Source organism: Vicia villosa, linkage group LG6, assembly GCF_029867415.1.
Source record: "Vicia villosa cultivar HV-30 ecotype Madison, WI linkage group LG6, Vvil1.0, whole genome shotgun sequence".
In the NCBI taxonomy this organism is placed as follows: Eukaryota; Viridiplantae; Streptophyta; class Magnoliopsida; order Fabales; family Fabaceae; genus Vicia; species Vicia villosa.
Window position 1 is genome coordinate 79,670,053 of NC_081185.1, and position 72,089 is coordinate 79,742,141.

Here is a 72,089-nt window from a genome sequence, read left to right on the forward strand (position 1 = left end):
CACCGATAATGGGTCGAATCTGAACAATAACATGATGAGGGAGCTGTGCGAGGAGTTCAAGATTGAACATCACAATTCTTCACCATACAGGCCTAAAATGAACGGCGCTGTCGAAGCTGCAAACAAAAATATCAAAAAGATAATACAAAAGATGGTGAAAACATACAAGGATTGGCACGAGATGCTTCCCTTCGCCCTACACGGTTACAGAACCTCGGTGCGTACGTCTACAGGGGCAACCCCCTTTTCCCTAGTCTACGGTATGGAAGCTGTCCTCCCAATCGAGGTGGAGATCCCGTCACTAAGAGTCATAGCTGACACAAAGTTAGAAGAGTCGGAATGGGTAAAAACTCGTTTTGATCAGCTTAATCTCATTGAAGAAAAGCGACTGACAGCTTTGTGTCATGGACAACTCTATCAGAAAAGGATGAAAAAAGCGTTCGATAAGAAGGTCCGACCTCGAACCTACAAAGAAGGTGACATTGTCCTTAAGAAGATACTGTTACCTCGACTCGACGCCCGTGGAAAATGGACACCTAACTACGAAGGTCCCTACATTGTAAAAACGGTGTTCTCAGGAGGGGCATTAGTCCTCACTACAATGGATGGGGATGAGCTACCGCACCCAATCAACTCAGACGCGGTCAAGAAGTACTATGCCTAGCAAAAGCAGGATTACCGGACATAAGCCGAAGGCAAACTACGAAGGATAAGGGGTCGTGCAATCATCTACTTCTGAAGTCGAAGGATTATTGGGGTCCTCGATAACAAAAAAGAGCAACGGCAGTATTAATATCATTTCTATTTGTCATTTTCTTTCTTCGCATTTCTGTACACTCGCCAATTCAAGGCAATATCAATAAAATTTCCTTTTTTTTTTTTTTTTTTTTTTTTTTTTTTTTTTTTTTTTTTTTTTTTTTTTTTGCATACTATGCTTCATTTCTAATTTCAGTACCATTCGCAAAGGGTAATTTTCTTTTATAAACTTTAACATGGATTTAACATGAGAAACTTGCAAACTTGCAACACAAAAGCAAAAAGACAAAATCTCCGGAAGGCTACACACACTTTGCACTGGTGTTACCCCAGGTTGATCCTTTCACAAAAAAAGGGGGGTCGGCAAGTCATCCGAATACGAACCGAGCCAGAGTTCACAAACAATTCAAAAGAGGTTAAACAAAGGCAATGGGTGATAAGGAGATGAGTGATAAGCAGATGCGGTGTCAGGGTTATCATACATACATCATTGCATACATTCGTCAGTATACATACAACATATACATGTGTAAGCATTCACACATACGCATTATACAATCGACAGGGGCATGTGCATAACACATAAGCATGATGCATGCGCATTTGCAAAACAAAATTCTATATAGGTAAATTTCGCGACAACACTCGTGAATAACCCTATTGGTGGTACAGGTAAATTCTGCGATAGCATTCGTAGATAACCCTGATAATATAGGTAAATTTCACGACGACACTCGTGAATAACCCTATTGGGAGTACAGGTAAATTCTGCGATAGCATTCGTAGATAACCCTGATAATATAGGTAAATTTCACGACGACACTCGTGAATAACCCTATTGGGAGTACAGGTAAATTCTGCGATAGCATTCGTAGATAACCCTGATAATATAGGTAAATTTCACGACGACACTCGTGAATAACCCTATTGGGAGTACAGGTAAATTCTGCGATAGCATTCGTAGATAACCCTGATAATATAGGTAAATTTCACGACGACACTCGTGAATAACCCTATTGGGAGTACAGGTAAATTCTGCGATAGCATTCGTAGATAACCCTGGTAATATAGGTAAATTTCACGACGACACTCGTGAATAACCCTATTGGGAGTACAGGTAAATTCTGCGATAGCATTCGCAGATAACCCTGATAATATAGGTAAATTTCACGACGACACTCGTGAATAACCCTATTGGTGGTACAGGTAAATTCTGCGATAACATTCGCAGATAACCCTGTCGGTGCAGGTGAACTTGCTAGAATTATAGCAAGCAATCCTATTGGGGTCCACAAGCTACGAAGACTTACTAGAACTATAGTAAGTGAGGGGTTCACAAACTGCGGAAACTTACTAGAACTATAGTAAGTTGGGGTTCACAAACTGCGGAGGCTTGCTGACCATAGCAAGCCAATTATACAACCAACAAAGGTCCTCGCTATGTAAGACTCAGGCTTTAGCAGGACATTTCTCTTCATCCATACTCAAATTCAAGGCAAATTTAGGGGTCTTCCAGTATTTAATAACTCTTCGATCGGAACGACGCGAGGTCTACACACCCTCTTGTCACCCAATCCAAGGTAATTAAATAGGGGCAGCTGTCATACCCCAAAATTTACCTTCCACACTTATCTCATAACAAAAGCAAGGTTCAAATCTCAAGGCATGGCTCATTCAAATAATCCAGATGATTCACAGTCAGCAAATTCAAACTGAAAGGTCAATCACAACCAAGGCATGATTCAAACCATAATCATTAGGCAAACATCAAGTATGGGGTGCATAACCATCATTTGATCAAGAATTGATCATGATTCCATTAATAGAAACTCAGAGATGAACAAACATGAAAAGGTTCAAATTAGGGTTTCTTAGGAGAAAGTCAACCCAACTTTGACTGGGCATAACTTTCACATGGAACATCAAAAATTCCCCACTCAAAGCCTATTTTGAAGGAAATTGGATTCTCTACAACTTTGTGTCTCACAAACCAGGGCTAGAAATGCTTCATTTAAGAGATACAAAGCAAAAGATTACAGGTCATTTTCAGGCATCCTTCAGAAACAGTTTTTTCCCAAAGAGAATATGGTCAAGATAAAAGCTTCAAATGAAAAATATATTCCAAAGTGGCTTGTAGAGGACCTCTTGAGGTTTCTAAAAAGTATTAGATCTCTCTCATAGCTTAAAAATTGAAGGAGATATGCTTGATCAAAGTCAGGTGATTTTGAGGGACCAAATGTGAAAAAAGGAGGGTTCAAAATTGAGATTCTTACAAATGGGCCTACATTCTATGACCCAAACTTGGTCCACAAGCTATCCAAAACATATGCCATAAATTATATCATTTTAATTGATTTTACATAATTTTATTTCATTTAAAATTAATTTTTAATGATTTAATTAAATGAAAAATCAAATATTTGATAGAAAGTATATTTTGGGTGATTCTCAATCAGAGTTTATGACCAAATATAATCATATTTTCGTGCATAAATTAAATGGAAAGAATTGATACAAAAGAAGCCAAGTTTAGTAACTTAAAAATCAAGAAATCAAATCAATTTTCTCAATATTGCAAGATTTGATTCAAGAATGATTTCTGAAGTTTTTGTTAACCTAAATCGTTGCCTATAAGTACCTAACATATACCAAGGGAATAAGGGTTGAGAAAAGGCGGATCAGAAAGCAAGGGATAAGAGCAAAAAAATCTCCAAGAAACTCAAAGTCGATTTTTGCAAATTAAGAGGAATCAAGGAGATTCAAAGGTCCTAAAAGCTTCCTTGGCTGATTCTAAACGTGTTTGGATAGGTGCACTACTTCAACACCCCCAGAAATACCTCGTATTTGCCCAGGTAAGTCGTTCTGAAAATCCTTTCGATTTGAACAATATATGCATCCTCACTGAAATCTATTTGCATATTCGTGTTTGTGTGAATGTACTGGTTGTTTCTGGATTGGTTTTATGAAATTTGAGCGTGTTAATCGCGTTCTGCCATTGATAGCCGAGTGAAGGTTTTAGGGTTAAATTGGGGTTTCTTTGTAGAGGCAAAATTAGGGTACGTTAATGGTGTGGTTAGATTCGTATGGTGAAAACAAGTAGATCTAGGGGGTCGCGCCTGATTTATTCAAGCACATGCTCTATTCGCTATTTTTGTGTTCTTGTATTTGCTACGGAAAATTCGTAGCTAAGTCGTAGCGAAATTTGCAGAGGTTTGTGAGTCCGGGGTGGAAGATGATAACGTGTCTTGGTCTGGTTGGTTATTTTAAATTCGCGCGCGCGTTTTGATCCACTGCAGTGTTATTCTATTTTGTCCATTGATCGCGTGTTACAAACGCGTTGTTAGCGTAGCGCAGTTGGTTAAAGGTGACGTTTGGGAGTGGAGGGTCACAGGTTCGAACCCTCCCTCCAACATATTATTTTTTCTGAGAATTACTTCTGGATCCTGTGCGCCTAAGGCCTAACTACCAGCATGCACCCTCAGATCCTCACCACTGGATCTCCATCAACTTCAGATCAAACGCCCCTGGTTGAGTCCCTATAACATGAGCCTCCTAAAGTACCACACTTAATCAAATCCTTAATAAAAACTTAATAAAATTCTAATTAATTTGTTTTCTTATAATTTTAAATATTAGTGAATAATTAATAATTATATTAAAATTATTTTATTTATAGAATAAAAATATGACATTTGTATTAAATATTTTTAATTTGTTATTTGCGCCGATTAAATCGATTAATCGCTGTGGTTAACGATAAAAATAATTAAAGTACTTTTTTTAATTAAATTAAAAAATCCAATTAAATTCGATTAAATGGCTGCAACTATCTTATTGGTTGTGGTGATTAATCTTGCCTCATTGTTCAATTTAATTTGTTATTATTTGTAGTCGTGTTAATCGATTATGAGAGGTAACAATATAAAACGCCGATTAATAAATAATGAAACACAATAAGTTGTTATTAGTGATAATCGAATTAATCGATTTGAATTGGTAACAATGCAAATCCTTAATCTTTTAACTATGGTGATCAAACCTATTGATCATTGCGGTTAATTGTGCCAAATCAGGGTTGTACGCCCAAACCCTAAAAAATCATTCTAAAATCCATTCAAATTACAAAGACCAAACAAACTGCAATAGGCTAACCAAAAGCCTCTAAAAAACATATCAAATCAAATTCAAACTCTAAATGGCGTACAACCCCTCCCGAACTACGTAGACTCTGATCCTCCCTAAGGAGGTACGTAGGCACTTGGCAACAAGGCGAGTCCCCCTCTTCAAATTCTTAATCAGGTCCTTATATTTCTGTTTGCCATATTTCTTTATAAACCCTGCCATGCAACCCCAATCTTTGAACATTAGCCTTTAGGAAAGGGCTGAGGGTGCCTAACACCTTCCCTCAGCCTGATTATAATAACTTACCCTCAATCTCTTATCTGCGTAGGGTTTCCTATTCGCCCTTCAGAATAGGTGGCGACTCGAAAGCTGAATTTTTTAGGCAGGTTGCTACACGAAGATCATACCGTTACTACTTTTTCATAGTAGGAAAGAAATGATTGGGGCGTAGGCCCCGATGTATGTTCTTTCCCACTTAGCGGAAGAGAAATGATTGAGGCGTAGGCCTCGGTGTATTTCTTAACCGCTATTTAGAGAAACGATTGTGGCGTAGGCCTCGATGTGCATTCTCTAAATATTCAAAAATGTGTTTCTTAACCAATATTTAGAGAAACGATTGTGGCGTAGGCCTCGATGTGCATTCTCTAAATATTCAAAAACTGTATTTCTTAACTAATATTTAGAGAAACGATTGTGGTGTGGACCTCGATGTGCATTCTCTAAATATTCAAAAGACTTTTTTTTCTTGGTATGATCTAAGTCACAAATAATTTCCCTTAAAAAACACCAACCAAAAATACTCAAAATGCTTAATAAAAGGCTCAGACTTAAAACAAAGTAAAGAAGCAATGCGAAGCCTTGTAGTGGGTTTTGTCATTGTGGAATTACAATAAAAGACACAAACCAAAGTTCATTTTCTTTTGCCTTGTTAGGCACCTAAGAACAAGTTAAGTCCTTTCCAAAAGTAGGCGTATAAGTCTCCAAAGGTCGAGCATCGTGGATTGTGACCTTAACCGCTGTTCAACTAAAAAACACAAAACAAATGGAAACTATGGAGCCGAACTACGGTCGTTCTGATTCCTGAAAAGGATACGTAGGCATTGGGTCGCGGGGCCTAAGCGAACACACTTGTAAATAATTCCTTCTTTTCCCCGTATTTCTTTTGCATGCATTCACATTTAGGTTTTGGACATTAGATACACCCTTTAGATAGAAACAAACATAGGTGGATACCATCGAGTACGATGGGCGTGAGGGGTGCTAACACCTTCCCCTTGCGTAACCGACTCCCGTGCCCTGTTCTCTGGTCGAAAGACCTTGTCCTTGTTTCGAGTTAGGTTTTCTGATATTCCTTTCCCGCGATGGGATAAATATATTGGTGGCGACTCTGATTCCATTTTTCGCGGTAGCGACAGCTGGCGACTCTGCTGGGGACGTTGCTAGACCTGTGCTGGTCCGTTCTTAGCGAGTCGATCCTAGCCTTTGTGTGTTTCTTTTATTGGGTGTTTTATTTATTTGTTTATATGTTTACATTTTGTATATATGTTTGCATATCATGTCTATTTCCTGCCTGCATATCACGTTTACTTTCCGCATGCATCTGGACTATATTATGGGTCCCCGTGGGGACCACATATTTTCTCTGTTTGCAGGTTGGGTGGGATGTTCTATGAGGTAAAAGGCCCAATACCCAGGCCGGAGTTGACACATAGGATACCTAGGATAGAGTGGATAGTCATGACGCCGATGAGATGTCAGGTCTTGTCTAGTGCGATCATGAGACCCACGCCCAGTCGAGGTCCAAATGGGGTATCATTGTTGGCATGTAGATGCAACAACATTGGTGCCTCAGGAGGACTGATAACGCTGGTTGCCATTTTGACCTACCCTGACCTAGATTACACCTGTGAGTGGGGAGGGTATACATGACAGGTACCGTTGGTGACTATTCTGTTATGATGGTGACTATTGTTCCTATGGTTCCATGATACAAGGCCGAACCTTTGATCTCATGACATCTGATCTACATCAGTTATTCAGAGAATTGTCCAGTGGTTAATAAGATTATATGGATCTTGATCCCATGCTTTTGCATTGCATAACATTATCACTCTATTCACTTCATTTGTGGGGGATTCTAAAGTCTATTTCCAAAAAAAAAAGAGGAAACGGAAAAGAGTAGAAAAACAAAAAAGATGGAAAAGAAAATGACAAAAGAAAAGATACTATATGAATGAAAAAAAGAGAATAAAAAAAAAGAAATAAAAGTGTGAAAAAGCTTTAGGATCCCTTAGAAATGAAACATACATTCATACTATCATGCATTTCATAGTTCTCTCAGCAGCTTATGGGGACCCTTTCTATTCAGATTTTGACTTCAACAACAAATTGACTTCTCACTGCTAAGTGCTCGAAGATTAATGATGGAACAACTCCGTGAGGACTTAACTCAGATGAGGACAGAAATGGGGATTAACCTGAATCAGTGTATGGAGGCCATTCAAGCCCTTGCTTTTAGACATGAAGAGTTGAGACAGGTTCTTCCGAGACCGAATGTAGATGTTAATTTCAATACAGAAGAAGGTCCTGTGAATCAGAATGTCAGAAATACTGTTGAGATTCCAATTCCTACTAAGGAGACTTCGCATCATGAGAATGATTCTGAAATGGAAGCCTTCAGGTTCCCGATTGACGAGTTTGACAAAAGGTTCCACCTCCTGGATGAAAGGTTGAAAGCCATGGAAGGTCGTGATTCTATTGATCTGAACGCTGTTGGTTTATGCCTAGTGCCTGGTATTAAGATTCCTGCTAAGTTCAAAGTCCCCAACTTCGAGAAGTACAAGGGTATCACGTGTCCGATAGCTCATGTCAAGGCATTTTGCAATAAAATGGCTCCTTATGCTGAGAATGACAAGTTATTAATGCATTTCTTTCAAGATAGCCTCAGTGGTACATCTCTTGAGTGGTACAATCAACTCGAAAGAACCGATGTCCGAACTTGGAAAGAACTAGCAGAAGCCTTTGTCAAGCGTTACAAGCACAATAGTAACATTGCTCCGACCAGAAGGCAACTCCAAGCTTTGACTCAGAAAACTGACGAGTCGTTCAGAGAATATGCCCGAAGATGGAGAGAATTAGCTGCTAGAGTTCAACCTCCACTCTTAGAGAAAGAGCTCATGGATATGTTCAAGGATGTGATGGAAAGTCCGTACTACCAATGTTTGGCTGCATGTAAAGCCTCTGATTTTGCAGAATTGGTACGTGTCGGAGAGCGAATGGAGCATGGTATTAAGAATGGTAATGTCCAAGTTTTTGGTACTCTTTCTGAATTCCCTAAGCAAGTGAATGAAGAGACCAATGCAGTTTCTGATTATGAAGAGGAATCTCCTGATTATTCTCCTGAAATGTTAGAAGTTACTCCTGTTCAGGATGACCCACAAGTTTGTGCTGCAACTCTCAGTCAACCTCCCGCTCGGTTTGTTCAACCAAAGCTTATCCCGAAGGATCAATCAGGTCAGTGTGTGCCCCAAGGGCGGAATTATCAACAGAATCGTCACCCACAAGGTAGACAGAGGCATAGAAAGCCAAAAAGAGTGTATGATCCCATTCCTATGACTCATGATAAGCTGCTTTCTCACTTGATCAATCTTTCCTTGGTAGAACCAAAGCAACCAAAGCAACCGAAGCCTGTTCGTTTCCCGTATCATGAGGGATCTGACCCTGATGTTAGTTGTGGCTACCATGCTGGGGCACCTGGCCATTCGATTGAAGATTGTCAACCATTCAAAGACAAGGTTCAAGACTTGATTGATTCCAAGGCTGTCACTTTCATACCCGAGGGCCAAGATTGAAGTTCTCCGTTGACTCAGTGGATCTTCTGAAGCAATAAGTCCATACGGAGTCGAGTCTCCTCAACTATGGCAATCATCATTTCATTTCCGTATTCTCATTTCAGTACTTCCTATTTGGTGAAAGGTTATTTCCTTGTTTGAACTGGTTGGTATGATAATAATAAAAGCCCCACAAATTCTCGAGCAACTTTGTCAGAATCTTTTCAAAAAAAGGGGAAATCAAGAATGTTTTGTAGAAGCATCTCTCATTCTCAAGGTTCTTATGCTCAGTTGTATCCATGGAGATTGGTGTTTCAGTTGGTGTGCAACAAGTAGTCTCTCTAAATTTGGTGACCACGCAAGGTTCCTCCATGTTTGATGGCAAATACTTCTTCAACGAATATGCTTGGGGCTTCCGCATGAGGGATAAGCAAGACGTACTCTTATCTTGAGCGTTGCCTCACTCGCATTGCTCAAATCCCTAAAGAAAAAAAAAAGGGTAAAAAGAAAATAATAATTACAACTCTTGGGTGACTTCGTTGAAGTTTCCTTTTGAAGTAATCTGAAGTGTTTGGAAGGAACTGCAGAAAGTATTCAAGATCGACAAGTCCATACGGAGTCAAGTCTCCTCAACAAGAGCATTCATTTAGCTCTACTGCATTTTCATGTGTAATATTTCGTTGTTTGTTTAAGCATTGCTAGCATGTAAAAATTTGTTAATTTTTGAATGAAAATCATAATACATTGTCCATGTTTGTCTTGAAGTAATCCTTTCGTTTTCACTCAAAAAAAAAAAGAGTTTTTGGCATTACGATACCAACTTTTACTAATCACTTGCTTAGGCAAAGAGCGGAGGGAGAATGACGACAAAAAAATGCAAAATCCCTAATTGTGTGTTTTTGAATAAAACCCTGCTGATGATGTACAGGCATTGTTTCAAATCCCCAAATACTGGAGATATAAGGGAGATAGACCCTCGTCAACCCCTTTGAGCCTTGAAGTAGGAGTTTCTTTTCTGATCAGAAAAAACCCTTATTTTTAACCCTGGGGCAGGGTAGTGTTCATTTAACTTGATCGAGTGTTCAAAACTCACCAAATGATATACATTCAAGGATACAACAATGGTTATCCTTCCAAAGGTTGAGGAAAATCAAAAATCGTGACGGTTATCCTCCATCTATCAAGATGACAAAAGATGACGATACCATAATGGTAACCCTTCATCAACCATGGAATGAGGCAGTCGAAATCACTTCCAATGAATCAAAGACAATGTGAGGTCACACGACTTGTTCAAAAAAAAAGGCAAGCAAAAAAAATGAATGAAAAGAAAAATGATGAAAGAAAGATATAGCCATAAAAAGAAAAATAATGGTGAAAATAAAGCAAGAACAAAATCGTGTGACGATAAATCTAAAGAATAAAAGGTGAGCGACTGCCATGTCCGAAATACCTCATTGATTCCTCGACCATTTCAAAATTCCTGGTGAGGGACGAGCACTCATGTTGAGTTAACTGAACTTAGGAGTGGAGAACATCATGAAGGGGGTGGGCACTAAATAATTTTGAGCCTAAAAATCCTTTGTTTCAAAAAAACATGAACCCGGCCAAGTTACAACCCTTAAAAGTCCTAATTGAAGTAGGGTTTATTTCAAAAACGCACTCCAATGAGATAGTGTTTACTGACTCTCAATGAAGCGTAACACCTGTATGTTGGTATTGTATGCCCGCTTTGCATTCCATTCACAAGAGGTGGTAACCTCATTTCATAAAAAAGTTTTAAACTTCAAGACTATCATAGGCTTTGTATTAGAATTGTCATTCTTAGAATTAATATTCTTTTGCATACAGAACATTTGCTTAAACATCAAGGAAGTTTCCATGATGAGAATCCATAAAGAGCTGGATCATTTCAAAGTAAAAAGACTTGAGAACTCCGTAAAGCAAAAATCTATCATTTCAGAGATCAAAGCAAGTTGTTTGAATACTCCGTTGAGCAGGAGCAGTGGATACTCTATTTGTTTGATTACCCTAAAAGTTTTGAATACTCTTCTGAGTATGGTAAAGTTACTTCCATGATTTGTGGGATCTTAAGGGAAGTAAACTAAAGGAGTCTGATAAGATGAATATAATCAGGGGCAATCACGACGAGGAATCTCTCTCGTGAGTTCAGCCTATCTGGGGCAATTAATTTGAGGTTTAACCTCTCAAATTCAACCAATCAGGGGCAATCAAGTCGAAGTGTGATCTCGCCAATCCACTTAATCTGGGGCAATCCAATCGAGGAATCTCTCTCAAATCCAGTCAGCCTGGGGCACAATCTTTTGGGAATCATCATTCACTTGTAATGTGATCATCACATAATGGAGAAGCATCATAATGATTTCCCCCAGCAAGTTACTCTCCCCCAAGCATAGGAGTTTATTTCTCCTGAGACTTTATTCCTCCCCAGGCATAGGAGTTTATTTCTCCTGAGATTTTGATCCATTCTTCAAGCGTAGGAGTTTATTTCTCCTAGGAGTTGTTTTCCTTCTCCCAACCAAGAGTTCCTCATCAAGAGTTCTCGTCAAGATGAAAATTCTCCGAGCTATGGCACATGGTGAGAAGTCAAAAAGTATTCTTCAAGTCAACAATCAGAAGCGTATCTTGCAAGTCAAAGTCCAATGTTTATTGGCACCCCCACCGAATCCTTAACACTAAGGGGATTCTCCCTGGTGTTTACCTCTCCCGAGGTTAAAGATGAAATTCAATGGAATACTCCCCGAAGGGACCCCAATGATTTTGCTTCTCTATCACACTATTGCCTTTATTTGGCGCCTTGCATATAGTAATCATTGCATTCACATTGCATCTACAAAAATGCGTAGCATTTCCATGAAAATGGAGCATTACGCTAAAGAAAAATTCAAACATGCATCAATGCATAAGCCAGTTCGTGTACGCTCCAAGGGCACAATATAATATATCCCCAGAAGAAGTCTCATTTTCTCTCTCCAGTGTGGATTGAATACAAAGTCTTTCTTCATCAAGATCATTGTTTCATTGGTTATTTCCCATTTGCAGAGATCAATCATTTGGATAAACCATACTTTGTGTGTGGCAATTCAAGTGATTGTCACTTTTGTAGAATTACACCCGCCTTTGGCCTGAGGGATCCATGTAATTCTTATGCTTCGCAAGCGTCAATGTTTCCTTGCAAATACAGTGTTTGATAACATCTCCAATAAGAGTCTGGTCATTACTAGTCTTCTTGCAGTCAAGTCCAATGATTATTGGCATCCCTTTCAAGTCCCGTGGTTATGGGCATCCTTCGGTTAGGTCTAATACTGATTAGTCTTCCCCGTTCAAGTCCGGTGGTTATCGGCATACCCCTTCAGATCTAATGAGATTCCAACCATCGAGTTGTGAGTCCTTTGTTTTCCGACCTAGAGTCGTGAGTTTCCGACCTTTTGTCGTGAAGATTCCAACCATCGAGTTGTGAGTCCTTTGTTTTCCGACCTAGAGTCGTGAGTTTCCGACCTTTTGTCGTGAAGATTCCAACCATCGAGTTGTGAGTCCTTTGTTTTCCGACCTCGAGTCGTGAGTTTCCGACCTTTTGTCGTGAAGATTCCAACCATCGAGTTGTGAGTCCTTTGTTTTCCGACCTAGAGTCGTGAGTTTCCGACCTTTTGTCGTGAAGATTCCAACCATCGAGTTGTGAGTCCTTTGTTTTCCGACCTCGAGTCGTGAGTTTCCGACCTTTTGTCGTGAAGATTCCAACCGTCGAGTTGTGAGTCCTTTGTTTTCCGACCTCGAGTCGTGAGTTTCCGACCTTTTGTCGTGAAGATTCCAACCGTCGAGTTGTGAGTCCTTTGTTGTCCAACCGTTGATTTGAGAGTTCTGAGATTCCAACCGTTGAGTTGTGAGTTTTGGGGTTTCCGACCTCGAGTCGTGAGTCTTTCAATCTTTGAGTTGTGAGTTCTGAGTTTCCGACTTTTAGTCGTGAGTGTCCTAACCTTCGAGTTGTGGACGTTTGTCGTATACTTCTCAAAAAAGTGTCCTGGCAAACCAATCTTTTGCACCTGCCTATTATAGGCATTACAAGGCTTTTTCTTTCCTTCGAGGAAATCCTACGGGAATATTACAGTTACTTGCTAAAGCTTGTTAAGCGAAGGCATCCAAAAAGAAAAAAGAAGTAATACAACCATCTGCCACCTGGAGCGCAAATTTTCTGGTACTTTGGTATTTAATCTTCTTCTACCTCGCATGTTCGAAAGGCTAACGCCAATCTCACCTTCAGGTTTAAGACGATTAAATAGGGGCAGCTGTTGCACCCCAAAATTTGCCCATCTATTTTATCTCTAACTGGCTTAACTTTCGCGTTCATATGCATACATTCATTAGGTCATTCAATGCATCATATTTCATTAATCAGTAAGACTTGGTATGGGATCAAGGATCTTGGATATTGGGCTTCCTGTTTCGCTCGAGCTTGATTCATCTGAGACCGTCTACGAGCTTAGATCAAGAGGGTTATGGTCTTAGCTTATGGTTATTGTGGACTGCTTTCTCACTCTGTGTGTAAAATTATTCCCCGTCATAAATCGAGGTTTAATTCTCTAAATAATGGGCGATAATTTGGCTTATTTGACTTCATCTTTGGGTTAAGGCCTCGTTATATGAATTGGTGGTCAAGTGCTTTCACATTTTATGGATCCTTGAGTTTATTCATCTCTTACGAGGGAGTTTCATTCACTTGCATTTGATAGTACTATTCGTTCAAAGGGCTTTTGGTGTTTATAATTCAATGCTTGGAAAAGAATTTATGGTGGTACAATTCATCTCGACATCAAAGCCGACTTGACTGCAAATAATTTTGTTCGAAGAGTACAAGAGCTTCATTTATGATACTTCAAATACAAGATGGAGTGAAAAGAATAGAATTCAAATTTATTTGAATTTGTCGCATTCAAATCAAAATTCAACATTCCATTATTCAAAGGTCTTCATTTATACAAATGTGGTTCAAGAAGATTCTATCAAACTCCTTTCCATTCCATGTCAAATTTCATTCAAGATCCATACAAAAAGATCATTCAAAAAGAGCATTCAAGTCTCTACTACAAAGATTATACATATTTCCATCAAGAAACACTACAAAAATCAGTGGCTCTGCTAATCTATAAAAATCCAAGCATCTGCATCATGGCCTTCGTATTGTCTTGAATCTGTTTACACCATTCCAAAGTCCTGCAATTCAAAGAAACAACATGAACAAGATCAGCCCCTGCATCAAAATTCAGAAAAGAAGCCAATGCATAAATCAATAATACACAATAACTAGTTCAATCCACATAATCAGCAGAATCAGTCCCTGCAGCATACACACACATATTCCAAACAAATTCATAGAACTTGCAAACCATACCATACACAGTCCATAAATACATATTCTCACAATTCAAAATAAGTCCCTAACCTGTACAAGCTAACAAGTTACCACAAAATTCTGCACATACACTTTCAGCAGTCATCAAAAATTCAGAAAAGCTAATCTCTTTCTTTTACTTCCAAGTTTTCCATGTCATGTTATACCCTGCCACTGACCAAGCCATTAACCTCAATCAAAATCCTGCATACAAAAAAGAACAGCAAACAGTTTTCTAACTAACACTAACAGTTTCCCCTAACTGAAACTAACTTGAACCTTTAGCTTCTAACTGTCAAAAACAAATTAAACTAACAACCCCTATAACCATAACCAGTCCCTAACAGCTTCTCATCAATCCAAAACTAACAGTAACATTCAGTTGCATATAACCAACTAACCGCATAACTAACTAACCACCTAACAGAACTCAATCTGATTCAGTTACTAACCTCTAACAGATTAAACAGAGAAAAGAGAGTAAAAAAAAAGGCTAACCTGGAATCATAGAACTTTTCCTCAACCTCTATATATCATCAGCTCTCCACCATATTTTGGGGACTCTTCACTCGTTCCACTCATCTTCTTCATATCTTCATCACTTTAACCTCATGATTCTTCATCATCATCCTCTCACTCTCTGAATTCAACCACCACAAACAACTCTTCATCAATTCTCCATCAAAAAACTCCAGAAAATCCATATTCTTGAATCTTCACCATCTTCAATCTCAGTTCATCATCACCTTCATCAACAACACATCTGGATCTTCATTCATCCACCACCATAACTTTCTGAACCTTCTTCTTCGACCTCCATTCAACCTTCAATATTTGGATTCGCTCCACGATAACTCAGAAAACCATCCATCAAATCACTGATAACGCACCTTCAACCTCAAGATCCTCGGTCACCAACCTTCAGCAAATCTGCAATAACCACCTTCATCAGTGTCTTCACATCACAACAACAAAACGTCATTCAGAAGAACAACAACAACATCAGGTGAAGGTTCGAATCGGGAAAGATAACGAAAAGAGAAATGGAAGAGTTCGAGAGTGAAAGCACGCACCTGAGGATTCTGAATCATAAGCTCTAGCCGTCGTCGTCGTGCTCATCACGGTGGCGAAGGAAGTCTTTCATCGAAGAAGACCACCGCGGTTCATCCGAAGTCATGAGAGTGAGAGCGAATCGGAAAAGATGAGGCGAGAGAGAGTCGTCGGAGGGGAGTTGGCTCACAGTGGCGTTATGGAAGTTCGCCGGAGGGAGAGAGGGGCCACCACCGCCGTTCATGTCAAAGAGGAGAAAGTGAACTCGTGAGAACTCCAATCGTCACGCAGCGTAACCCTAATTTCCCTCTATTCCTTTTTGCTCTTTTTTTATTTTATTTTCAGTTAATTGTTTTTTTTTAATCCATTGTTTTTTTTAATCCATTTTTCCTGATTTAACAAAATTCTGTATAATAATGTGAATCAAACAAATAAACCTTGGGCCTCCCATGCGCCATTGCTACACATACCTCTCAAGGCCCAGCATCATCCTGTTTTTTGTTTTGTTGGCAGAAAATAGTTGTAGGCCAAAAGGCCTGGGCCCTGCGCCCGTTTTACTTTTTACGCCATAAAATTCAATTTGCACCCCCTGTTCATATTTTTTAGATTTGATTTTCTTTGTGATAAAAATGCTAATCTTTGTGCATTCATTTTAGACGTTAATACTAATTCTTGAGATAAAAAAAAATAATAATAAAGAATAGTAATTTTAGGCTATTACTTTTAGTCTCTCTACTTGTTCTAACTCAAGTTTTCTTCATAAAAATTGTTCATAAAAAAGGTGTTAATTTTGTCACTTCAATTTCTAACACATTCCTTCATAAAACCAATAAAAAATAGTAGTATTTTTAGTTAATTTTTGTACTAATGCTTGAATTGTTTTTGTATCACTTTCATGTTATGTTTGTATAATCGTTGTGTGATTTTGTTACTTGTTTTTGGTCATATTTTTGGCCTATGTTGTTAATACCATCTTAATGCTCCTTTTAGAATTTAGTATGTTAACATTAGACTTAGACTAGAAAAACAATTGACAATTAGATTAGAAAATAGGTTAGTTCCCTTTCTCATTTCTCTTCTTTTTCAATCTTAAAAAATCTAATAAATATCGACGAAGATCATACCGTTACTACTTTTTCATAGTAGGAAAGAAATGATTGGGGCGTAGGCCCCGATGTATGTTCTTTCCCACTTAGCGGAAGAGAAATGATTGAGGCGTAGGCCTCGGTGTATTTCTTAACCGCTATTTAGAGAAACGATTGTGGCGTAGGCCTCGATGTGCATTCTCTAAATATTCAAAAATGTGTTTCTTAACCAATATTTAGAGAAACGATTGTGGCGTAGGCCTCGATGTGCATTCTCTAAATATTCAAAAACTGTATTTCTTAACTAATATTTTGAGAAACGATTGTGGTGTGGACCTCGATGTGCATTCTCTAAATATTCAAAAGACTTTTTTTTCTTGGTATGATCTAAGTCACAAATAATTTCCCTTAAAAAACACCAACCAAAAATACTCAAAATGCTTAATAAAAGGCTCAGACTTAAAACAAAGTAAAGAAGCAATGCGAAGCCTTGTAGTGGGTTTTGTCATTGTGGAATTACAATAAAAGACACAAACCAAAGTTCATTTTCTTTTGCCTTGTTAGGCACCTAAGAACAAGTTAAGTCCTTTCCAAAAGTAGGCGTATAAGTCTCCAAAGGTCGAGCATCGTGGATTGTGACCTTAACCGCTGTTCAACTAAAAAACACAAAACAAATGGAAACTATGGAGCCGAACTACGGTCGTTCTGATTCCTGAAAAGGATACGTAGGCATTGGGTCGCGGGGCCTAAGCGAACACACTTGTAAATAATTCCTTCTTTTCCCCGTATTTCTTTTGCATGCATTCACATTTAGGTTTTGGACATTAGATACACCCTTTAGATAGAAACAAACATAGGTGGATACCATCGAGTACGATGGGCGTGAGGGGTGCTAACACCTTCCCCTTGCGTAACCGACTCCCGTGCCCTGTTCTCTGGTCGAAAGACCTTGTCCTTGTTTCGAGTTAGGTTTTCTGATATTCCTTTCCCGCGATGGGATAAATATATTGGTGGCGACTCTGATTCCATTTTTCGCGGTAGCGACAATCCCCAATATCCAAAACAAATACCCTAGGAGATTAGACATTTTTCATCTCTATGATAGGAGTATCTCTTCTATATCATCACAAACAATCAATCAAATCAAACTTTTTTGCCACAAGGCTGGCTAATCAATCAAACTGTTTTACCACCGTACTGGATGATTAATCAAAGTTTTTGTCACAAGGCTGACTTCATTGAAACTTTTGCCACAAGGCTGGCTGATTAATCAAAACTTTTTGTCACAAGGCTGACTTCATTGAAAGTTTTTGCCACAAGGCTGGTTAAACAACAAAAACATCTTTATCATTCTAAGCGCCATAAGTGGCATGGCCCAGGGCTTATAATGAAAAGATTTTCAAACAAAAACAAACAGATGTATGTGATGATATAGATTAGATACATCGAGCATTTAGATGACATTTGTCTCTTTTCCTTTGCTTCCACTAGCATAAGTGGGAACTACGATTGCTCTGACTTTCTCAACATCCCTTTGAGAATACGTAGGCACAAGGTCGATCCTTGGCGAGCAAAACAAAACAAAAAAAAAACCATTCAAACCTTAGCACCCATAGACCCCGAGCTACAGATGCTCTGATTCCCTCTAAGGGATATGTATGCAGAGGATCGCGATGATCTTTGCGAGCATAATCAAACAAACACCTTAGGTCCCACCTCTTTCTCACAAGAACCTCCACCACAACAAGAATGGAATAAACAAAACAAAGAAACCTATAGAGTAATATAGATACGTTGGGTGCTAATACCTTCCCTTCGTATAACCAACCCTCTTACCCGGAATCTCTCCCCCACTTTTTAGGTTATTGTAGCTTTTTTCCTTTTCCTACTTTGGAAACAATAAAAAGTTTGGTCGGTACAAAAGAAAAATCATTTTTTTGAGCACTCGAGCCCAAAGAAGGCATCAGGTGTCTCATCCCAAAAAAAGACAACGATTTTTCCCCGCGACAGAAAAATGGCGACTTCACTAGGGACCATCTTTTTATTGTTTCCAAAGAAAGGGTTATTTCTATTTGTTTTGTTTTTATTTTATTTACATGTGTGGTTCCTTGGTCCTGTTACTTGTGTGATTCTGTTACAAGTGATACATTATGGACAAATCCTAACCCGGATTAAGTACACATAAGAATTAGGTGGAGGGTATAGTCATGTATGGCATACAAGGAGTTCAGTCCTTAAAAAGTCAGCATGAGAATCCTTCCGCTCAGTGGAGGTTCCTTGTTGGTAGTATATGTTTAGCAAGTTCAGTTGCGAAGACATTATTGCTTTCATTGAACTGTAGAAGCTGAGTTGGCTGTAGAACCCCAACCCATCCTGGCCTTATTAGGTTGTGGTGCAGAAACTATTCAGGTGTAGACTTGGATTAGTTGTCATGCGGAGAACCACACTCAGACGAGTTTTTCTTGAGAATATTGCTGGCTCACAAGTTCAGTTGTGCAAGCCGGTAATATCCGAAAGAAAAATGTGGACTCTGACGTATCAGTTGAACATGTTTTGCAGGTGATAAACCCTAGTACTATCCCATGTTTGGTTCTCTGACCTCATGCTCGTGACGCTGGACTGTTAAACTTGTGTGTACCATGTTTGTGTTACCATGTTTGTAGTACCATGTTTGCGTTACCATGTTTGAACTACCATGTTTGCTTTACCATGTTTGAATATGTGGCATCCATGCATCCATGCATTCATACATTCATTAAAAAAAACCATCTTTTTCCATAAAAACATGATTTTTCCAAAAAAAATTTAGAAATTTTCCTTGCAAACATTATAGGATTAAGTTATGGAGTGGGTAAAAAGGCATACCAAGAAGTACGGTTTCAAAGCTCCTAATGTAGAAAGACTGAAAGAGTTAGCATCTTTTGTACAAGATCCTTCCGATTTTAGGAAAAGCCATGGAAAGCTTTTGCCTATCTTGAACACTCATGTTGATGAAGGACTTCTCAAAACTCTGGTTCAGTTCTATGATCCCGTCTACCGGTGTTTCACCTTTCCAGACTATCAGTTGGTACCAACCTTGGAAGAATATGCCAATCTTTTGGGTATTCCTGTGTCTGACAAAATACCTTTCAATGGTTTGGAAGCCATTCCTAAGTCACCAGTCATTGCAGCAAGTATCCACTTGAAGAAATCTGAAATAGAAAGTAATTGGACTACCAAAGGAAACCTTCCGGGTTTGACTTCGCAGTTTCTAATAAAGAAAGCTTTTGATTTCATTGACACTGGTAGCATGATAGCTTTTGAAGCTGTATTAGCCTTGCTCATCTATGGGTTGGTTCTGTTTCCCAACATTAACGACTTTGTTGATATCAACGCCATAAAGATCTTTCTGAATGGAAATCCTGTTCCGACTTTGCTTGGTGACATGTATTTCTCTATTCATCACAAAAATCGCCAAGGTGGTGGAATCATTGTATGTTGTGCACCTCTTTTGTACAAATGGATTGTTTCACACTTACCTAAGTCTCCTATTTTCACGGAAAACCGAGAAGGTTTGCATTGGCCTCGAAGACTTATGTCCCTTACTAATAATGATATCCATTGGTATGCTCTGGCTCGCTGCGGCACAGAAATCATTGATAGTTGTGGAGAATTCGCCAATGTACCCCTCATTGGTACACAAGGAGGAATTAACTACAATCCGGTCCTAGCCCGACGACAACTCGGGTATGCAAATTCAGTTAAACCTGTTGGTCTCGCAGTGGAAAGCTACTTCTACCAAGAAGGGGAGGATCCTCAAGGGTTGAAAACAAGAATGGTGAGAGCTTGGTACGACGTCCGATGGAAAGGAAAAGGTGAGATAAGGAACTGCATTGCTACGAACGCCTACACCAGCTGGGTGAAGAAAAGAGCAAAGGAGTTTTGAATGCCTTATGATTATGAAAAACCCATGTTCCCTGTGGTGTCTCAACTACCCAATGTTCCCATTAACACTGTAGAAAAGTACCAGGAAATCTTAGCCAAGATAAGGTTAGAAAAGGACTCTTGGGAAGAAAAGTTTCGTAAAACTGATGAGGAAAATAGAAAGTTGAAGAAAAGGGTGAAAGATCACGAAGAAACTCTCTATTATCAGGATGGATGGCTCATGAGCAAAGATGAGAAGATCCGTCGGAAAGACGCCGCAATCAGAAGATACATCAAAGAAAGCAAGAAAAATCCTGAAGCCTCGACAAGCAACGCTCAGATGCCTGACAATTGGAAGAATGTTGTTGACAAGCTGAGAGCTGAAAAGGCCGAGTTGAAAGCTTACTATGGGAAAGAAATCATGAAGCTCAAGCTGCACAACGCATTTGGTTCTTCGTCTGATGAAGATGTTTAGGATTTGTTTAGCTTTTTATTTATCATTGGCTTTTGTAAGGAGCTACGCTCCAATGTTGTAACATTTCCCATTATTTCAATAAAAGATTTGTTTGTGTTCAAATGTTTGCAAGGAAATAATCTTTAAAATGTTTGGAAAAATCATAAATTTCTTTTTGCATACATCATTCTGCATATCGAGTCTGTTGTATAGAGTCTTATCTTTTGGATCTTTCTCCAATAGATCGTCAAGCTGTCGCGTCTCAAAGTTTCTCGACCACGCTCGCAATCAGATCACAGATACAATACTCGTTCAAGCAGAAGAAGAGTAATGGAACACTCTGAACAAGAGAATATTGAGCTCCGTGGTACAGTGACCACCCTTCAGGAAAAGTTGGAAAGTCTCACTACTCTGGTTGACTCTTTAATGGCCGCACAGAATCAGCCGCCGCCACCCAACAGTCAAGCAACAGTAACATCTGAAGTCACTACTCCAGTTTCTACAGTTGCATTCAACATTCCATCTTTCTCCATGCCAGAAGGTTGGGGCCCGCCTTTCAGTTTTGGTACAGGTTTCCGCCATAATTTCTCTGGGGTTCAAACAGCTACAACTGAAGCACCTGCTGCACAAGGTTCAGCATTTATTCCACATTCAGGGGTAACTTTTTCCCAAATCACTATGGCACTTTCTCAACCCACTATGACAGTTCCGACCCCTACGGTTCACACTGTTCCTTATGATGGCAATGAGATTTATCATGATCAAGGTGATAGCACAAATCAGCGTAACCTTGTGGAAGATCTCCAAGAACAGTTCAACAAGATTCAACTGGAAGTCAAAGCTATTCGTGGCAAAGATTTGTTTGGAAAGAATGCCCAGGAGCTATGTTTGGTTCCCAGTGTACAAATACCAGCTAAATTCAAGGTCCCAGACTTTGAGAAGTACAAAGGTAGTTCTTGTCCACAAAGTCATCTCGTGATGTATGCCAGAAAGATGTCTACTTATGCAGATAATCATCAGTTGCTTATCCATTACTTTCAAGACAGTTTGACTGGTGCCGCACTGAAATGGTACACAGGTTTGGATAGCACCAATATTCGAACTTTCAACGATCTAGGAGAGGCCTTTGTCCGACAATACAAATACAACTCGGATATGGCTCCCGACAGAGATCAGCTTCGATCCATGGCTCAGAAAGATCATGAAGCTTTCAAAGAATATGCCCAACGTTGGAGAGAAACCGCTGCTCAGATTAATCCACCGTTAAAAGAGAAAGAGATGACAAAAATCTTCTTGAATACTCTCAGTCCCTTTTATTATGAACGCATGATTGCTAGTGCTCCAAGTGATTTCATCGAAATGGTAAACATGGGGATGCGTCTAGAAGAAGGGGTCCGAACCGGACGTCTAACTAAAGAAGGTGGGTCTTCAAGCGGAACCAAAAAGTTCGGAAGTGGTTTCCCAAAGAAGAAAGAACAAAGTGTTGACATGGTATCCCAAGGGAGGCCAAGAGGAAATGTCAGTCGTCAACAACAGGTTTCTGCTATTGCGCCAGTCGTTAATACAGCGCCAAATCCGGGATTTACCCCGCAGTTTCAACAACAACAGCCTCGACAACAGGCTCAACAACTTAACAACAATCAGAATCGTGTGCAAAGAGCTCCACAGTTTGATCCGATTCCAATGACCTATACAGAATTGTACCCTGCTTTGATTGAAAAAGGTCTCGTTCAAACTAGAGCACCACCACCAGTACCTGAGAGACTCCCATGGTGGTACAAAGCTGAGGTCTCATGCCCTTATCATCAAGGAGCACCTGGCCATGATCTTGAGCATTGCATAGCTTTGAAATATGAAGTTCAGAGGTTGGTTAGATCTAATCTTCTCTCTTTCAGAAATTTGAACCCTAATGTGCAAGCAAATCCGCTGCCCAATCATGGAGGGCATGTTGTAAACATAGTATATGGATGTCCTGGCCAATACCAAGTCTATAATATCAACTTCTCAAGAGCAGATTTGGTACAAATGCACGCTACTCTTTGTCGGGGGCAGAATTTTCGCCAGCATCAATACGGTTCCTGTAGAATATGTTGTGTGGATCCTCACGGGTGTTCGATTGTGAGAAGAGATCTCCAAGTTTTGCTAGATAATGGTACTATTGAGATCTACAGAAATAGGGATGAAAATGAAGTTAACATGATAGGATGTTATCCTCATGAGCTTTTAGTCTCAGATATCAACTCGGAAATGCCTATAGTTAACGTCATCGTTCCTCATTTCAACATGCCTGAGCGCATAGAAGTTACTTACAACAAGCCAAGGGTTCCTGTTACTCCTTTGATCATTTGTCTACCTGGACCTGTTCCTTATGACTCTGACAAGGCAGTTCCATACAACTACAATGCAACAATGATAAAGGATGGGCAAGAAGTTCCTTTACCAACTCTCTCATCTGTCGTAAACATCGCTGATGAGAGTCGAGTAACAAGAAGTGGACGTGTGTATACTCCACTACCTCCAAAGCAGCCTGTTGCTCCTGTAACTGGGCAAAATCCTGTTAATACACCAGTGGGGAATCCTGTGGAAACTCCTGTCAGTAATACAAACACTGATGTTGGTCAATCCAGTGGAACCAATGTCAATCCTGACTTTGACGAAATTTTGAAGCTTATCAAAAGAAGTGAATACAAGATTGTGGATCAGCTTATGCAGACTCCTTCAAAAATCTCAATACTTTCATTGCTGTTGAATTCAGAAGCCCACAGGGAAGCCCTGATGAAGGTCTTAGATCAAGCTTTTGTAGACCATGATGTGACTGTTGATCACTTTGATGGGATAATAGCCAACATAACAGCTTGTAACAATTTAAGCTTCTGTGATGAAGAACTCCCCGAGGAGGGTAAAAATCACAATCTTGCTTTGCACATTTCTATGAACTGTCAGTCGGACTCTTTGTCTAATGTACTGGTAGACACCGGATCTTCCTTGAATGTTATGCCAAAGACGACTCTTGCTCGCTTGTCTTACCAAGGAATGCCTATGAAGTTCAGTGGTGTAGTTGTCAAAGCATTTGATGGATCGCGAACTTCTGTTATCGGCGAAGTCAACCTTCCCATGACAATTGGTCCACATACATTTCAAATCACTTTCCAGGTCATGGACATTCAAGCTGCTTATAGCTGTCTGTTAGGACGACCATGGATCCATGAAGCAGGGGCAGTAACTTCTATGCTCCATCAAAAGTTAAAATTTGTAACAAATGGAAAATTGGTAACAATAAGTGGGGAGCAAGCCTTGATGGTGAGCCATTTATCCAATTTCTCTTTCATTGGTGCTGATGATGTGGAAGGAACTCAGTTCCAAGGTCTCTCTTTAGAAGACGAATCTTCCAAAAAGAAAGCATCAATCTCTTCTTACAAAGAGGCAGTAAAAGTAGTGAAAGATGGAACTACCACCGGCTGGGGGCAAGTTGTGATCCCTACCAAGAATGAAACTAGAGCAGGGCTCGGATGTTCACCAACATTCTCAAACTGCACCAAGAAGGATGAAACCCTTCGTCCGATCCAAGAAACGTTCCATAGTGGAGGGTTCCTTAATCCAATTCCTCAAGAGGTTAATGTCCTTATTGAAGAATGCATCGAAGAAGGTCTCTCCGATACTGAAGAAGAATGGAAATGTTATCTCAATGACTCGGGATACATATCTCAGGAAGAACCATATCCTCCTTCGGAGAAACCCAAAGGCAAAGAAACTGAGCCTGTTCCTGCAGAGATCTGGGACACCTTGGGACAACCAAGTGGAAAATATGATTATATGGTGAAATATACTGCGCCTGAAAGTTCAAAGATTGCGATTGAAGATATCCAACCAACTGGATGGGGAGATCCCTTTGAATATAACAGTCAACCAGAAGAGGCTTATCAGCCCTGTCAATTTTCTCAGCAGCCTGAAATTACTGAAGATTTCGGCTTCAATGCATCCGCCAAGGTTTATAATCCTGAAGATGGTTATTATCACATAAATGCCATTTTTGAAGATGAAGGGGAAGATGGTCCCGCAACTGACTCAGAAAGTGTCGCTGACAATGAGTCTCTTCATCCTGAAGACTGGGAAGAACACCCTGAAAATTCTGAAGATTGTGACTCATCTTATGCTCTTCAAAAAGTAGAAGACCGTTTCAACTCTACAAAGAACAAGGGTGACAAACCAGGACCTTCAAATCCTGCTCGACCAGCGGTCAATGTCAAAACTGAAGATAATTCTGGGGAGAATTTTCCTGAATACATAATGCACAAAGGAGTTCGTTGCTACTGGAAGGCTGTCGACGTTCCGAATGTTGTTCGCCGCTCAAAGTAATCACCTCGTTGTTATTTTGACCTCCTGCCTTGCCCAAAGCAGAGAGATGTTTTATAGGGCTTTGCTTTTAAATATTCCGCCCAAATAACTTTGTGTATAGGGCTTTGTTTTAAAAGTTTCCCTCTTTGTCCTGCCCAAGGCAAATGAGTTTGTGTTTAGGGCTTTGTTTCAAAAATGAATCATAAATAAAGTGTCATTTTGAATTCCCTACATTATATGTTTTATTTTTGTTTTTTTTTTTCTGGAAATGGTAATCCTAAAAAACCAAAATAAAAAAAAAAACTTTTTCAAAAAAATCTGCATACACTCCTGCATTCATAAATTTTCTGAAATAGATATAAATCACATGTGCAGATTTACTATTGATAAACCCATTGAATGCAATAACCCTATGCCCTCTCCCAACTTTGAGTTTCCTGTGTTCGAAGCCGAAGAAGAGGAAGAAGAGGAGATCCCGGACGAGATCTCTCGATTACTTAAGCACGAGGAAAGAGCCATTCTGCCTCACAAAGAGCCTTTAGAAAAGATCAACTTGGGTTCTGAAGAAGACAAAAAAGAAGTGACCATTGGATCGCTGCTTGATGCTGATATCAAGAGTAAGTTGACAGACCTTCTCAAAGAATATGTTGACGTGTTTGCCTGGTCCTACCAAGACATGCCTGGGTTGGATACCAATATTGTTCAGCATTACTTGCCATTGAAGCCAGAATGTCCGCCAGTTAAGCAGAAATTGCGAAGGACTCACCCTGATATGGCTAACAAGATCAAAGTGGAGGTTCAAAAGCAACTCGACGCAGGTTTTCTTGTCACCTCTGAATATCCTCAATGGTTGGCTAACATAGTGCCAGTTCCGAAGAAAGATGGTAAAGTCAGAATGTGTATTGACTACCGTGACTTGAATAAGGCCAGTCCAAAAGATGACTTTCCCTTACCACATATCGACATGCTGGTTGATAACACCGCTAAGTTCAACGTCTTTTCCTTCATGGACGGGTTCTCCGGTTATAATCAGATTAAGATGGCTCCTGAAGACATGGAGAAGACATCTTTCGTCACCCCATGGGGTACCTTTTGCTACAAAGTGATGCCGTTTGGATTAAAGAATGCAGGCGCAACTTACCAAAGGGCAATGACTACTCTCTTCCATGACATGATGCATAAAGAAATTGAAGTATATGTGGACGACATGATAGCCAAGTCCAGCACAGAAGAAGAACATATTGAATACCTTTTGAAGTTGTTTCAACGACTAAGGAAATATCAGCTTCGCTTGAATCCTAACAAATGTACTTTTGGGGTTAGATCTGGAAAACTCTTGGGTTTCATTGTCAGCCAAAGAGGTATTGAAGTAGATCCCGACAAAGTCAGAGCTATTCAAGAGATGCCTGCACCAAAAACTGAAAAGCAAGTAAGAGGATTTCTCGGACGATTGAACTATATCTCCAGATTCATCTCTCAAATGACTGCTACTTGTGGGCCAATTTTCAAGCTTCTCCGCAAAGATCAAGGGGTTGTATGGACTGAAGATTGCCAAAAAGCGTTTGACAGTATGAAAGAGTACCTGTTAGAACCACCAATATTGATTCCTCCAGTTGAAGGAAGACCATTAATCATGTACCTTACTGTGTTAGAAGAATCCATGGGTTGTATGCTTGGACAACAAGATGAAACCGGTAAGAAGGAGCATGCCATCTATTACTTGAGTAAGAAATTCACGGATTGTGAGTCTCGTTACTCCATGCTCGAAAAAACATGTTGTGCTTTGGCTTGGGCTTCAAAACGTCTTCACCAATACATGATCAACAATACTACTTGGTTAATCTCCAAAATGGATCTGATCAAGTATGTCTTTGAAAAGCCTGCCTTAACAGGAAGGATTGCCCGATGGCAAATGCTGTTATCTGAGTATGACATTGAGTACCGTGCTCAAAAAGCGGTCAAAGGAAGCATTCTCGCCGATCATTTGGCGCATCAACCAATTAATGAATATCAATCTCTCAAGTTTGACTTTTCTGATGAAGATGTCTTGTACTTGAAAATGAAAGATTGTGACGAACCACTACCTGAAGAAGGTCCTGAGCCTGGATCAAGATGGGGCCTAATTTTTGATGGAGCAGTAAACGCTTTTGGCAATGGAATTGGGGCAATCATCATCACTCCCAAGGGTACTCATATCCCATTCTCCGCCAGACTGCTATTTGATTGCACCAACAATATCGCAGAATATGAAGCTTGTATCATGGGTCTCGAAGAAGCCATTGACTTAAGGATCAAAGTCCTCGACATATATGGAGATTCAGCCCTCGTGATCAACCAAATCAAAGACAAATGGGAAACTTACCACCCTGGCTTGATTCCTTACAGAGATTATGCAAGACGTCTGTTGACTTTCTTCAACAAGGTTGAATTGCATCATGTACCTCGAGATCAGAATCGAATGGCAGACGCCTTGGCTACTCTATCTTCCATGTTCAAAGTCAATCATTGGAACGATATGCCTACAGTCAGAATTACACGCCTTGAAAGGCCCGCCTATGTATTTGCAACTGAAGCAGTCATCGATGATAAACCGTGGTTTCACGACATCAAACGCTTCCTTCAAACTCAAGAGTACCCGCTTGGGGCATCAAACAAAGATAAGAAAACTCTAAGGAGACTTTCTGGCAGTTTCTTCCTGAACGGAGATGTGCTATACAAAAGAAACTTCGACATGGTTTTGCTCAGATGCGTGGACAGACACGAAGCGGACATGTTAATGCATGAAGTGCATGAAGGGTCCTTTGGAACTCATTCAAATGGGCATGCAATGTCCAAAAAGATCTTAAGAGCAGGATACTATTGGTTGACAATGGAATCTGATTGTTGTAAACACGTGAAGAGGTGTCACAAGTGCCAGATCTACGCAGATAAGATCCATGTGCCACCGACTCTACTCAACGTTCTTTCATCTCCATGGCCTTTTTCCATGTGGGGTATTGACATGATTGGAATGATCGAGCCGAAAGCTTCAAACGGTCATCGTTTCATCTTGGTAGCCATTGATTACTTCACCAAATGGGTCGAAGCAGCATCTTACGCCAATGTTACAAGACAAGTGGTTGTGAGGTTTATCAAGAATAACATCATTTGCCGATATGGTGTTCCCAGCAAGATCATTACTGACAATGGTTCAAACTTGAACAACAAGATGATGAAAGAATTATGTGAGGAATTCAAGATTGAGCATCATAACTCTTCTCCTTACAGACCAAAAATGAACGGCGCCGTTGAAGCTGCTAACAAGAACATTAAGAAGATCGTCCAGAAAATGGTCGTCACTTACAAAGACTGGCACGAAATGCTGCCATTTGCTTTACATGGGTACCGTACTTCAATGCGTACTTCAACAGGGGCAACTCCCTTTTCTCTAGTATACGGCATGGAAGTTGTGCTCCCCGTGGAAGTTGAAATCCCATCAATGAGAGTCCTCATGGAAACTAAGTTATCAGAGGCTGAATGGTGTCAAAGCAGATACGATCAGTTGAACTTAATCGAAGAAAAACGTATGACTGCTCTATGCCATGGACAGTTATACCAAGCAAGGATGAAACAAGCTTTCAACAAAAAGGTTCGACCTCGTGAATTTCGAGAAGGCGACCTCGTGCTTAAAAAGATCTTGTCTTTTCAACCAGATTCTAGGGGCAAATGGTCTCCTAATTATGAAGGCCCGTATGTTGTCAAAAGAACATTTTCTGGCGGCGCCATGATTCTTGCAACCATGGATGGTGATGAACTCCCACATCCTGTGAATGCTGATGCAGTCAAGAAATACTTTGTCTAAAAAAATACAAAAGAACAGCTCGGTAAGTCGAAAACCCGCAAAGGGCGACTTAGGCAAAAATGAGCGTCTCGGTGGACTGAAAACCTGAAAGGGCGGTCCAGGCAAAAATTAGAGACAATAAACAGAAAAATTCATCCTGGTAGATTGAAAACCTGAAAGGGCAATCTAGGCAAAAATTAAGGAATTATGACAAAGTAACTGCATCAGTCCGTACTTCGTCATCTGAGGAGTCTTCTTCATCAAGGGATCTTCAAACAAATCATTGTCAATCTGAAGCGACAAGCACAGTTGGAACTCAAAGTTGTTAGGGGGAATAGTGGTTATTGCTTTCAATGTAGCCTTTTCCGCATAATTACCATTTCCAACTTTTGTAAATACTCCATGGAATCACGCCTTTAGCTGATTACCATCCTATTAAATAAATTTGAGCCTTGTGCCCATTTGTTTGCAACCTCTAATTTCTTTTAGCTTGCAAAATGACGCTTTAATTGTGTTATTCGTTTTTGAAAGAAAAGAAAAAAAAGTTTTAAATGAATTTTACTTCACTTTTTCAAAATAAAAGCGAAACTTTCCTTTGAGTTGTGAACAACAGAAGGAACATCAACAGCTATCTCCATAGGACGAATCAAGGATTATGATAGGAAAAGCTCTTCTATCCCCAGTGAAGAAGGTCTTCTATCCCCAGTGTCGAAGATTTTCCATCTCCAGTAAAGAAGATTTTTCCATCTCAGTGAGAAAAAGATGCTTATCTTCCCCAAAGAAGTTGAAAGCATGCAACACCATTCATCACCCGTGCTATCTACAACATGTTGAAAAACATTTGCCAAGTATCTGGTTGTATTGCGGCGTTGGTCCATCTCCAGTATATACTTCATTGTCTGTCAGTTTCGTCAGCATGCATGCGACATTCATGACATTCATCATTCATACATATTTGCATCATTTATGCATCATTGCATTTTTCAAATGTCTGCCTAAAATCACTTGTTCAGGATATATCTATCCCAAAAAAAAGAGAAAAAGCAAAAAATAAAAAAAAAATAAAAAAAGAAGCAGGTATGGGCGTGTCATCTCTCTAACAGGTTGTCACCCATAAGCAGAAAGAACATCTTCTTTCTCCAGTTCCCCACTGAGATCATTCCTCGTGGAAGAAGGTTGCTTTAGTTTTCTCCTCTCAAAACGAAGGAGAAAATCCCATTTGAGTTCATTCCTCATTGGGTACAAAGTCTTGTTTGACTGTTTCTTTCCAATTCATTCATGGATAGAACCCTGTCTTTACCAGAGATTCAAATTCCGATTCCATCAAACAGAGTCGTGAAAAACAAACAATAAGCAATAGCCTCATCATCCGAGCAGCTTATGTCTCTTTCAAAAGACTTTTCCTCTCTAGGAAATCAATCGTGAAGACCATTTGACAATCAGGGCCTTATTACTGTTCACAAGGCTGAATAACCAGTAATGTCCCTAGCTAAGTCTCCAAAATCGTTTTATCACTTGGCTGATAATTGATCATGTCTTCAAAACCACTATCACAAGGCTGGTAGTCGGTAACCTCTTGTTCTGGTTATATTATTAAACATGTCCATCCCAATGCTGATAGTCGATAATATTAACCGAACCTTTGGAACTCTTTTTACCTTGTCAAGTCTATCCCCGTGCTGATAGTCGGTAATACAGTTTCATACCTTTCACCTTCGCATTATTAAACAAGTCTATCCCCATGCTGATAGTCGATGATGTCGATAGGTAAGCTTTTCTTACAAAGCTATCATTCCCCGGTGAAGCATACACTTGCTTTCCTGAAAAGAAAAACGGATTCTCTTCCTAAAACGGATTGAGACATCCTTCCCAATCTCTTTTCCCCAGCGGAGTCATTTTTTGATATCCCTCGGTAAAGATATCCTTGCATCATTCGCAATTTTGGTATCTTAGGCCCAAAATTCGCGTCTTCTGATATTTAAGTCTCTTCCACCCTATCAAAACGAAGATTTTCAATCTTCATGTCTCAGGTTGAAGAAACTTAAATAGGGGCATCTGTCATACCCCAATTTTTGACCTAAGATACCACCTCATATCATAGCATATGCATCATTTGCATCTCTAACAAATTGCATAGCTTGTGTTTGTTACTTGTGCTCAGCAGGGTTTAATCAAGAGATCACTCATCAGTGCAAGAAACAGTCAATTAGGGTTTTGTTCTCCCTTCATTTCAAAAGAATTATCTTCATCTACAATCAACATTTGGTCCTCAGAGTTTCATTCCAACAAGCTCAATGGCTTTGAATCAACCAAGTTAGGGTTTTGACTGAAGATAGCATACTCCTGACTTTTACTCAGAATTTGACATAATGACTTGGGACATGATATCAAGACCCCAAGTGCATCATTTTGACCTAATCCATTGGCTCAATACATCTCCTACACAAGGATTGATCAACAGTGAAATCTCAGATCCTCAGATCAGGGTTTTGAACTATCAGGGACTGAAATCAGGGATCACATTTGGGAAACCCTAAAAATCCCCAGGAAGTCAATCAAAGGTTTCAATCATCTTCAAATAATCCCTATGACAACATCCAATGGAAATTACATCTCAATTCAAGATCCACAATCATCAATTTTATCAGGTCGACAATTAGGGTTTTTGACCTAATTCACTGAACAACTGACCTTTTAATCAGGACATGGTGTCACAACTCAAACCATGGCTCAATATCCTCTAATGCTTCAATATGATCCATTCATACCATTCATTTGGTGAGGATAGCTTGGTTCATTTGAAATCTCCAGAAACGCGATTCGTCTGAAAAAGTCAACTGTACAAGATCACCATTGACTTTTGGGGAATTTTGGTCAACCATGACTTTTGAAGTTTTTAATCATCAATGTATGATATATGAAGTCATTTGATCAAGAAAAATCAAGAAAATCAATCAAGAATCAAAAAGTCAAAAGTTTGACTTTCCATACTTAGAAAAATTTCTAAGTGTTTTTCATGGTTTTTTTTCAAACTTTGGAAGGGAATAACTCAAAATTTCACCTACAAACTGAAAAAAACTTCCAACATGAAAGTTGTAGATTTTGATCCAATGAACAACTTTGTCACATATAATTTTTTTCCAAAAGATCAACCATTTAAGAGATATGGAGCTTCAAAGTTGGTATCTTTTGAAAATTTCACTTAAGACTTCATTTTCTTCAAAGTTCATGGATCTTTTTCACCCATTTCCTTAAAGGTCTTGAAGAAACTTTCAACTAGGGTTTTGAAGTGTGTAATATGAGCTTTCCAAAATGACCAAGAGCATGAAAAAATATGGAGTGTAGCCATGGTTTTGAATTTTGACATTAGTGATCATTTTCACTTGGATTTGCACCATTTTTCACTAAGTTTCAAGACTACATGACCTATAATCCAAGCAATGATGCATAGAAGCAATAATTGAATGATATTTTCTGATTTGAAGATCAGAATGGAAGAGGATAAGAAGCTAGAGAAATAACCATGGTTAAGTCACTTTTAACCATTTGCATTTAATGTGAAAGATTCCATTTTATCTCTTAAGCCAAATCATCACTTCTTGATCAACTTGCAAGAGCTTTGCATTCAGAATCCTTGGCCTATAAATAGAGGTTCAAATCATCTTCAAACTCACACCAAAACCTCATAATCATAGGTTTTCTCTCTTCTTTCTTAAGTTACAAGTTTCATGAGTTTCAAAGAGGGAGAATTGCAATTTCCATTTCTTGCAATTTCTGAGCAAAGTGAGGGTTCTAACATCCCATAAACATCAAATGTGATGTGTTTGATCCATCCACACACCCAAAAACACCTTAAAACTCAGAATCACCATCTCACCTCCATGTTTGCATAAAGTGAACCTTAACATGCCAATTCTCACATCAAGCCATATCTGCCCAAACTATCACTTCTAACACCCTCCATATACTTCATATGAATGATCCAAACACTCACATATGACCTGTAACCTCATAATCTTCAAATTCGATCCTCACTCCAAGCAACTGCAGATCGGGTCCCATGGCTATGCTCAGATGAATTCAGTTCACTCCAAGCATCCAAACATGTTCCATAATCATCATTGAAGCTATCCAGATCATTGCAAAGCATCTGTAACACCTCCACTGAAGAATTCAATCTCCACTTTGGCCGTTTTTGAAGGTAAGTCTCATGAACTTCAAACTCATACTTGCACGCATCATAAATGAAATGTGAGCATACCATCTTGTTTCTGCACCTATGAGGATCATTAACCCTCAATCAATTGCATCTTAACTTGCACATACACGATTTTAGAATGAATCATAGAATTAGGGTTCTTCGTGTTCATCAGAGAATTGACCCCCTTAGAGTGAAAATAAATGGAATTAAAGACCACCATCGTGATCCTTGTGAAAAAACGAGTGAATTAGACCCTTCACTTGATCAATTTGATCCAGTTTCCAGAATTTTCAAATTCAATTGGGATTCATGTTCTTGGCGCCATATTTTTGAAGCTGAATTTAGTAACTTGACTCAAAATATAACCTAATCCTTGCCTCTGATAATCAGACCACGCGCGTGGTCCAGTTGGTTATGTTTTTGAGTGGTGAGCGTGAGGTCGTGGGTTCAAACCCTTGTAGAGACAAAACCAATTTTTTGGTACCTATTTTCTTTCATTTTCTTCACAACTTCAATTAATTATTTAACTAACCAAATTAATTCATTTTTCATTCATTTTTTACACACCTCTTATTTAATATATATATTTTATGAATACAAAAAAAAATCACAAAAAAAGATTTATTTAATATGTTTTTAATTAGGTTTAAAATGATACATTTTTAAATGTTTTTTAATACTTTAAATATTGTTTTTTCATTTAATTTTCAAACCTAATCACTTATAAATATTTTGTGATCAAACCCTAATCATTTAGGTGTTAATTAAGCATAATCTTTTTGTTTATATTGATTAATTTGATTTCTTTCAATTTCAAATCGTTTTAAAACAAGCGATCGCAATTCCTTTCAAAAAAACGATAAACCATCTCTTTTTGATTTCAAAAGAAACTATTGATTAAATCTTTTTATTTGATCAATTAATTTTCAAAGCGATATGGGCCTCTCGAATATTAGAGAGTATAAGTCCCTTTCCTCTTTCTTTTCACAGTTTTTCTTTGTACAGAAAACTCTTTCAAAACAATACTTTTCAAACTGTTTTCAAAACGACGAAACGACGCGTTTGTAAATAAACAATCAACCATGTTTTATAAAATAAAACACGGGCCTCCACGTAGGTATAAGTCCCAAGCCCCTTTTGTACATACCCATTCCAGTACATGAAATTAGGTATTTCATTGTACGCCTTTTGTACATATCTCAATCTGTTGTTTTTTTAACTTTGAATAACAAACCAAAAATGAAGGTTTTCTTTAAACCTTCCCAAAAAAATACCATGGGCCTCCATGTAGGTATAAGTCCCAAGCCCCTTTGTAAATACCTGTTTACATAGCTTTGAATAAACTCAAGTGGACCTTTCATCGAGTATAAGTCCCGAGCCCTTGTGTATACAAATGGATCATGCTTACAGGTATATTTCCTTCATAAACTCCATTATATACACACACTTTGTCATATATGTATAACTGTTCATATCTGTTCATGTACTTGTTCATGTTTGTTCGTACTTGTTCATACTTGTGATTGTGTTATATGCTTATTCAACTTAGTACAACACTAGGTTCCCCATAGCCTCCTATTGGGCTTCGTGCAAAGAATCTCCCTAGTTTAGGTTAGGACATAGAGTATGGTTTCCCGGTGAAATCGCTCTAAGAGCTCAAACCAACTATACCATGCCTCCCCTTGGGCTTTGTACAAACGAGTGACCCTCCCATAGCCTCCTCTTGGGCTTACAATGCAAGGACCCTGGATTGTCCCTCCCATAGCCTCCTCTTGGGCTTACAATGCAAGGACCCTCGGATAGCCTCTTCTTGGGCTTCGTACAAGGACCCACGGGCTTCTTATAAGCATCCCCAATATCCAAAACAAATACCCTAGGAGATTAGACATTTTTCATCTCTATGATAGGAGTATCTCTTCTATATCATCACAAACAATCAATCAAATCAAACTTTTTTGCCACAAGGCTGGCTAATCAATCAAACTGTTTTACCACCGTACTGGATGATTAATCAAAGTTTTTGTCACAAGGCTGACTTCATTGAAACTTTTGCCACAAGGCTGGCTGATTAATCAAAACTTTTTTGTCACAAGGCTGACTTCATTGAAAGTTTTTGCCACAAGGCTGGTTAAACAACAAAAACATCTTTATCATTCTAAGCGCCATAAGTGGCATGGCCCAGGGCTTATAATGAAAAGATTTTCAAACAAAAACAAACAGATGTATGTGATGATATAGATTAGATACATCGAGCATTTAGATGACATTTGTCTCTTTTCCTTTGCTTCCACTAGCATAAGTGGGAACTACGATTGCTCTGACTTTCTCAACATCCCTTTGAGAATACGTAGGCACAAGGTCGATCCTTGGCGAGCAAAACAAAACAAAAAAAACCATTCAAACCTTAGCACCCGTAGACCCCGAGCTACAGATGCTCTGATTCCCTCTAAGGGATATGTATGCAGAGGATCGCGATGATCTTTGCGAGCATAATCAAACAAACACCTTAGGTCCCACCTCTTTCTCACAAGAACCTCCACCACAACAAGAATGGAATAAACAAAACAAAGAAACCTATAGAGTACTATAGATACGTTGGGTGCTAATACCTTCCCTTCGTATAACCAACCCTCTTACCCGGAATCTCTCCCCCACTTTTTAGGTTATTGCAGCTTTTTTCCTTTTCCTACTTTGGAAACAATAAAAAGTTTGGTCGGTACAAAAGAAAAATCATTTTTTTGAGCACTCGAGCCCAAAGAAGGCATCAGGTGTCTCATCCCAAAAAAAGACAACGATTTTTCCCCGCGACAGTTTCCACACCAGGACTTGGTCAAATAGTGCATCGGAGGATTATGCATCTTCCTCATTCCCACTCAAAAGATCATCAACAATCACAATACCTTCATCTCCGGATGACTGACTAGTTGGGATTTATTTTCCCAATCATACATCATACATCATACATCATACATCATACATCATACATCATACATCATACGTCATACGCATATTCATACATAGCATATAATATTTCATGACAAACGCATACATAACATGCATATTTCTCCTTTAGTTAGAGAATCTCATGCATTACATACATCATGCCATTGCATATCACTAACTTGATTTTTTCAGGCAGACGGATGTCTTCAACAAAGATGTTCTCAATCACATACAGTGTTCCCCTTGAACTCTATTCAAATAAGCAGTCCTCGCAGATATAATCAAGCCAAGGATTCATTCTGAAGAGATCTCTCCTTTTCAAATCACTTATCAACTCAAAAACAAGTAACAAAGATCTAAAGCTGATACCTCAGACGGTTCCAGAACGATCTACCATCGAAGATCTAAAGCTGATACCTTAGACGGTTCCAGAACGATCTACCATCGAAGATCTAAAGCTGATACCTCAGACGGTTCCAGAACGATCTACCATCGAAGATCTAAAGCTGATACCTCAGACGGTTCCTGTCATACCCCAAATTTTGACCCTAAGATCATACCTCATTTGCATATCAATCATCAATTAAGAGTTTCATCTTAAAGCTCTGCTCTCGGTGTTATGCTCATTTCATCTGTAAGAGGGATCATCAAACACCAATGTTTTTTGTATATATATGTTTTACTAACCCAAAATACCAAAAATATTGCCTTGTGCTTTTGTATGTTTGTGTTTTGTAGGTATCAAGTCAAACTACCCATCAAAAGGAGCATTTTTCAACAATTGCACTGTGCAAATCGATTTGCATAAGGTGTAAATCGATTTACACAACTGATTTTTGCCCAGATTTTGCTTCTGCCAACAGTGCAAATCGATTTGCATAAGACAGCAATCGATTTGCATAACTGTTTTTTCCCCAGATTTTGCCTTTTTCAGCTATGTAAATAGATTTGCATAAAGTGTAAATCGATTGCACCAGCACGAATTTGGAAAAATGAAGGCAAATGTCAGCTTTTGAAAGTGTTGACATCATTTGCAAGCATGGGAAGCATGACTTAGTTCTCACATTGGATTTCCTACATCATTTTATCATGAGCCCTCATGTGATTGCATCAAGACCATTGGATTTCATTTTTGGCTCCAAAACCTTTCTCCAAGCCTAATTCTATTTTCCAATCCTAACTCCAAGCCACAAAAATTCCCAAGCCTAGCTCCTATAAATTGAGGCATTCCCCTCTTCATTTTTCAAGCTTTGATAGCCAAGAAACTTATTGCAAATTCTCTCCTCACCTCTTCCAAACCCATCACTCAAAGCTCTTTTTCTTCCACACAAATTAGTGAGTCACATCTTGAACCTCACTAATTTAGAGCTAAACCTCAACATAAACACTACTTTTCTTCATCAATTGTGAGAGATCAAGGCTTGTGGTTTTGTGTTCTTGAAGAAGATTCAAAGTTTGTGAAAGATTTGGTAAAATTCTAGATCCTTTTCATGATCCAAGATGTGATCCTTTGTTGTTTATGCTTGATGCACCTTTGGTGCTACATTGATGAGATTTGCTTGCTTAATTGATACATTTTCGTGCACAAATTGATCCAAGATCACAAGGTGTTTGGTTTTATGTTTAAACAAGTTTTCTTCTCTTTATTTGCTGTTTTTTTTGAAAACTGTGTTGTGCAAATCGATTTACATCTTGTGCAAATCGATTTACACAACTGAAAACTGCGCAGATTTTGAAAACAGAGTTATGCAAATCGATTTACACTCTGTGCAAATCGATTTACACTGGGCAGAATGCTGATTTTTTTGGTTTTTGACTTGTTTTTGGTTCTAACTCATCTTCTACTCCATTCTTTTGATATTTGCTTTGAATCACAAGTTAGAGGCCTAATTTCTCTCTAATTTCAATGGACTTAGGGCGTCGATAGGATGAGAATCCAAATCCGCAATATTAAGTGATTGAAATTATAGATGTAAGGAGCTTTTAATGTGGTTCCATCTTTTACTTCTTTTTATTTTGATCGATGAAAGTCTTAATGCCTTGAGAATTCTTATGGATTCTTGGTGAAGACTAGATCACTCACCATTTTTCTTTTCGTGCGGTATTGCTTTCGGAAAACGATCTACATATCGTTCTTCTCGCATGCATTAGCACATAATGTTTTGACCGGCCTCGTTGTAGGGTGATTTCTACATAAATCACTTGGCGATCTGCTTAACATAGCGCAATATTTCGTGTCCCGAATAAAAAAGATCAAATATGGAAGAGAATTGTATGCGGTTGATTTAAGACTTGTGGAGGTTTTTATCGTGTAGTCGCTATGATTTTATCAAGCTTCTGATTAACCCCATTGAATTTAAATCCGAGTACATCATTCACTCACCATTGATCTCCTACTAACTTTGATAACATACTTGACAAGTTTCAAGATGGTTATCTTTAACATTTAACAACTAACTTTAATTTCCGCACCTTTACTATACTGCTCTTTATATTTCTCGCTTTATCGCTTTACTTTATCATTTCATCATATTTACTTTCTGTCATTTTCTCTTTGTCCACTTGGACATATGTTTATGTTTCCGTTATTTTTCTTTTGTCCACTTGGACCATACTTTACTTTTTTCGCTAAAACACTAATAAATAACCAAAATCTAAAAAATACATAAGGCTCTCTTTGGACTATCGGTTACTATCCCTAGCGCTTTGGAGATTCGGACTTATGGACCTAGTACCTCTGGACTCATTCTATTACTATCCTGTGATTATTCTGTCTGTCTGGCATTGTTCTGTTGTATGTTTATGTGTGCAGGTATTTCCTTGAAAGCCCTTGATGGTTAATTCCAAGGTATTGATATAAGGATTTTACCCGAAAACAGCCGTTACTCTGCCCGATTTTCGTCAGAATCTTAATGTGTTTAATGCAAAAGTGGTGCTAAGACAATAAGTTCATCTGGATCCCCAAGTGTTAATGTGTTGGTATTGATAAATCCAAAGGATGGGAAAACTACATTGACTCTTAATGTCAAGTGTTGGCTTCTTATTTGGTTAGACCGTTCCTTTCCTTAGCTTTTATTTTATGTACTAGGTTAGCCTCTTCATCTCCTCCCATTCTTAAATTTTCAAAATCTTCTCCCTTTTTCCAAAATATTCTTATGTTTGCAAACCTTTTCAAAACTTTTTTTTTTCTTTTCTTAAAATATCTTTCGCCCTTAGTGGCTTTTCTTCAAAAGTTTAGACACCGTTAATTGTCGAAACGAGTGGTTATACCCCACGATTTTGAAATTGATTGATAATAACGAGATCTTTTCCGCGTGAGAGAGCTAGTGGCATACTCGTTGATTTTATCCGAGTTGGAGCCCTTCTTTCATTTGCGATGCAAAGAACTTGTTTGTTCTCATGCTCAAGATCAATGGCTGAGTATTTCTCTCTAACGACAACAAAGTGTTTATTCGTTTTAAAAACGTTTTTCCCAAAAGCGGAACTACATTAGCTCTAACTTCTCCATTGCACCGAGGAGGTATGTAGGCCCAAAGCTTAACGCTTTGCCGAGCTTATTTTGGAAATAAAACAAACCTTTTTTTTTAGCACACACACACAGATTTTCAAAAAGGTTCCCGTGGAGTACCACGGATATGAGGGGTGCTTTAAACCTTCCCCTCATATAATCAACACCCGTACCTGAGATCTATTTTCTTGTTTTTTTTAAAAACAAAACTTTGGGTTTTACGTTCTTTTCCCTTTTCCTTTGAAAAAATAAAGCGCGGTGGCGATTTCAAAACGGAATATTGATTCGAGTCAATCCCATGGCTTCGATATCAGATTTTCCCCGCCACAGAAAAATGGCGACTTCACTGGGGATCCAGTTTTAAGTGTGTTAAGCCTATTTTTGTTTATCTGTGTGTTTTGTATCTGTATATATTATTGTGTGCTTTGTTTTTTATTTTCTTTTATTTTCTTTTTGGTGCTCGATGGTTCCTCTGTGATGAGTTAAAGTTCTAACCCGAACTTTGGTGAGTAACTTGAGATAGGAGGTGGTAAGACCAATAGTTGCATGTCAGGAGCAATCCTTAACATGAGCATCATATGGTGGAACCCCAATCAGTGGAGGCCTCATGGAAGGTAGTAGATGTTGTTACGAATCATCGTAAGGACGCTATTACTTTCAATAGTGAGTGTCCGTAGAAGCTGAATGACATAGAACCCCTTTTAACCCATCTAAGCCTTTTAGGATGTAGCGCAGAAACAAGGTCAAGTACCAATTTGAGCTTGTTGTCATGCGATGCTACGCTCAGACGAGGTCTTTTTAGGCATATTATTGGTGCCCATGAGCAATTGTGCGTGCCGGTAGTATCCGATAGAAGATTGAAAACTCTGGGAACCTTTGTAGAACCCGTTCGGCAGGTACAAAATTCCCTAGTACATACCTTTGTGGGTGGTTCTTAACTTTGACTCCATGCTCGTGACGTCGAACCTTTGAACCCTGTTTGTGCGACCATGTGTGATCTTGATTGTGATTGATGCATAAACCATGCATCCATGCATTCATTTGATTTCCAAGGAACTCATAGGTCTTTTTTTGTAAACATCATAAGTTTCATCAAACTCAATGGATCTTGGGTGTTGATGGGGTGAAAACTCTAATCCACCAAAATGGATGATTGATCTTGATGATAACTTGATCAAAGTTTTGATCCAATATAGGATTTACCTCCTTCATGTTTTGATGTTTACAAAGTAATAACTTGAATTCTTTGAAAATCAAATAAATAAATAAAAAACAAAAAAACAAAAACAATATTGCATTTGCATTGCATCATTTGCATGCTTCATGCATTCATCCAGGTTGTCCAAGAAACTTATCCTTGTCTGTCTCCATCTTCAGAGTTGTTGTCTACCGTCAAGCTGATTCCTCCACACAAGTACGGAACTAGAGCTGCTGTTAGACAAAGAATGGCAGATCAAGAGAAACATAACATGGAAGTCGGAATGGAAATTGATGAGTTGAAATCAGGCATGATTAAGCTTATCGAGATGATGCAAGTGTTGATGGCTAGGACTGATCCCCCTCAGAGGACTGTTATTTCCGAAGTCTCCACTGTTGTTGTTGATTCTTTACAGGTTCAGAAGCCACCTTCTACTTGGCCAGAATTTGGGTTACCTGAGAATTTCTCTCCAACATATGTCAATGCTTCTATGGTGGGTCAAACTTCGAGGCAGATATTCCAACCTCCGGTCTTTTCTGAACCTCCACCTGTTGTTCATACTACTTGTAGCGGTAAAAATGTGACTCGGGCGCAATCGCGCGCTCGAAGTACAACAGAGTCGCCACCGAACTTTATTTATTCCAAAGAGGAAAGGGAAAATATCGATAAAACCCACGGATAAAAAGAAAACGGATAAGTTGGTCATCGCAACCAAATTAGGGTTCGGGAGTCGGTTAAGCAAGAGGAAGGTATTAGCACCCCTCACCTCCATCGTACTCGATGGGAACCATTTAGTTAGTTTCGTGTTTGAGTGTTAGCGTAATGTTTGTGTTCTTTAGCTTAGTAATTGATAAAAGATAAAAGAAATGTTTTTTAGGGTTTTCTATTATTGTGAAGAAAAAGAAAAGGTTTTTTATTATTATGCTCGCCAAGACGTTTGTATCTTGTGCCTACGTATTCCCTAGTGCAATGGGAAAGTCAGAGCAATCGTAGTTCGGACTAGGAACCACAAAAGTTTGTTGGTTGATTTTAGCGAGAGGTACTCGATCGCTTTCAAATGGAAATACTACGCGCACATGGATATGAGATCACTACAAGAATGGATGACTAAATCAAGATAAGACATGATTTTGGCCATCATCGCATTCGAGTGGAAGATATTCGATCTTCACATGTGGAAGTATGTTCGCATTGAAAATTGAATAAGTGTCTCGTTTATGAAAAGAGTTTTAAAAGCCATAAGGCAAAAAAGGTTGAATGAAATTGAGGTTGTTTTGTTTATGGACGTTTAGCAAAGGATTGAACATAGGTGTTCACCTAGCGCGTCTTTACCCAAGGTATTCAACAGGAGCGAGCCCCATTGTCACTTGTTGTCCTTGTTAATTAATTTGGTTCGAAAGATCAGGGTATTCAAGAGGTGTGCACTTCTTGTCACAAGATCTTTCGGTTTGATTAATGTATTTTTATTCAAAAGATCAAGGTATTCAAGAGGTGTGCACTTCTTGTCACAAGATCTTTCGGTTTGATTAATGCATTTTGATTCAAAGGATCAAGGTATTCAAGAGGTGTGCACTTCTTGTCACAGGATCACTTTGATTAATTAAAGAGTTTTGGTTCAAGAAAATCAAGGTATTCAAGAGGTGTGCACTTCTTGTCACTTGATTTCTCAATTTATTTAAGAAAGTTTTTTATTGTTTGATTCAAAGGATCGAAGGTATTCAAGAGGTGTGCACTTCTTGTCACTTGATCACTTTGATTTTATTAATGTGTTTTAGTTTCAAAAGATCAGGGTATTCAAGAGGTGTTCACCCCTTGTCACAAGATCTTTCGATTTAATTAAAGAAAGGTTTAAAAAAAAGTGTTAATCCAAAAGAATCGAGGTATTCAAGAGGTGTACACTTCTTGTCACTCGATCTTTCGATATGATTTAAAGAAAGTTTTAAAAGAAGAAACTCGACGTTGGATCGAGAAATTATTTGATGACTTGGCGTTGGACCAAGATTTATTGATTTTTGGATTGAGATTAATCTAATATTTTTGGAGTTTTCAATATAAAGAAAATAAAAAATAAGATCTAAACTAAAGAAAACATGTTTTTGGTATTTTAAAAATTATGAATTTGTTAGGAACTAAAAACTAAGACTAAAGAAATAAACTAAACAATAGAAAATAAAAAAAACAATTAGATGAACAAAAATAAGATTGGTGCCAACAAAAAGAAAGCTGATGGCCCATCATGGAGAAGGCCCAAAAGGTAAAGACACACACCCGAAGAGGGGTGCAGCGTTCAGAGTAGTTGGTGGGAATATCAATAAGACTAATTCGAGCCCAGATCCAATGGCACATTTGTTCCATTCATTTGACAAAAGTAAAAAAACCCTATAGTCTGAAGGATCGAAAACGGCCGCTCTTCGTCTCTTTCCTCACTCAAACTCTGCTATCTTCATCTCTCTCACGTTGCTATTCCATGAAGGAAAAAATGAAAAAAAAAACAATATTAATCTCTTCCTCACTCGATCTCTATTTCTCTCTCTCGCTGAATCGAAACAAGAGCAACAATAATAAAAGAGAATGGAACTCTCTTCGTCTCTCGCTCTCATGAACAGAACAACACTCTTCGTCTCTCGATCTCACTCGCTCACGTCTCAAGCAAAAGTCCTCATTAAAAGTTGAGATTCAAATCGAACAAGAACAGAAACAAACAACACTATACCTTTATCCCCAAATCAAACCTAGCCCCAAATTATACAAGCATAATCAGTGTCCAAGGAAGAAATGGAATCAACAAGCAGAGATAAAATAAATTTAAAGTGAAACGAAGTCAATACCGCCTCTGAAAGCTTCGCGGATGATCTTCTGTTGGTAAGTTCTTTGCTCTTCCCTGCTTCGTCTGAACTTCGCTCAATCTTTCCTCTTCTGCTTATTCGCCTGGGTGTGAGTTGATGCGTGTGGTTGTTGTTTTTGCGGTTTGGTTGCAGGGTTGACTGCAGGTTATGGTATTGTGTTGTAAGATTGAAGGTTATTATATGAAGGTCAGCTTTGAGGTGGTCACATGGAGGATGGTTTTTTGTGTATGATGTTTGAAGGTTTGTGTTGTGGTTAAGGTTGTACGAAGGTGTGTTGAAGGTTATGAGGTAGGGTTGTTATTGTGAGGTGAGTGAAGTTTTTGGAGTGAATGTGGAAGCTTTTCGAGAATGAGGGTTTGGAGATGATTTGAGAGGTCTGTGGTGCTCTGTATCGGAGAGGGAGTGTGGTGAGGATGTTGTTGTTTTTGTTGTATGGAGCGTCCGAGGTCCTGAGTTTGGTTAGGTTATTATTGAAGTTTTGTGAGTGAAGATGTTGTGGGAAGGGTGATTTGGATTTTGCAGTGAGAGTGAGGTGAGTTGAGTATTGAAGTTGTGTATTGGAAGAATTTCTGCAGAATTTTGGAGTGCTTTTGTTTATGTTCGCCTCCCCCTTTTCTGTATGCTGAGTCGTGTCACTTATAGGCCAATTGTGGTGAATTTTGGGGGGAAAATTGGATGGGGTTTGAACAATTGTGTGAAGCTGAGCTTGGTCCTTTTTTATTGCAGATTTGTGTTAGCCAAATGGGTGATAATTTTGGTTGGTTATGTGCAGAAGTTTGGACTATTTTGCTTGCTTTTGTGCAGGTTTTTGGAGTGTTCTTTTTGGCATGGGGGATGATGATGATGGCACAGTGGCAGACGTGGGAGAGAGAAAGATGAAGAAGGACTTTTTTTTTTATTTTTTGTTTTGTTCATGAAATAAAAAGTGAAATGGATCAAACATGTAACTTGGGCTTACACTAAAAGCAAATGGGCCTCACACTAAAACAAACTCTCTTTTACATATTTTTTTTAAATCTTTTTAATTAATGAAGATTAAGATTAATCTAAACTAAAACAAAAACACTAATCCTAATAAATGAACAAAATTGAAGTAGAAATTAAGACACAATTTTTTTTTGATATTTTAAAAAAATGATATTAATAATAATAAAAAAAACTATTAATGGTTTAAAATGAAACTTAACTAAATAAAATATGCGAAGATGCCGATGCAAAGTTATTTTTTGTTGACTTTAATAAAAGTCTAACTTTTTCTAAAATATGCAACGATGTGACGATGAAACTATGAATGTGACACAACCAAATAGACAAAATGCATAGGGCAAAAATTGGGGTGCGACAGATGACCCTATTTAAGTTTCTTCTATCGGAGATGTGAAGAGACTTAAATACAAAGTACACAATTTTTGTCCTTCATATGCAAATGGAATGCAATGCATGGACTCTTTTTTCAAATGCAATATGATATGAGACACTGTAAATTCTGTGAGGAATATAGTGTGTCACAAAAGACAAATTGTTGATGGGGACACTTAGAAAAGAGGGATAAAACTCTGGGTAAAAAGATAGTAGGAACGTCTAAGGGTGGCATTAGACGACATCAATAACCAGATAAATTCGAGAGTGGCATTGAATGAGGTGAAAACACTTTACTGGGGATTGTGACATCCAATTACTCGCTTTTGGATGACAACAAGGATTATGACATCCGATAACAGGCTTCGGATGACAATGAAAGATTATGACATCCGATAACAGACTTCGGATGGCAATGAAGATTTATGACATCCGATAACAGGCTTTGGATGGCAATGAAGATTATGACATCCGATAACAGGCTTCAGATGGCGGTGAAAGATTATGACATCCGATAACAGGCTTCGAATGACAATGAAAGATTATGACATCTGATAACAGGCCTCAGATGGCGATGAAAGATTATGACATCCGATAACAGGCTTCGAATGACAATGAAAGATTATGACATCTGATAACAGGCCTCAGATGGCGATGAAAGATTATGACATCCAATAACAGGCTTTGGATGACAATGAAAGATTATGACATCTGATAACAGGCTTCAGATGGCAATGACATCCAATAACAGGCTTTGGATGAAAGAAAGATTATGACATCTGATAACAGGCTTCAGATGGCAACGAAAGGTTACGACATCCGATAACAGGCTTCGGATGACAATGAAGATTTATGACATCTGATAACAGGCTTCAGATGGCAATAAAAGATTATGACATCCAATAACAGGCTTTGGACGACAACGAAAGATTATGAATCCAATGACTAGCTTTGGGTGAAAGGACAAACAATGTTTTGGTAGATGCCAAGTAAGTTGGGCTTTGATCTCAAGGTAAAGATGTAAATGAGTATGAATTTTGTTTAGATGCATGATTTTTTTTGAATTTTCTATGCATGATATGTGAATGATGAATGTAATGCAGTTGATTATGACAACTGAGGTAGACTCTTTTGTGAAGGAAGATTGGAACTCTGATTCCTCAACACAAGAACATTGTCAACTCTGTTATGTCACACTGACGATCCTTTTGGGAAGGACTGCTAAACTGCTTGGGGATCGTTGAAGAAAACTGCCCCTGATTGACTGCTTGTTAACTAATCCTTGCTTCAGTTCTTGAAATGAATGTGGTAATACTTGCCCCTAGTATAACTTTTGAATAACAGGATCTTGAAGTAACTTGCCCCTGATAGGATCACTGATCAAGTTTCTCGACTGTTTGAAATTCCTTGAAGATGAGTACTTACTTGCAAATAAAATGTTCATTCAAAAATGGTAATTTTAATGCAATGCTGAAAGCATATTTTGAAATCAAAGTCATTGTAGGAATGATGCTATTGATGTAAAGCAAATTAATCAAATGTCCAAACACAATGTTTTAGATATTCAAAGTGATAGATAAAGCAAAATGTATGGCAAAACCAACGAATTGCAAAAATCCTTAGGAGTCAGGTTAACGCAACCTTGTTGTAGTATGCTTTTCAAAATAACCTTGCTTCAATTAGGTCTTTTGAAGGTTGTAACGTGGCTTGGTTCACAGTTTTAGAAACAAAAGATATAGGCTCAAAAACATTTGTACCCACCCCATTCTTCGTGATGAACTTCAATCCTACGCTCAGTTAACTCAAATTATGCATTCAGGTTCCAAAAGGCTTTTGGACTTGCACCTATGATAATGATGATGGTTTAAAGACCAAGGGAATCTTCGAAATGGCAGTCACTTCTTCCTTTTGATAGTCACAACATTTCATTGATGTTCGAGGAATCTATTGACTTCTTTTTTCTTTTGATATCCCTAACTTTTGCCTGAATTGTTTCTTTTTTAGATCACAATCAGCGGGATGCCCCAATTTTGCCTAAGTCTCCTTCGTAGGTTCTGACTTAGCGGACCTTTTTTTTTTTGAAATATTTTTTATATTGAAAAGATAGTGACTGCCTTGATAATGATTAATGATAACCATCTTGGTCACTTTTGGTTGAAACCCTTATTAAAAGGTGTACTTAATGATTATCTTGAATTTGAATGCACAGGTAAATTAACTGAGAACTACCCTGCCCCAGGTTAAAATTGCGGGTTTTTTCGTTTAAAAAAGAAACTCCAACTTCGAAGGCTCAAAGGGGTTGACTAGGGATTAACTTCCTTATTTCTCCAGTGTTTGGGGATTGAAACAATGCCTTTACATCATCAGCAAAGTATTATTTAAAAGCATACAGTTCAACAATTTGGGTATTTCGTTGTCATCATCCTCCCTCCAATCCTTGCATAAAGAAAGTAAAAAAGAGATATATTTTTATTTTTTTTATTTTTAAGATAAAGCATAAAGATAAACACAATGGGTTGAATCAAAACACGCAATGCTCATTTCATTAAAATTAATAATCAAGAACAAACAAAATTCAAATGCAGTACACAAGATAAAACAAGGAAATTGCAAACAGAAGGAAACGAGGCCTAGTGACTAATCAGTGACAAGGAAGAGCTGTCCTGTCTGAAACACTTGGCTTTAGGAAAGTAGCTTGCCATTGCTTTGTCTTTAGCCACTCTTGTCATGCTCGGGCAACGGATTCTTGACAACATTGGGATTGATATCCTTGAAAGAAAGAATCTTTGCATTAATCAGCTCTTGTACTCTAGTCTTCAGTGCATAACAACCTTCCAGGTCATGTCCTATACCACCTTGATGAAACTCACAGTGAAGGTCAGGTCGGAATCCTCTTGGAGGAGGATCTCGAAGCGGAGGTGGAGCCCTAGTCGTTATCAACCCTTTATGAACCAACGCAGGATACAATTCAGTGTACGACATAGGAATAGGATCAAAGCGGGTGTCAGCACGGTTCAAATTCTGATTAGTAACTTGAGGTTGAGGAGCTTGAACTTGTGGAACCTTGGTCACAGGAGCAACTGTAACTACAATTGGTTGATCATAGTTATTAGTCCTTTGACGAGGTCTTCTTCCTTCATCACTCACAGCATTTGTTTCTCCTTCCTTTTTCTTATAGAAGTTTCCAAAAGACTTTCTTGCTCCATTAGAGGATTCAGCAACATTGGCAACTCTGCCATTCTTGATTCCTTCCTCTAGCCTTTGACCAATGGTCACCAAATCAGTGAAGTTGGAGGACACGCTTCCAATCATCTTCTCCCAATAGAAAGGTGAGAGAGTATCCATAAACATTCCAGTTAATTCTTTTTCAGCCAAAGGAGGTTCCACTTGAGAAGCTAGCTCTCTCCAACGTTGAGCATACTCCTTGAAGGATTCTCTTTCTTTCTGAGACATGTTTTGCAGTTGACGGCGATCAGGAGCCATGTCCAGATTGTACTTGTATTGCTTCATGAAAGCATCAGTTAGATCTTGGAAGCAATGGATACGACTCTTCTCTAGTCCCATGTACCATTTCAAGGAAGCACCAGTCAAGCTATCTTGAAAGCAGTGAATCAGCAATTTGTCGTTCTTGGTATAAGCAGCCATCTTGCGGTAGTACATAGTCAAATGACTTCTTGGACAAGTGTACCCTTTGTACTTTTCAAACTCAGGAGTTTTAAACTTTGCAGGTATAACCAGGTCAGAAACCAAACACATATTCTCAGCAGCAACCCCAAAATAACCAGCACCTTCCATGGCTCTTAGTCTTTTCTCCAGGATTTGATACTGTTCTTTGACTTCATTGATGTCACCAGCTTCTTTTTGACTTTCACTTTGATGATCTCCAGCATGGTACTCAAAGAGAGGATTTCCATAAGTAGTTTGGGCAGCAGCGTGCACAATTGGCTGAGACTCGGTCATGATCGGAGCTTGGAACATTGGTCGCGAAGGTTGGCCCAACATAGCAGTAGTAGCGTGAGGTGGAGAATAATCAGGAGGTAAACCAAACTCAGGCCATGTAGTGGCGGGCCTCTGAACAGGAATAGGGTCTTCAACATCGTCGGCGACCTCTTGAATGACAGTCCTTTGAGGTGGTTCTCCTCTAGCAATCAGAACTTGCAACATCTCGGTGAGCTTAGTCATTCCTGACTTCAAATCCTCAATCTCCATTCTAACTTCAGCATTATGTTGTTCTTGGTCCGCCATTCTTCGTCTGACGTTGGATCTAGTCTCGTACTCGTGTGGAGGAACCAGTTTGACAGTTGATAGATAAATGAATGAAAGAGACAGTTGGAATGAGGTACTGGCGTGATGCAAATGATATGCAATGTCATGCAATGTTGGATGCAAAGCGTGATAACAAAAATAACCTATTGAGGAAGGCTCCCTAAGTTAGGACAGTTCTAAGTTCTTTACCCAAGAATCCCCTCACAAGGTTAGCTCTAGAGTTTTTGGATATAACATAACCTCTACAGATGGAACGGGTTCTAAAGGTCCTTGGAGTTAGCGACGAAATCAGATTTCTGCCATGCGATGGGTGAACCATCTTATGACAAATTTCGTGACTAAGTCTCCTCCAAGTGGGGTTCTCGTATTAGCCATTCAAGGTGTTCACCTTGGGGACTAGCACTACACAACCACCTCCTAACTTATGTTTTTCTCTTGTTTTTCAAAGCTCGGGTTGAGAGCTTCACTCAAACATCATTCCCATACCCACAATTGAGTATATACAGAAATAAAATAAAAGCAATAAAGCAAGAGTAAAGAAACATAAATAATACAAGAATAAAATATAAAGAGCATAAGAATAAGCATAAAGAATATAAGAACAAACAAAAGTAAACACTCAAGCATAAAACAAACTAAACTAGGGTTGACCCTCTTAGAATTTTTGTCCCCAGCAGAGTCGCCACTTTCTGTAGCGGTAAAAATGTGACTCGGGCGCAATCGCGCGCTCGAAGTACAACAGAGTCGCCACCGAACTTTATTTATTCCAAAGAGGAAAGGGAAAATATCGATAAAACCCACGGATAAAAAGAAAACGGATAAGTTGGTCATCGCAACCAAATTAGGGTTCGGGAGTCGGTTAAGCAAGAGGAAGGTATTAGCACCCCTCACCTCCATCGTACTCGATGGGAACCATTTAGTTAGTTTCGTGTTTGAGTGTTAGCGTAATGTTTGTGTTCTTTAGCTTAGTAATTGATAAAAGATAAAAGAAATGTTTTTTAGGGTTTTCTATTATTGTGAAGAAAAAGAAAAGGTTTTTTATTATTATGCTCGCCAAGACGTTTGTATCTTGTGCCTACGTATTCCCTAGTGCAATGGGAAAGTCAGAGCAATCGTAGTTCGGACTAGGAACCACAAAAGTTTGTTGGTTGATTTTAGCGAGAGGTACTCGATCGCTTTCAAATGGAAATACTACGCGCACATGGATATGAGATCACTACAAGAATGGATGACTAAATCAAGATAAGACATGATTTTGGCCATCATCGCATTCGAGTGGAAGATATTCGATCTTCACATGTGGAAGTATGTTCGCATTGAAAATTGAATAAGTGTCTCGTTTATGAAAAGAGTTTTAAAAGCCATAAGGCAAAAAAGGTTGAATGAAATTGAGGTTGTTTTGTTTATGGACGTTTAGCAAAGGATTGAACATAGGTGTTCACCTGGCGCGTCTTTACCCAAGGTATTCAACAGGAGCGAGCCCCATTGTCACTTGTTGTCCTTGTTAATTAATTTGGTTCGAAAGATCAGGGTATTCAAGAGGTGTGCACTTCTTGTCACAAGATCTTTCGGTTTGATTAATGTATTTTTATTCAAAAGATCAAGGTATTCAAGAGGTGTGCACTTCTTGTCACAAGATCTTTCGGTTTGATTAATGCATTTTGATTCAAAGGATCAAGGTATTCAAGAGGTGTGCACTTCTTGTCACAGGATCACTTTGATTAATTAAAGAGTTTTGGTTCAAGAAAATCAAGGTATTCAAGAGGTGTGCACTTCTTGTCACTTGATTTCTCAATTTATTTAAGAAAGTTTTTTATTGTTTGATTCAAAGGATCGAAGGTATTCAAGAGGTGTGCACTTCTTGTCACTTGATCACTTTGATTTTATTAATGTGTTTTAGTTTCAAAAGATCAGGGTATTCAAGAGGTGTTCACCCCTTGTCACAAGATCTTTCGATTTAATTAAAGAAAGGTTTAAAAAAAAGTGTTAATCCAAAAGAATCGAGTTATTCAAGAGGTGTACACTTCTTGTCACTCGATCTTTCGATATGATTTAAAGAAAGTTTTAAAAGAAGAAACTCGACGTTGGATCGAGAAATTATTTGATGACTTGGCGTTGGACCAAGATTTATTGATTTTTGGATTGAGATTAATCTAATATTTTTGGAGTTTTCAATATAAAGAAAATAAAAAATAAGATCTAAACTAAAGAAAACATGTTTTTGGTATTTTAAAAATTATGAATTTGTTAGGAACTAAAAACTAAGACTAAAGAAATAAACTAAACAATAGAAAATAAAAAAAACAATTAGATGAACAAAAATAAGATTGGTGCCAACAAAAAGAAAGCTGATGGCCCATCATGGAGAAGGCCCAAGAGGTAAAGAGACACACCCGAAGAGGGGTGCAGCGTTCAGAGTAGTTGGTGGGAATATCAATAAGACTAATTCGAGCCCAGATCCAATGGCACATTTGTTCCATTCATTTGACAAAAGTAAAAAAACCCTATAGTCTGAAGGATCGAAAACGGCCGCTCTTCGTCTCTTTCCTCACTCAAACTCTGCTATCTTCATCTCTCTCACGTTGCTATTCCATGAAGGAAAAAATGAAAAAAAAAACAATATTAATCTCTTCCTCACTCGATCTCTATTTCTCTCTCTCGCTGAATCGAAACAAGAGCAACAATAATAAAAGAGAATGGAACTCTCTTCGTCTCTCGCTCTCATGAACAGAACAACACTCTTCGTCTCTCGATCTCACTCGCTCACGTCTCAAGCAAAAGTCCTCATTAAAAGTTGAGATTCAAATCGAACAAGAACAGAAACAAACAACACTATACCTTTATCCCCAAATCAAACCTAGCCCCAAATTATACAAGCATAATCAGTGTCCAAGGAAGAAATGGAATCAACAAGCAGAGATAAAATAAATTTAAAGTGAAACGAAGTCAATACCGCCTCTGAAAGCTTCGCGGATGATCTTCTGTTGGTAAGTTCTTTGCTCTTCCCTGCTTCGTCTGAACTTCGCTCAATCTTTCCTCTTCTGCTTATTCGCCTGGGTGTGAGTTGATGCGTGTGGTTGTTGTTTTTGCGGTTTGGTTGCAGGGTTGACTGCAGGTTATGGTATTGTGTTGTAAGATTGAAGGTTATTATATGAAGGTCAGCTTTGAGGTGGTCACATGGAGGATGGTTTTTTGTGTATGATGTTTGAAGGTTTGTGTTGTGGTTAAGGTTGTACGAAGGTGTGTTGAAGGTTATGAGGTAGGGTTGTTATTGTGAGGTGAGTGAAGTTTTTGGAGTGAATGTGGAAGCTTTTCGAGAATGAGGGTTTGGAGATGATTTGAGAGGTCTGTGGTGCTCTGTATCGGAGAGGGAGTGTGGTGAGGATGTTGTTGTTTTTGTTGTATGGAGCGTCTGAGGTCCTGAGTTTGGTTAGGTTATTATTGAAGTTTTGTGAGTGAAGATGTTGTGGGAAGGGTGATTTGGATTTTGCAGTGAGAGTGAGGTGAGTTGAGTATTGAAGTTGTGTATTGGAAGAATTTCTGCAGAATTTTGGAGTGCTTTTGTTTATGTTCGCCTCCCCCTTTTCTGTATGCTGAGTCGTGTCACTTATAGGCCAATTGTGGTGAATTTTGGGGGGAAAATTGGATGGGGTTTGAACAATTGTGTGAAGCTGAGCTTGGTCCTTTTTTATTGCAGATTTGTGTTAGCCAAATGGGTGATAATTTTGGTTGGTTATGTGCAGAAGTTTGGACTATTTTGCTTGCTTTTGTGCAGGTTTTTGGAGTGTTCTTTTTGGCATGGGGGATGATGATGATGGCACAGTGGCAGACGTGGGAGAGAGAAAGATGAAGAAGGACTTTTTTTTTTATTTTTTGTTTTGTTCATGAAATAAAAAGTGAAATGGATCAAACATGTAACTTGGGCTTACACTAAAAGCAAATGGGCCTCACACTAAAACAAACTCTCTTTTACATATTTTTTTTAAATCTTTTTAATTAATGAAGATTAAGATTAATCTAAACTAAAACAAAAACACTAATCCTAATAAATGAACAAAATTGAAGTAGAAATTAAGACACAATTTTTTTTGATATTTTAAAAAAATGATATTAATAATAATAAAAAAAACTATTAATGGTTTAAAATGAAACTTAACTAAATAAAATATGCGAAGATGCCGATGCAAAGTTATTTTTTGTTGACTTTAATAAAAGTCTAACTTTTTCTAAAATATGCAACGATGTGACGATGAAACTATGAATGTGACACAACCAAATAGACAAAATGCATAGGGCAAAAATTGGGGTGCGACACTACTGCTCAAGCAGTTCGCTATGACAATCCTCTCTATGATTACCGTTCTGTTGGTTCTCGAAGTGTTAGTCAAGGAGATTGTGGTGAAGTTGAAGAAGTCCGTGAGCAATATCAGGCATTGGAAAAGAGGCTAAGAGCCATGGAAGGAAGCAATTTCTTTAGTGTGAATGCTGATAATATGGGTCTTGTTTCAAATCTTGTCATGCCGTCCAAGTTCAAAGTTCCCGAGTTTGAGAAGTACAAGGGGCATACTTGTCCAAGGAGTCATTTGACCATGTACTACAGAAAGATGACTGCTTACACCAACAATCAGAATTTGCTCGTTCACTGCTTTCAAGATAGTTTAAGTGGAGCTTCGTTGAAGTGGTACATGAGTTTGGAAAAGGGTTGTGTTCAAAACTTCCAAGATTTAGCTGATGCATTCATGAAACAATACAAGTATAATCTGGATATGGCACCTGACCGTCGTCAACTTCAGAACATGGCTCAGAAGGAAAAGGAATCTTTCAAAGAATATGCTCAACGTTGGAGAGAATTGGCTTCCCAAGTTGAACCACCATTGGCTGAGAAAGAATTGACTGGAATGTTCATGGATACTCTCTCCCCTTTCTACTGGGAGAAAATGATTGGAAGTGTGTCCTCAAATTTCACAGACTTGGTTACTATTGGCCAGAGACTCGAAGAGGGAATCAAGAAAGGGAAAGTTGCTAATGTTGCTGAATCTTCTGGTGGATCAAAGAAACCTTATGGAAACTTCCACAAGAAGAAAGAGAATGAGACTAATGCTGTGTCTGATGACAGAAGGGGATCTCGTCGTAGACCTCAAAATGGTGATCAACCTTATGTAGCTGTTGTTGCTCCTGTGCAAGTTCAAGCTGTTAAGCGGAATCAAATTTGTAATAGGGTCGACTTTGATCCTATCCCCATGACTTATACGGAACTGTATCCTGCTTTGGTCCAGAAAGGGTTGATTACAACAAGAGCTATGCCGCCTCCTCGAAATCCTCTCCCTGATGGTTTCAGATCTGATCTTCATTGTCCTTTCCATCAAGGTGCAGCAGGCCATGATTTAGAAAGATGTTTTCCTCTGAAGGAAAGAGTTCAAGAGTTGGTGAGATCAAAGATGCTTTCTTTCAAAGATATCGGTCCTAATGTTGTCACTAATCCCTTGCCAGATCAAAGTGGCTGAAGATAAGTCAAAGCCCAATTTTCCTAAAGCCAAGTGTTTCAGACAGGATAGCTCATCCTTGTTGCTGATTAGTCACTAGGCCTTGATTCTATGCTGTTTGTATTTCCTTTATTGTGTTGTTTACTTTTAGACTTTGTTTGTTTCTGAATGGTGATTTTAATGAAATGAGCATTGCATATTTTGAATTCATTTTCATCTACACTGTTTATGTTCATGCTTTCTTTTACAAAACTTTTTCTTCCATCTGCTATTCTCTATCAAACTTGTGTTTTATGCAAAGGTTGGAGGGAGGATGATGACAACGAAATACCCAAGTTGTTGAACTGTATGCTTTCAAATAAAACTCTACTGATGATGTACAGGCATTGTTTCAATTCCCAAACACTGGAGAAATAAGGAAGTTAATCCCTTGTCAACCCCTCTGAGCCTTCGAAGTAGGAGTTTCTTTCTGTGTGAAAAAACCCGCATTTTAAACCTGGGGCAGGGTAGTTCTCAGTTAATTTGGCTGTGCATTCTATTTTAAGAGAATCATTCAGTACACCTTTCCACAAAGGTTCCAATCACAAGCTTTCCTCCGCATACATTAAAGAAATGTTGGAGATGCCAATGATAGTTCATCAATCATTAAGCAAGGCAGTCACTATCTTTCAAAAAAAATATGTATCAAAATATATATATATATATATATATATATATATATATACAAAGAAAAGCCTGCTAAGTCAAAACCAAAAACGACTTAGGCAAAAATAAGGGCATCCCGCTGACTGTAAATGCAAAAATAAACAGTTCAGGCAAAAGTTAGGGATATCAAAAGAAAAAGATGAAAAAAGAGAAGTCAATAAATTCCTCAAGCAACAAAATGTTGTGAAAATACAAAAGGAAGAAGTGACTGTAATCTCAAAAGTTCTCTTTGCTTGTGAACTATCATCATTACCAAAGGTGCAATTCCAGAAGCCTCTTGGAACCTGAATGCATAAGCTGAATTAACTGAGTTTTAGGACTGGAGATCATCACGAAGATGGGGTGGGTTACAAAAATTTTGAGCCTTATATCCTTTGTTTCTAAAACCGTGAACCTAGCCACGTTACAACCTTTAAAAGACCTAATTGAAGCAAGGTTTGTTTGAAAGCATACTACAACAAGGTTGCGTAAGCTGACTCCCGTGAGATTTTCCAATCATTTGCTTTGATATCATATCTTTGCTTTATCTTTCACTTTGAATGTCTTAACCTTTATGTTTTGACCAGTGATTCCATTTGCTTTACATCAATAACATCATTCCAATAATGATTTTGATTTCAAAAATATTCTTTGAGCATTGCATTAAAATTACCATTCTTGAATGAACATTTTATCTGCAAGTAAGCACTCATCTTTCAGGAAGTTCAAACAGTCGAGAAACTTGATCAGTGGTCCTATCAGGGGCACGTTACTTCAAGATCCTGTTGTTCAGATGTTCAGTTCAAGATTTGTTGATCAGAATATCATTTCAAGACTTATACTGGGGCCAGCCATCCCAACATGCATTTCAAGAACTGAAGCCATGATCATTTCATCCCCTAATACAGTTCAACTGAAGCCATGATCAGTTAACTTGCAACAATTAGTGAATCAGGGGCAATCTTCTTCAGCAATCCCTAAGCAGTTTTATCAGCCCTTCTCAAAGGATCATCGTTTTAATACAGTTACCGGTGTAATAGAAGTGTGTTTAAGCATCTTCTTCCCAAGCAGAATTGGCAGAGTTCCCGTGTTGAGGAATCGAGTTCCTATCGTGCCTCACAAAAGAGTCTCCCTCAGTTGTAACAAACAATTGCATTGCATTGATCATATATCATGCATAGAAAAATTCAACATCATGCATTGAAACAAATTTCATACTCATTTGCATTTTTCGAGGTCCTGTTGCTATCAACATCTTCACCTTGAGATCAAAACAGATACTTGTTTGTCTTGTCTGTCTAGTGTTGTTCCTAGATGTATCTTTTCTTATTTCAGTGTCATTCCTGAAAGATTTCAATCATGTTTTATCTTGGTTCCCTTCAATCATGTTTTATCTTGATTGTCTCTGATCATGTTTTATCCTGATCGCCACCATGTTTTATCTTGGTTCCCTTCAATCATGTTTTATCTTGATTGTCTCTAATCATGCTTTATCCTGATCGCTTTCGACCATGTTTTACCTTGGTTATCTAATCATGTTTTACCTTGATTGTCATTTGGTATTTTTTCAATCATGTTTTACCTTGATTGTCATTTGATGTTATCCAATCATGTTTTACCTTGATTATCCCTTAATGACATCCAATCATGTTTTACCTTGATGGACCTGTGATGGTTATCTAATCATGTTTTACCTTGATTGTCCGTTGATGATTATCCAATCATGTTTTACCTTGATTATCCTTTGACGATATCCAATCATGTTTTACCTTGGTTGTCATTTGATGTTGTCCAATCATGTTTTACCTTGATATTCATTTGATATAGCCACATTCATGTAAGCCTCAGATATTCTCTTCTCGAAGTTCAATCATGTTTTATCTTGAAAGCTTCTGTTGACTGTCTCTTTCTCCTGTGAAATCCAAGTTTTATTCCTGGATGACATATACTTTTTCTTAATGGAGTCCTTTCTTATCTCCCCAGTGGTGTTATACTCCTCTCTATTCCATAATCATACTTGATGCATCCATTAGCATCGCATCATACCTTAGGTTCAAAAATTGTGTGTTTTATATTTAAGTCTCTTCAATTACGTCGAGCTGAGGATTTTAACCCTCACATCTCCGGATAGAAGAAACTTAAATAGGGGCATCTGTCATACCCCAATTTTTGACCCTAAGATCATACCTCATTTGCATATCAATCATCAATTAAGAGTTTCATCTTAAAGCTCTGCTCTCGGTGTTATGCTCATTTCATCTGTAAGAGGGATCATCAAACACCAATGTTTTTTGTATATATATGTTTTACTAACCCAAAATACCAAAAATATTGCCTTGTGCTTTTGTATGTTTGTGTTTTGTAGGTATCAAGTCAAACTACCCATCAAAAGGAGCATTTTTCAACAATTGCACACTACAAATCGATTTGCATAAGGTGTAAATCGATTTACACAACTGATTTTTGCCCAGATTTTGCTTCTGCCAACAGTGCAAATCGATTTGCATAAGACAGCAATCGATTTGCATAACTGTTTTTTCCCCAGATTTTGCCTTTTTCAGCTATGTAAATAGATTTGCATAAAGTGTAAATCGATTGCACCAGCACGAATTTGGAAAAATGAAGGCAAATTTCAGCTTTTGAAAGTGTTGACATCATTTGCAAGCATGGGAAGCATGACTTAGTTCTCACATTGGATTTCCTACATCATTTTATCATGAGCCCTCATGTGATTGCATCAAGACCATTGGATTTCATTTTTGGCTCCAAAACCTTTCTCCAAGCCTAATTCTATTTTCCAATCCTAACTCCAAGCCACAAAAATTCCCAAGCCTAGCTCCTATAAATTGAGGCATTCCCCTCTTCATTTTTCAAGCTTTGATAGCCAAGAAACTTATTGCAAATTCTCTCCTCACCTCTTCCAAACCCATCACTCAAAGCTCTTTTTCTTCCACACAAATTAGTGAGTCACATCTTGAACCTCACTAATTTAGAGCTAAACCTCAACATAAACACTACTTTTCTTCATCAATTGTGAGAGATCAAGGCTTGTGGTTTTGTGTTCTTGAAGAAGATTCAAAGTTTGTGAAAGATTTGGTAAAATTCTAGATCCTTTTCATGATCCAAGATGTGATCCTTTGTTGTTTATGCTTGATGCACCTTTGGTGCTACATTGATGAGATTTGCTTGCTTAATTGATACATTTTCGTGCACAAATTGATCCAAGATCACAAGGTGTTTGGTTTTATGTTTAAACAAGTTTTCTTCTCTTTATTTGCTGTTTTTTTTGAAAACTGTGTTGTGCAAATCGATTTACATCTTGTGCAAATCGATTTACACAACTGAAAACTGCGCAGATTTTGAAAACAGAGTTATGCTAATCGATTTACACTCTGTGCAAATCGATTTACACTGGGCAGAATGCTGATTTTTTTGGTTTTTGACTTGTTTTTGGTTCTAACTCATCTTCTACTCCATTCTTTTGATATTTGCTTTGAATCACAAGTTAGAGGCCTAATTTCTCTCTAATTTCAATGGACTTAGGGCGTCGATAGGATGAGAATCCAAATCCGCAATATTAAGTGATTGAAATTATAGATGTAAGGAGCTTTTAATGTGGTTCCATCTTTCACTTCTTTTTATTTTGATCGATGAAAGTCTTAATGCCTTGAGAATTCTTATGGATTCTTGGTGAAGACTAGATCACTCACCATTTTTCTTTTCGTGCGGTATTGCTTTCGGAAAACGATCTACATATCGTTCTTCTCGCATGCATTAGCACATAAAGTTTTGACCGGCCTCGTTGTAGGGTGATTTCTACATGAATCACTTGGCGATCTGCTTAACATAGCGCAATATTTTGTGTCCCGAATAAAAAAGATCAAATATGGAAGAGAATTGTATGCGGTTGATTTAAGACTTGTGGAGGTTTTTATCGTGTAGTCGCTATGATTTTATCAAGCTTCTGATAAACCCCATTGAATTTAAATCCGAGTACATCATTCACTCACCATCGATCTCCTACTAACTTTGATAACATACTTGACAAGTTTCAAGATGGTTATCTTTAACATTTAACAACTAACTTTAATTTCCGCACCTTTACTATACTGCTCTTTATATTTCTCGCTTTATCGCTTTACTTTATCATTTCATCATATTTACTTTCTGTCATTTTCTCTTTGTCCACTTGGACATATGTTTATGTTTCCGTTATTTTTCTTTTGTCCACTTGGACCATACTTTACTTTTTTCGCTAAAACACTAATAAATAACCAAAATCTAAAAAATACATAAGGCTCTCTTTGGACTATCGGTTACTATCCCTAGCGCTTTGGAGATTCGGACTTATGGACCTAGTACCTCTGGACTCATTCTATTACTATCCTGTGATTATTCTGTCTGTCTGGCATTGTTCTGTTGTATGTTTATGTGTGCAGGTATTTCCTTGAAAGCCCTTGATGGTTAATTCCAAGGCATTGATATAAGGATTTTACCCGAAAACAGCCGTTACTCTGCCCGATTTTCGTCAGAATCTTAATGTGTTTAATGCAAAAGTGGTGCTAAGACAATAAGTTCATCTGGATCCCCAAGTGTTAATGTGTTGGTATTGATAAATCCAAAGGATGGGAAAACTACATTGACTCTTAATGTCAAGTGTTGGCTTCTTATTTGGTTAGACCGTTCCTTTCCTTAGCTTTTATTTTATGTACTAGGTTAGCCTCTTCATCTCCTCCCATTCTTAAATTTTCAAAATCTTCTCCCTTTTTCCAAAATATTCTTATGTTTGCAAACCTTTTCAAAACTTTTTTTTTTCTTTTCTTAAAATATCTTTCGCCCTTAGTGGCTTTTCTTCAAAAGTTTAGACACCGTTAATTGTCGAAACGAGTGGTTATACCCCACGATTTTGAAATTGATTGATAATAACGAGATCTTTTCCGCGTGAGAGAGCTAGTGGCATACTCGTTGATTTTATCCGAGTTGGAGCCCTTCTTTCATTTGCGATGCAAAGAACTTGTTTGTTCTCATGCTCAAGATCAATGGCTGAGTATTTCTCTCTAACGACAACAAAGTGTTTATTCGTTTTAAAAACGTTTTTCCCAAAAGCGGAACTACATTAGCTCTGACTTCTCCATTGCACCGAGGAGGTATGTAGGCCCAAAGCTTAACGCTTTGCCGAGCTTATTTTGGAAATAAAACAAACCGTTTTTTTTAGCACACACACACAGATTTTCAAAAAGGTTCCCGTGGAGTACCACGGATATGAGGGGTGCTTTAAACCTTCCCCTCATATAATCAACACCCGTACCTGAGATCTCTTTTCTTGTTTTTTTAAAAACAAAACTTTGGGTTTTACGTTCTTTTCCCTTTTCCTTTGAAAAAATAAAGCGCGGTGGCGATTTCAAAACGGAATATTGATTCGAGTCAATCCCATGGCTTCGATATCAGATTTTCCCCGCCACAGTTCCACAACGATCAACTTTCAAAATCTAAAGCGGAAAAACTTTGGACAGTTCCGTAACGATCATCCTCCTAGACTTAAAACGGTAACCTTGGACGGTTCCGAAACGGTCGACGCAAAGGTTCTCAAATCCTTCATCAAGATATTATCAATGGATTCATTCTGGTGAACAAACCATCAACACAATTGCCAGATGGCATCTGAAAGCCCATCTCAGGTAATGTTTCAATCTTCCAACCACATTTCTCAGACAACATTCAAAGACAAATTCCAACATCACTCCTGATGGAGGTAAGTGCAAATTTTCAGGGCATCTAAAATATTCAATCATCTTCTACCTTCAGATTTCAGACAATCTCTTCAGGTTTAAGAAGATTGAATAGGGGCAACTGTTATACCCCAAAATTTGCCCGCATCTTTTTTCAAGAAAACTTCAATCTAAAAATTAAGAGTTTCATATAATCTTGGATTTTCACATCCTAATTTATGAATACTTGATTTTTAGAATTTTTTTCTTATACAGTATTTGGGCTTGCTGTTGAATTTATTCTTATGCAAACGCCAGTTACTGTTTATTACTTCACACACGCTATTTATTTGATATTTATTTACAGATAAGTAGTACTGACGCAATTGGTACAGTGTTAAATCTTTTGCAGGCGCAGAGTCCGGGATTCCGACTGTACTGGTAACAAGTAAATTAATATTAATTTTTGTTTCCCACTAACTTTTGTACTATATTCCATTATTTTCAAAATCTCTTTTCAAATCTCTTTTTCAAAAATCAAATCTTAACTTTATTCTACACATCTCTCTTTTTCCCAACACTATCATACACTTTCTTTCAAATCTTACTTCCACTCAAATTTTTCTTTTGTACAGAATCACTTCATTCCCCAATGTCTCTATCCTTCTTTTCATTCTATAAATACCTCTCATTTTTTCCATAAAATCTCACATCAAATTCTAAATCATTTCTCAAATTTCTACTTCATATCCATTCTCTCTTCCTCCCCGGCAAAATGGCGAAGCGGATGGAAACATGTTTTCTTATGGTCATCACCATTGTTACGGTGATCATGTCCTTCTTCTATTTGCATAGTCCTGAAAAATGTGGACCTGTGATGGTTACACTCCCGATCATCTATTTTCTGTTGGTCATAGCATGGGTTATTAATCGTCATTCTTAAAGTTTGCCATATCTCTTATTTTCTTAAATGTACCGTTTACTCGTCGTACCGTTCATTATAGTATGTAATGTTTGTACTGTCAGTATTAAATGTTGTACTATTTGTCATATTGTTTCTTAATTATTCAGATAATATTTTGTGTGTTTTCTGCCAGTCAAATATTTATTTTTCTGTGCATTAAATGATTTTCAGGGTTATTATCGGTAATTTTGCTCGCGTACAGTAAATATTAATTATTTATTATGTCTGTGTTTTTTAACAAGTCATGTAAATAAACTTTCATCTTTCACATAAAACAAAAACAACAAAAAGAAAATTAACTTTGACTGTTGATTTTTCACTCTAACTGTTACATGCCTGAATAGTCAGTTGACAGTCAAACTGGTGACAGTACAATTCTCCGTGTTTTGTACCATCAATCAAATCAAACTTTTGCATTTCAAAATTCCAAGATTTTTGTCCTAGAAGTCTTCTGAATATCACATGATTAGCAGAGACTCAGCACTGCACAAAAATCAGGTACGCTTAACTGTCTCCTACACAAACAGTCCCTGATTAGGGTTTATTGTTTTTTCAGGAGAAACAAGTTTTTGAGACCTCAAATGGATTTCATGGACCTCCAAACATCTCAAAGTACCATCATACAAATTTTCAAACTTCAATTCACTCAGACGCACCGTCAGCAGCTCAAACAGTCAACAGACGACCCGTTTGACCAAAAACGTCAACAGACAGTCAAAAATGAAATTTTTTGTCGACATCCATATTTTGTCAAAGGATTCATCATTTGATCATTGGATGATCATAATTCATCAAGGAAAGATCAAAAATCAACAAAACCCTAAGATTCAAAATTAGGGTTTTCTCCTAAAAAGTCAACTGAACTTTGACTGGTCATAACTCTCTCATCCTTCATCCAAAAAATTCAAACCAAAGCTCATTTTTATGGAAATTCAATTATCTTTCAAATGAAATTGGTCCCATGGTCATTAGGTTCACCATTTGAAAAATATGAACCAAGATATTACAGGTCATTTTCAAAGTCAACAAAAAGACACTTTTTTCAAAAGGATACACAAGGAGCATCAAAAATCATTTTGACATGAGACCAAAGACATTGGTTAGAGGACTCTTTGAGGTTTCCAAAAAGTGAAAGATCTCCTTCATATGACAAAAATTGAGGGATTTACACCTTGTTGAAGTTGGCTAAATTTTGGGAAAATGCATAAAACCAACATTCCTCAAAAATGTATTTTTTCCAAATGGGGCCAAGTTTTCATGGTTCAAACATGTTTGCCATGATATTATGGGCCGCCCACAACCAAGACAAAGCCCACACCATTTTTTTTCATTTTTGGTTTAATTTTATCCCATTTAAGATTAAAATGAAAATGGAAAATGGAAGGATAATGGATGGCTTAATTTCTAAGCATGACTCATTAAGGGAATCAATCAAACTCAGCCCCAAGCCAAAGTACAGCAGAAGGAGGGTTGAAAGTCAAGCCATGGTAGCTTGAATGCAAAGCCATAAGTGTTGAAAAAGTCAAGAATTCAACAAAAGCACTTAATGCTTTTTAGCTTAGTTCTTTAGCACTTCAATGCCTATATAACAACTATAACACTTCAGTAACAAAGGAGACATGAATTGAGAACCATTCTATGCTTGTTAACACACTTGTATCAATTTGAAATTTTGAAGGAAATTTAAAATTCGAATTTTAATTTCCAGCTTGTTTTAACACAAACTAAGTACTCAAACACATTCCCTAGCCCTCACTAAACGTAACCAGATCAATTGCAAGCCTTGAAACTCACTGAATCAAGCACTATAGGTCACGATTTGTTCAAACAAAAATCAACTCGTATCTCATAATACATGCATGTTTAACAAGATGTAGACATATATTTGAGTTTAGTTTGATGTCCTGATCGTTTCTGGACATTTAATTAAGGTTTGGTTGAGTATTCACGAAACTACCATTTTAGGGTTCTTAGATCCTATTTAGGGATTTTTGTTACAAGCAAAATTAGAAGAAACTAAGGACATATTTGAATTCAGGGGAGAAAACCCAATCAAAAGAGCCTATCGCGAAAAATTTCTGTTTTGGTTTACCCCTATTCGCTATTTTTGTAGATTTAGGGTTCATCAATTACAGCGCTTTTGCATAAAAGCGCTGTTAAAAGTGGTGTCTGGAGGTTGAAGACGAAGCGCGTTTTCTAAATTTAATTTTTCTAATCCCGTGTGCTGCAGGTATATCACGTGTCACACGCCTTCAGGCCTTCCACCATCAGATCCATCCATCTGCCAATCCAACGCTTCAAAACACGCACCCCCATCATGGACTTCATTTAATAACCACACCAGATTATTGTTTATATATATTTCTATTTTTATTTTAATTTCTTTGCAAAATTAATTAATAATAGTTTTAAAAATCCAAAAAATACACAAAAAATATTTTTAGGCTTCTAAAATAATATTTTATTTTCTGATATAAAAATATTTTATTTTTCTTCATAATTTAAACATTTTGTATAATTAATTAGATAATATGCATATATTTATCTTTTAATTATTTTCAACCAATTAAAAATCATAAAAAAAATTGTTCTTTATATTAAATATTGTTTATATATTATAGGCTAATTTTGTACATATTTAGAATAATTTTCTCTTTAAGTTTTAATTATTTGTATAATTATGTATTAATTAACTTAATAAATTTCAAATCAATTTCAAAAAATCCCAAAAAATTAGTTTTGTTTTAAAATTAATGAACAAGCATTTTGAATATATTTTGAACTTAATTTTTAGGTTTAAATTTATTTTCATCTTTTTCCTCATTTTAATTAAATTAATCATGCATTAATTTTAATTAAAATCAATCATCAAAAAAACCAAAAACATGCATTTCTTTCTTCTTTTATTTTCTTGCAATTTAAATTCCTAGATAAATGTATAGGTTGTCAAATTCATGTAAATAGCGTAGTTTACATTTCCCGCAAAATCGATGTAATAGCGTAGATTTACTTTCCACATTTTACATTTCCGCATTTAAATTCCAGCACATATAAAACTACGTGTATGTCAAAGATAAAATTGAATCGTTAGATCACTAACTTCAAAGATAAAATACCTGAATCAAAACACAATCACATTTGCACCTCTTAAGGTAATCCCTTTCTCATTCTTTTCAAAATCAAAATCAAATTCTATTATTTCAAACGCAAAATCGAACTTTTGTTTATATCCGGTGAAAGGATAGATTTTTAAAGGAAATAGGATAAAGACCTTATAACTCAGGGTAGACCTCCTAATTTGCTTGCTCAAATCAAAACAAACAAATCTCTCATATATCATTGTTTTTTTCAAAATAAAGCTTTCAAAAAGACAATACTTTGTATATATCCAAACGAGGATCATTACGAAGTTAACGTTCTTTTTTCAAAAACATCTTTTGAAAGATAAAAACACTTTGTATACATCCGCACAAGGATCATTACAAAGTCAATTTACAAAGGTATTTGGAACCACATACGAGCATTTAAAAGCAATTGAAAACAAGTGAGCTAAGCAAATTAAAGAGCCCATGGATAACCATGGATATAAAGGGTGCTAACACCTAACCTACCCCCTTACCCAGAATTTCTTAAAGGTCTTTTTTCTGTTTCTTTTATAAACCTTTCCTTAATTGGATAAAATAAAAGGTCGGTGGCGACTCTCTGATTTTCAAACACAAAAGCAGAAACAAAAAGAGTCAATTCGCGTATCTCTCCACGAGAGGTATGGCCAAAAAACCGAGCGCGCGACAGTTGTCTACCTTATGGATTTGATATTCAATGCCGCAATGTTTAGCGGAAAAAGATGCCTATGATCTCCGAGCCATGAAGGAAGTGCTCCGAGAAATGACCTTGTTAGATGCTTCGCCGTTTAGATTGAAGGGTACGCCCTTGATCTCCATGATATGGATGGCTATCCAGAGTGTTCTATCCTTTTGAACTTGAAATCTTCCCATGTTTGACATTCCCCTGTTTGTTATTGCTTCGAGGTGTGACCCAAGTCGATTGAACCTTTAGGATGAATGCCCCTAGTGAATAGGATGTATGCCCCTACAATCCTTGAAATTTTTCCCCTGTTTAGGAGAACCCCCTAGATGTGGTTCCCCCATTCCAGAGTCTTTGATTAACCAATTTCGAGATCTCCTTGATGCTAAGTGTATATTCGTAGATGACGTAGTACCTTTTAAGAAGTAACCCCAATGCGATGCGTATGCAAGTTTTGAAATCGAAGTCCGTTATGAATTAGGACTAGATGATTAGAAATGAACGTTTGAAGAAACGTAATGGCTAGAAATAGTTTTTAACAAACCTAGGAGTCAGTATAACAAAATCCTGCTTAATATGCTTTCGTAGTTAACCTTGCCTCAATTAGGACTTTTGAATGTTGTAACTTGGCCTTGGTTCAGGGTTTAAGAAACAACAGATATAAGGCTCAAAATTTATTTAACCCACCCCTTTCTCCTTTATGTTCTCCAAATCCTAAGAATTTGCCTAATCCAATGAATGTGCTTTGTTTGTAAGAGAATCGTTGCAATTGTGGTGTTGAGCAGAAGCCTTAGTAGAGATCCAAGCACCGATGAAAAATGTTAAAAATGCGGAAATTAAAAGTGCGGGAAAGTAAAGAGACTTATTTAAATATTTACATTTTGACCTATATACATTCTAATATCTAAAAGCAATAAGATAAACCAAACATGCGCCATACACGGGATTTTGAGATGAGAGAAGAAATCGGGAGAAAGTTGGGATTTGACAAGATTTAATTAAAAATTCTCAACCTAAGTTAATTACCTAATTAACCTAAATCTAATTATAATTATATACAAATTAAATCAATTTAAATCTAGTTAAATTTTTAAGTGTTCGATTGATTTTAATTAATTAAAAAAAAAAAATCTAATTAAATCCTACTTAAGTTTTTTAAAAAAAAATGGTTAAATAAAAAAATGTGTCAATGAAAAGTTTGTTGGGTCTTTAGCTTGGTCCAAAGATCCATTTGGAGTTCAGGAGGAGGTGTATAAGTCAGAGATGGGATGCATAACTGAAATCGGATTGGGCCACACTCAAGCCCAAATCATCAAATCAGAAAAAAAAAAACCTAAAGTGAGTGAGAGAGGGATCTGCCTCCTTGTGGTCCTCTTTTACGATTCATCTCTGTTCTTCTTTCAACTTCCATGGCTTTTCTTCCTTCTTGTTTTCACCTTGCAGCAAAACGAAATCACAAGCCAAATTAACACATCAAAGAATCATAAAAACAAGGAAATAACACCGATTGACACAAAATGGGTGTCGTCGGAACCGAGCTCACGGGGCGGCACGGCCGCGGTCTGAAGACGAGCGGCGTTCGGCGTTGGATCCGCGGTGGCTGATTTGTTTTGGGCGGAAAGGTGACCGCGAGGAGGTCCTTCGTTTTGCATCGTCTTTGGAATTTTCCTCCTCTTATTTTCGATCCTTGCACCTGCTGCTCTTTTTCACCTGAAAACATAAACATGATTACTAAAAAATATTATGGTTAGTTTAGTCTTATGTTATTGTGAATGATGATGCTGTAAATTATGCAAGGGCTGGTATTGTATTTTCAAAGGTTTTTTTTTTTTGTGTTCATGTGGTGTGAGGGATGAATATTGGTTCTACGGGTTCACGTTTTGGTTTGTTGCAGGGTGATTGGTTTAGGTGACACAGGTTTGTGTTGTAAAAGACTGTTTCATGGTGTATTGAAAAAGATAAGGTTTTTGTTTGCTGGAAAAATGGTTTTGTACGTGAAAGTGGTCGGGAAATTGTGAGATCAGTGGTTGGAGTTTAGAAGTGATATTTGGACGGCCTGTGTTCCCCATGTTAAGGGTTAATCGTTAGTCTTTATAATGTACAGATTTTAGACCTAAAGTTAAAAAAGGCAAAAATAAATATAATAACAACTTTGATTGAAATTGATTGAAAAAATATTGAAATTGATTGAAAATTATTTCTTGTTCCTTAAGACAACCAATATACTAGAAATATCATCAAGCTATATTAAAACTTTCCTTTTTTTGGATTTTGAACATTTTATAATTTTTTGGTTATTTTTTGAATTAAAATGGGAAAAAGTAAAAAAAATATTTTTTTAAATAATAAATAAATTAAATACGAAAATAATATTTAAATAATAAAAAAAAACTTATTTTTGTGATTTTTGAATAGTTTAAAACAGGAATAAAGTTAGTAACAAATGAAAAGAAAAATGTTGGTAAGTGAGATTCGAACTCGGGACCTCTCGCCCTTGCACCCCTTACGCTCAAATCCTTACAAACTGGGCTATGTCCATTATTTGAAATAAAAATGACATTTCCAAATATATGAGGGCAAATTTTGGGGTATGACAGCTGCCCCTGTTCAATCTTCTTAAACCTGAAGATGTAGATTGGCGTGTTCGCCTATCGGAATCTGAAGGTGGAAGAGGATTGAACACTAGAATGCCCATAAATTTGCCCCTTGCTGAAATAGGGATTTTTGTAGGAGATGGGCTTAAAGATGCCATCCGGAGTGGGGGGTCATGCTTCCCAGGGTGTGTATATGATAGATCTTCAGAATGTTTGGGGTTAAAGCTTCCAAACGTATATCTGGGATAGAGATTCATAGATGTTCGGGGTTCGAGCTTCCGAAACATTTCTGTCGTAGATTTCAGATTATCCGGGGTTCAAGCTTCCAAACATATCTGCCGTAGATTTCAGAACATCCGGGGTTCGTCCTTCCGGAACGTTTCTGTCGTAGATTTCAAATTATCCGGGGTTCAAGCTTCCGGAACATATCTGTTGTATAATTCAGATCATTCGGGGTTCAAGCTTCCGAAACATATCTGCCGTAGATTTCAGAACATCCGGGGTTCATGCTTCCGGAACGTTTCTGTCGTAGAATTCAGATTATCCGGGGTTCAAGCTTCCGGAACATTTCTGTCGTAGTTTTCAGATTATCCGGGGTTCAAGCTTCCGGAACATATCTGTTGTAGAATTCAGATCATTCGGGGTTCAAGCTTCCGAAACATATCTGCCGTAGATTTCAGAACATCCGGGGTTCATGCTTCCGGAACGTTTCTGTCGTAGAATTCAGATTATCCGGGGTTCAAGCTTCCGGAACATATCTGTCGTAGAATTCAGAACATCCGGGGTTCAAGCTTCCGGAACATTTCTGTCGTAGATTTCAGAACATCCGGGGTTCAAGCTTCCGGAACATTTCTGTCGTAGATTTCAAAACATCCGGGGTTCAGGCTTCCGGAACATTTCTGTCGTAGTTTTTAGAACATCCGGGGTTCAAGCTTCCGGAACATATCTGTCGTCGAATATCAGAACGAGTTATTCATTGAACCATATCTGAAGAGGAATACCAGAACGGGTCGTACATTAGACCATATCTGGAAGTAAGACATCAGAACGAGTTATTCATTAAACCATATCTGAAGAGGAATACCAGAACGGGTCGTACATTAGACCATATCTGGAAGTAGGACATCAGAACGAGTTATTCATTAAACCATATCTGAAGAGGAATACCAGAACGGGTCGTACATTAGACCATATCTGGAAGGATGTCAGAACGAGCCGTACATTAGACCATATCTGATGAAGGATGTCAGAACGAGTTATTCATTAAACCATATCTGAAGAGGAATACCAGAACGGGTCGTACATTAGACCATATCTAGAAGGATGTCAGAACGAGTCGTACATTAGACCATATCTGATGAAGGATGTCAGAACGAGTCATTCATTAGACCATATCTGAAAGAGCCATACTTTAGGCTGCATTTAATTTTGTTGATGATAGTTGCCTGACCGATTGGTCAACCTGAAAGATAAAGTTGGTTTTATGCAATGTCATGATGTATGTATTGTATGTTTTTTGAAATGAATGAGACTGTTATGCATATGCCATGAGATGTATGATGTATGAATGAAAATGTTGTTAATGATGACAGTAAATTGTATCAGTGTTTTGCGGGGAAATTAAATCCCTAGCTCTTCAGCGCCTTTGAGAGATTATTTGAATCTCGACTTGACTTCCCCAAATGAATTGGATAATAACATGTCATGCCATTCGTACGTATTGGCGTTTTAGCCAATTGAGTCCGTCGTAGGAGATATTTTTGCTTCTCGGAGCACTTCTGAAGCATGCATGTCGGGAGGGCTTCTTGAGATATGTGATGTTATAAGCAACATGCCTCAGTATCATGAACTTAGGAGCAACGCCCTGATTAATCCAGGTCGGAGGTAGTTTTCAACTATGCTTGGGCGAATGCCCCTGATTGTTCAACACTTTGGAGAGATTCTTCGAATCTTGACCTGATTGCCCCAAATTGACTGAACTATTACTCAACGGAGTATCTAACTGCTTTTGTGCCCCTGAGGGTGATCAGAATTTGAGATATTCTCGCTCGAACTCAACAGAGTTCTGAAGACAACTTGTCCCTTTGAAAGGATTAAAATTTTCATCTGCAGTTCATGATGGAAGCTTTCCTGGTGTCAAGTACTTGCTCATATGCAAAGAATGTTTAGTATGAGAAATATAATTCTAATGCAAAGTTCATGTTTGTCTAGAAATTTGAAGAAGATTTTTTTTGAAAGAATGTCAAAACATTGATTTTTTGTGAAAGATGGTGTGATACCAACTCAAGCGTTTTAGCAGAACTCCTAGGAGTCAGTTTACCGTATTCTCTTTACAGTGTGCTTTCGAATTAAACCTGCTTCAATTAGGACTTTTGAGGGTTGTAACGTGGCCAGGTTCACGGTTTTAGGAAAAAAAGATTTTTAGGCTCAAAATTTTATTGGTGCCCACCCCCTTCGTGATGTTCTCCAACCTAAGTTCAGTCAACCCGATACGAGTATTCGTTCTTCAAGAGGAGTTTGAGACGATTAAGGAATCAATGAGGTGTTTGGACATGGCAGTCACTTTACCTTTTGTATTTTGTGTCTGATCACACGATTTATTCTTTGAATTTATAGTCACACGACTTTGCTCTTTTGTTGAGGATCTCTTTTTTGTTTCCCTAACTTTTGCCTGGACAAATTCTTTTGATTTTGATGTCTAGCGGGATGCCCTAATTTTTGCCTAAGTCGCTGGTTTTCAAGTTCGTTGACTTAGCGGGCTTTCTTTTCTCTTTTTCTTTTCGATTCATTTTTTCTCTTTTTTTTTTGAACAAGTCGTATGAGACGTCTTCAATTTATTATCATTGGAAATATTGTGACTGCCTCATTTCTTGGTTGACGAGGGATAGTCGTTGTTGTATCGTCATATTTTGACATCCAAATGTGAGGGATAATCATTGCGGTCTCGACTTTTGCCCAACCTTTTGAAGGATAACCATTTTTGTTTCCTTAGGTGCGAGCTCCTGCCGAATTTTGAACACCCAATCGGGTTAACTGAACACTACCCTGCCCCTAGGTTAAATGTGAGGGTTTTTTCGTATAGAAAAGAAACTCCTACTTCAAGGCTCAAAAGGGGTTGGCAAGGGATTAACTTCCTTATATCTCCAGTGTTTGGGAATCTGAATCAATGCCTGTACATCATCAACAGGGTTTTACTCGAAAGCATACCATTTGAGATTATAGGTATTATAGGTTCGTCATTCTCCCTTCAGAGTCATCATGCTTTATCACTGAGATTTTGGTATCACAAGCAAATAAAAACATATTAGAGCGAGAGCGAATGGATTTTTTCAAGACAAACATATTCAATGCATCATTATTATAGTTCAAAAATAAACAAGTATTGCATATAGACAGTATTGAACAAGAACAAGAAAGATTACGCATGAAAATGCATGAAATTACGAATTGCCAACATTGAGGAGATTTTCTCCGTATGGACTTATTGCTTCAGAAGGTCCATTGAGTCGAAGGAGAACTTCAAATTTGGCCTGCAGGTGTGAATATGATAGCCTTTGCATCAATCAGGTCTTGTACCTTATCTCGGACTGGTTGGCAATTATCGATCAACTGACCAAGTGCCCCAGATAGGAAACCAAACCAAGCGTTCGTATCTGAACTACAGATTACTTCTAAGAAGAAGATTCTGACGAAGCCACAAAGGAGTTGTAAGTATCAAGCTTTAGGGATTTGAGGTAGAAAATGAGAAGCTCGTTGTCTGGAAACCTGT